Here is a 72089-nt window from a genome sequence, read left to right on the forward strand (position 1 = left end):
GGCAAAGCTGTGCCAGATTTCTTCAATAGGAATGGCTTCATCTGTGGTACAAGTGAGGCTTGCCAAACAGTGCATGTTAAATTAATATTGTGTCAAGAAATCTGACACCTTGCTCCGTTTCATCTTCTGATCAATCATACATCAGGTGGTCCAAAGTTCTTTCTGAGTTGTCAACTACAGAGAGTTTAAAGCAACGATTGGGGCAGTGTCTGGTCAGCTAACAAGGAATATCAGAAGAAGTGCATCAAAATCAACTAGATGGAGTGAAGTTGCAACTGTTCATAGAACCAGAGACTAAGCCTATGCTATCGGGTGCAACTACCAGGGATTAGTCGGATTTCGTGACGTGTAATGTCTCATTATAAGGAAATTTTAAGTGATAATCTGTACGTCCCTCATTGACAATAATTTTATATTTCTTGGATGTTGAAATCTTAAGTTGCCCGTAGACTGATTCAATTGTGGATCAGAAGATTGTAATATTTGAATTTTTCACGCGATGTTGTTTTCACCGAGGGAACTAGGAATTCCATGGCTGAGAATGTTTTTAGATTTTGTCACTTGAGGTATAAGTTATCAACATTAGGGTTTGCGAATGGGCAAGAACTCCTTCCATCAATCTGACATCTCGCTCCGGTTCATCCTGTGATCAATCGTACATCAGGTGGTCCAAAGTTCTTTCTGAGTTGTCAATTACAGAGAGTTTAAAGCAAAAATTGGGGCAGTGTCTGGTCAGTTAACAAGGGATATCAGAAGTGCAAAGCTTGCTTCTATGATTTAATATGCTGGTTTTCTCAACTAGATTGAGTGAAGTTGCAACTGTGTATCGAACCAGAGACTACGCTTTTGTATCAGGTACAACTATCGGTGAAAAAGTCCTTTTGCTTCAACTGATTAGCATTTGAGAAATAAATCAGATTTCGTGATATGCAATGTCTAATAATAAGGAAGTTTAAGTGATTATCTGTTTGTCCCTTGCTGACGGTAATTTGATATTTCTCGGATGTTGATGTTTTAAGTTGCCCGTAGACTGATTCAATCGAGGATCGAAAGACTGCGATCTTTATATTTTTCACGCAATGTCGTTTTCACCGAAGGAACTACAAAATCCACGACTCAGAATGTTTTTAGATTTCATGACTTGAGGTATAAGTTGTTGACATTAGGGTTTGCAAATGGGCAGGAAATCCTTCCATCAATTCAAAGCATTATGTAATGACCAGAATTATTTACACATATCTTTCCAACCATTTCATGATATCCGAGCATAAAATATAAGGGAGACAGAAGAACTTGGGGGGATAGAAAGCCAACATCAAACTTCTGATGATTTTTCCTAAACTTGAATGATCAAACATTATACCAAAATGGAAATTATTTAAAAAGGCACACTTTAACAAAGTATCGGTATAGGTACAAGAACATCTAGAGGAGACGCACGAATTACCTTTATGTAAATAACTGCTGAAACCCCTAAATTAAAGGCTATGTTATCCAATTGAAACTAAACTAAATCTATTATTAAGATTTAACAACCGAATCAAGGCTTTTATTTCTAACCATTTTCTGTTTTTTTTTCATAATTTTTAAATTCTTTATTATTTTAATTTAAATATGGGTCACGCTTACGCCTCATGGATCTGGGCCTAGGACACAATTGGGCTCTTATCTCAAATCTGTTCAAAACAAAATGAAGCACAATCTAATAAAATTGAATTAAGCCCAACCTCATCTAAATCAAAGCCAGCCTGGACTAACCATGACCATGCAAGTACAAATCCTCTAAAGGCAAAGAAAACCCAAATTCATCAAACCAAGTAAAAACCCAAACTCACTAAACCTGTACAAGCCCAAAGTTCTTTAAACCTAAACGAGCTCAATTTTGAAAGCAAATCAAACTGGTGAAAGTCCGGAAAATAGATTTTCGAAAAATACTTTCTCTCAAACAAACGCACCCTAATCACCAGGGGACCAAGATGAGAGAAAAAAGGTGAGGATCTTTGTGTGGTCACATCAAGTGACATGATCTTGAGGGGTGTGAGCTTAAGTAACTCAAATCTTACGGTGCTAAGTATCATGCTCTAAATGGTTAACCGGCTTCATAAGTTGAAATTTCTTTAATTTGATCTGAGGTCTCTAAATTCACTATCCCTAATTCAGATGTAGAAAAAATATTAGAAACTAATGAAATTATAATTTTTCGGTCAAAGGTCAAATTCTTCGGTTTGACCATAAAGTTAACCTTTGGCCATTTTTGCGAAAATTTGAAATTTAAAGGTCTAATTCTACATGCCTATGCTAAATTGACACTTATATGCAACTTTTACGATTTTGTAATTTTTTACCTAGAATTGACTCTTTTTTTTATGGTTTGACCAAAGAGTCACCCTAAAAAAAATGCCTAATTACTAACGGAATGCAGTGCTCTTAATTTCTATATGCAATCGAGATACTAGGGCACTTACCTAATTTATCAAGAAACAAGACGCGCCACGAAGGGGAATTTCGGATCTCGAATTTCCTAAGTTAGACCATCATGAAAATTTAGGTGAAAACAGTTGCCTTTTTTTTACGATGAAGCTCGAAGTCTGTGTAGATTTATGTCAAAGAACAAGTATTTTGCCAACAGACCCTCTTAGTATGTGTTCGTCGTCATTGTCCAGCAGTAGTGCATTAGCCCATGAGTATGCAGAAATGGGGCTTTAGAAGAAGGTGAAGACCTATCAGTGGTAACCTCCCCAGAGCTGAAAGTACGGAACTCTTAATTATTACGTCTTCTTTTTTTTCAGACTCTGAATTATTTAAACAACACCATCAGCACATTTTAGATTTGCAAAGTAGAAAGACTGGGGACTAGAAAATTTTTACCTAATGCACCAAATTATTGGATACTTCCCGCATCTGTTGGACTTGTTCTAAAAGCTACCGAACGTTCGACATTATTTCCTCCCTTTTTCTTTGAATTGATTTTCCTAAGGGTGGGGCTATTTTCACCCTATTTTAGATCCAATCACACGTCTTTATTTAAAGTGGAAAAAAAATCCTTATGCCATTAGTACTCAATCAAGTAAAAGATTTTAAGTAAATTGACGTTGGCGAGATGTAATATTTATATCAATCATAATTCTACAATATTTATTTGTTAAATGTACAACACCATTCAATCCCAAGTTATATAGTAACTTAAGCCCGTTTTCATAGATAAATATTTTCAATCGAGCTTGCATAGTTTTCACATGGACGGATTTCATTAATTTCTTGTTGTGATTGAGTGTGTATGTCAGAAACTTCTACATATAGAAGCTTATAAGAATGGCCGATGAATGAAATCAGACTGTTTGTTTTAAACAAAAAAATCAAGTTGTTTTATAGGATTGCACTTTTGTGTTCAGGATGTTCAATTGTTTTAAACAAAAAATTATTTTCCGGTAGCTTCCATCCCTACTTTGAAAGGAAAGTAAGTGAATTTGAGTAATGATATTTACTACTTGATTGAGCCTTAGTACCATAAGGGGGAAAATTACTAAAACAGTTCTAAATCTATTGTAATTGTGCCAATCCAGTCTTAAACCTTTTTTTTGTGCCAATTTAATTATAAACCTTTCGCATTTATGCCAATTCAGTTCATCCGGCCAATTTTGGCCGACCAACGCTGACGTGGACTCCGGCCAGACTGCCAATGTTGATGTGGCAATTTTTTAATATTTTTTTATTTTTTTCAAATGCTTTTATTAAAAAAAATTCTTGTCTTTCCTTTTTTTCTTTTCTTTTCTTTTTCCCTTTCTTTTTTTTCCTTTATCTTCAACCTCTGTCTAGTCGCTGGCCGGCAAGGGCGGCACCGTTGGCCGCTGTCAAGGGCAAGCCTCGCCCGCCCTGGACGAGGATCGCCCTCGCCATTTGACTCGCTAGATCTGGTGAGGCTCACTCCGCCCAACCACCAGTGAGGCCGACACCAGTGGCTTGGCGAGGGCGAGCCTCGCTAAACACCTCACCATATCTAGTGACTCGTCCTCACTGTCACTTGTGAGGTCGAGCCTCGCCAGAGTTGGTGGGGCCGACCTTGCCAATTAGAGATTGAAGATGAAGAGAATAAAAAAAAATAGAGGGAAAAAAAAGGAAAAAGGAAGGAAAATAAAAAATAAAAAAAGCGAAAAAAAATAATATTAATATTAAAAAATTTTCATGTCAGTGTCAGCCGGCCAACCAGCTTCCACATCAGCACCAGCTGGTTAAAATTGATCGGATGGACTGAATTAACACAAATGCAAAAGATTTAGGAGCTGGCACAATTACAATAGATTTAGGACTATTTTGGTAATTTTCCTATCATAAGGGTGTTTTTGTCGCTTTAAATAAAAAAAAATTTGTGGTTCCATCCAAAATTGGGTTGGAAATAGACCCACCCTTTCCTAGCGCATACACGTGAAGGTGAACATCTCTTCAATGTGACAGACTATGGACAGGCAATTTGCATGCGTGTGTAAGGATTATTCGATTCAAGTTTATGATACATATCAGTATATTGGTGAACATCTCTTCAATGTTTCTACATATATGTAATATATCAGTATCTTATGAGTGCATAATTGGTGTTTATTCATATCTAACACATTTTCCCATTTGAAGGCACAGCTGCGTTATGGGGGAGATCCCTAACCCTACCAGCTAGGTACAAAGTCTCCACATAATTCTTGTATTTTTTATTGTTTACACCAAAAGATAATTGAGTCATTGACATGAACAAGCACTCGCTTGACACGTGGATATGGACGATTGTATGAGAACACTACTGCACACGTGGCATTCTATCCACTTGATTACTCTGATTAGATTAGAGGATAAAGTTTCTACATATTGTAATTAATCCGCACTTATAGAATCCATATCAAATATTATACACCTTCCACTTTTACGACCTCCATTGAATGTAAGCCTTGCTTAGCGCGTAAAAAAATACCTTTCATAATTTTTTAGGAAATTCTTATCGACTAATGTTCCTTCTCTAGTTTCGCGTGTTCGGCTTGTATGGAAAAGATGATACTTTTTTGGAATTATACTAATGACAATCGTGGCGAAGAGATTTCTTTTTCTTTTTTTTCCCATGAACTTTTGTTTTATCTTAGGTAAAAGAAAAAGGACGATGAAGATCATGAGTCAGGTGATCTCTTTCTATAGACAAGCGACGCGAGGTTTGGCCTATACATACACGCTCCCCATTCGTGCACACCAGTTTCGTGCACCTTCTTCCCTTGCTCCTCCTCTCATTTCTTCTCCTCTCGTTTTCAATCCCTTCATATAATCACGCCCAAAAAGAGTTGGTCTCTCTCTCTCTCTCTCTCTCTCTCTCTCTCTCTCTCTCTCTCTCTCTCTCTCTCTCTCTCTCTCTCTCTCTCTCTCTCTCTCTCTCTCTCTCTCTCTCTCTCTCTCTCTGGGGAAGAAGATGGAGATGGCTGACCAGAACACCGTGGCTAAGGATGCCGTCTCCAACAATGGCGACCAGCGGAAGTTGATCAAGGACTTCGATCCTCCGGTGAAGCCGCGCCGGAACAAGTATGCCATCGCCTGCGCCATCTTGGCCTCCATGACCTCCATTTTGCTGGGATATGGTCAGACCTCTCTCTCTCTCTCTGTCAATGGAATCGATTTCTTGCAACTCAACTCTGCTTGTATGTTTAACCAAAAAATGAACTCTGATTCTACACAAAATCAGATTATATCTTAGTCATTGCAATTTATTTGTCTAGCTTTATTATCAATAAAAATAATATATCTATGGCCAAAGGTCATTTTTTTCCGATGGATAGGAAATGGAAAAAAGAAAAAACCCAAAAAAAAAAGAAAAGAAAGAGATAGAAATTTTCTCAGGAAAAGGAAGAAAATTGACCGACGACATTCTTTATTTTTTTTCATTTATGATTTTTTTTGGGTAAATATTTGGACTTTAATTGGTAAATACTCCACATAAATGGGAAGTTCGCATCTTTTGAAATAAATGGTTTTGGGATAATATCATCCACTTTTTTTCTGTTTGTTTGAACCAAGCAAGTTAATTTCAAATAAAGTCGATTGCAATTATGAGTTCTCATTATTCTCATCTTATAAATGATATATACAAGGAAAATCAATTTGAAGAAAAAGGGAGGTCTGACCAAAAAAAATGAAAAGAAAAAGGGAGGAAGAAAAGAGCACGAGAATTTTTTTTCAATTTCTTATAAATAATTTTTTAAAAAATTTGTAACAGACATAGGAGTGATGAGCGGGGCAATGATATACATAAAGGAGGACCTAAAGGTAAGCGATGTGCGCTTAGAGATCCTGACGGGGATCCTCAACGTCTACTCGCTCGTCGGGTCGGCATTGGCCGGATGGACCTCCGATTGGATCGGCCGCCGCTACACCATCGTGTTGGCGGGCGCCATCTTCTTCGCCGGAGCCCTCCTCATGGGCTTGGCCCCCAACTACCCCTTCCTCATGTTTGGCCGTTTTGTCGCCGGCATTGGTGTCGGCTATGCCCTCATGATCGCCCCAGTCTATACCGCCGAGGTCTCCCCTGCCTCCTCCCGCGGCTTCCTCACCTCCTTCCCTGAGGTACTCTCTCATTTTATTTGTTTTTTCTTTCCCTTGTTTTGTAGCATCTTTTTAATTTTTTAATTGTTTATCAAAATATGTCCTTTTCATGTTCAACGTGCACTCTTCTCGTTACTGGAAAAATTATAGTTTGAAAGGTGATTGTTATTCTATACCTCCTCATAGTAGACATAGAGGGCCTTATTTTTCTCATTTAGAAAATGTGTTGGGGTAAATAATTTTTTATTGTAACGCTGCCAACGTGTAGCCTATGGGTATGAATCAACGTCAATTTGGTGGTTCAGGTGTTCATCAACGGCGGCATCCTCCTCGGCTACATCTCCAATTATGCCTTCTCCAAGCTCCCCCTCCACCTCGGGTGGCGAGTCATGCTCGGTGTGGGAGCAATCCCCTCGGTCGTGCTCGCATTCGGGGTCCTTGCCATGCCGGAGTCCCCTCGGTGGCTCATTATGCAGGGTCGCCTGGGCGATGCAAAGCGCGTCCTTGACAAGACCTCCGACTCCAAGGACGAGGCCATGCTCCGGCTTGCTGACATCAAAGTGGCAGCTGGCATCCCTGAGGAATGCCATGACGATGTCATCAAAGTCACTGAGCAGAGCACTGGTAAGGGTGTGTGGCGCGATCTCCTTCTGCGCCCAACCCCGTCTGTTCGCCACATCTTCATCTGCGCCATAGGAATCCATTTCTTCCAACAAGCCTCTGGCATCGACGCCGTTGTCCTCTACAGCCCTCGCATCTTCAAGGAGGCCGGCATCACCTCCCACGACAAATTGCTCCTTGCGACCATCGCAGTCGGCTTCATAAAAACAACATTCATTCTCATCTCCACCTTCCTCCTCGATCGGGTTGGACGGCGGTCATTGCTGCTGACCAGCGTTGGTGGGATGATCTTCTCAGTCACCAGCCTTGCAATATGTCTCACCATCATCGATCACAGTCACAAGAATCTCACATGGGCGGTGGCCATGTGCATCGCGTCAGTGTTGTGCTACGTGGCTTTGTTCTCCATCGGTTTGGGGCCAATCACATGGGTGTATAGCTCGGAGATTTTCCCATTGAGGCTGCGTGCACAGGGGTGCGCGATCGGTGTCGGCTTGAACCGTGTGGTGAGTGGAGTGTTGTCGATGACTTTCTTATCGCTATACAAGGCAATCACCATTGGCGGGGCATTCTTCTTGTACGCGGCAATTGCGAGTGTCGCATGGGTGTTCTTCTACCTGCTGTTGCCAGAGACTCAAGGGCGGACACTGGAGGAGATGGAGCAGTTTTTCGGCAAATACACCAAATGGAGGTCCGCGGCAAAGAAGGTGGATCTTCAAAGGAACAAAGTGGTGATCAACAGCGGCGGAGGCAACAGGGAGGGGCAGTTAGAGAACTGATCACAAGACAGGGATATTTGGTAAATATGGATGCCTTTGTTAGGGTTTTTAGATTAATTATAGATAATAAGAACCGGGTGATGGTTGCTAACGTGGACAATGACGAAAAGGGTTGCTTCTTGTTTGACATTGAAAGCATAAGAAACATAAAAGAATTACTCTAATGAATTTTGAAAGAAGTAACCGAGAGAAATTCCTCAGAAAATTCAATCACCTTTGGAATGAGAAGTCTTCTCTTTTTTCCTTTGGATACCGTGGTTGCAACTTTTGATTTCACGTACAATTTTGATCTTTACTTCGAAAAATTACGAAGGCTATCGTCTGAACTTCTTCTGTCGAAATCGTATCAATCATGAATCGATGGATCCAATCCAATCGATCATGATCCAATGGAACAACATCAACTTCCGCTAATTTCATTTAATATTCATTACTAGCCTCGATATCTCATGTTTGGAACTTGGGTGGTTCTTATGTATGCAACTTGGTACCACTATCTTTCTCATTGAATTTATAAGCTATTGACTGTGTTGTGGCTTCCCTTCAATGGAAGCCTTCTTTTCTTTTTTCCATACTTAAGTGAATTCACTTATGCAATTTCAAATTTAATATTGAAACTAGGTTATTTTCAAAGGAAGGCTATGTCACACCGAACTTTAACTTCATATCCGTTCATAAACAAATGAAATTTAAAAAAATAAAGGATCAGTGAGAGATTGAGTTAGGGGGATAAGCAAACCTAGTTCTAAGAGTGCACTTGTTTTACGAAAAATTCAAGATTTAAAAAATATTTTATGAAAAATAATTTGTTATATCACTTGGAAAAATTAGAAACAAAAAATATTTTTAGCATCGATAATAATTTATGACTACCTATTTTCGTGGGTAATGAAATATTTTCATTAATTTATTTTTACAAGTGATACAAACGGTCATTTTTCGAAAATATTTTTAAATTTTTAATTTTTCGTAAAATAAACACGCTATAAATCTTAAATTTTATCAAATAGTACATCGTCATCTGAGTTGCTCCTCTGTCGTTGTTACACCCGTCAAGGAGCAGAGTACCGTCGAGGGGACACTCACGGATCGGACTGTCACTGGTCACAACTTTCAAGTGTCCGTACAAGAAAGCCTAAGTTTGACTTTAATTAGTGTAGCTGGGGGCAAAAACACACCATAAATTTGCTTATTTTTTCTTTGTTAAGTAAGAAGCCAAATTTATTTGGTTCAATTTTCTATCGTAAAATGGACAAAAGCTAAATTAGTAAGAGTTTACGGTTTTGCCCAATCTTATTAATTTTACGATTTCGAGTCACAATCTTTTCATGATTCAGATCTCGATCTTACTTAAAAGAGATTATTGATATACACATCCAGATAATAAAGGATCAACATCCTATTATCTGGGAAGTGTTGATGGCATGTTACAATATCTTAGATTTTATATTTCCACACCTTTCATGATCCAATTATTTGGGAAGTGTGGATGACATGTTACAGTATCTTAGATTTTGTATTTCCACACCTTTCAAGATCCTATTATTTGGAAAGTGTGGATGACATGTTACAATATCTTAGATTTTGTTTTTCCACACCTTTCACTAACACTTTAAAAAATTTGATTCGCAACGTGACATCTTATAATTTGCTTATGGATAACACAATGGTAATTGACTTGGTTAACGGGAACATGTAGGAATAGGCATGAAGATGTGTCGCTACATTCGATATGGCGACCCTCATTTCTTTCACTTTCTTCTCCTCATCGTCATTTTCTCTTCTTCTTTTTCTTCTCACCTGATAGGGGAAGACTATTTCGTAATGGTGTATGGTGCGATATTATACTGCAGAGCATCCCGCTTCATTGATAAGAGTTCATGTTGCTCCTTCCAAAAAATTAAAATTAAAAAAAAAATTCTTTCAGCAGCAGTATAGAAGATTATGTGGTATTTGTGCCTCGAAGTGAAGGGTCCATTGCTTAGTGATTGAAATGGGGGGAGGATTGCTTATGGAGAAGATTTAAAGAAAGCATGAACATTTCAATTGATGTACTTGTCCCCTAATCACTGATGTGGGGGACGGACTGAATTTCTTGCTCTAGTCACTGTGTGTGCCACTCAGTCATCAACCTATCCTTGTTTTTTGTCTTATGTCTTGATTTCCATTCTTTATAATTTGAGATTCCTAGTTCTCAAAATGGTAAGACCACCAAAATTTCCCACTGACAAGAATTTTATATTGCACAGATAAACAAGCAGGGCCAAAAAACGAAAAAGATTCAAGATGTGGCACAGAATTCTTAGGGCACATCAATGAGAGTGAACTATGTCAAACTAGTGCTGACAGCTTGAAGTGTACAGGGCAAAGCTGTACCAGATTTCTTCAATAGGAACGGCTTCATCTGTCATGCAAGTTCATGTTCTTATCAATCGTACATCAGGTGGTCCAAAGTTCCTTCTGAGTTGTCAACTACAGAGAGTTTTAAGACAACCAGCTAACAAGGAATTTCAGAAGAAGTGCATCAAAATCAACTTAGACGGAGTGGATTTGCAAATGTGTACAGAACCAGAGGCTAAGCTTAATATTATCGGGTGCAACTACCAGGGAAAAAGTCATTTTGATGACGCCGTCAACTGATTAGCTTCGAGGAATAAGTCGGATTTCGTGATGTGTAATGTCTCATTATCAGGAAATTTTAAGTGAAATATGTATGTCCCCACATTGACGATAATAATTTTATATTTCTTGGATGTCGATATTTTAAATTGCCCATAAACTGAATCAATTGAGGATCGGAAGATTGCAATCTTGGGATTTTTTACGCAATGTCATTTTCACCAAGGCACGACTGAGAATGTTTTTAGATTTCGTCACTTGAGGTTAAAGTTGTTGACATTAGGGTTTGCGAATGGGCAGGAATTCCTTCCATCAAATCAAAACATTAGGTATTGACAACAATTATTTATACGCATCCCTCCAACCATTTCATGATATCCGAGCATAAAATATAAGGAAAACAGAAGAACTTGGGGGATACAAAGCCAACATCAAACTTCCTTCATTTTTCGTAAACTTGAATGATCAAACATTATACCAAAATGGAAATTGATTAAAACGGCACCCTTTGACAAAGCAAGGCAAGCACATTCTCGAGGAATCACATTGAGCATTCAAGCCGGGAAATATGTCTCCTCTAAACATCTCCATATAGAGTACTAAGTTCCTCCGGCAATGTCCGAGACACAAATTACAAGATCCGCTTCCATTACACAATTAAAGCATCATAGCTAACACATATACCTACTGCGACTTTCGAAAAATTAACTAGTCCCTTAGAATCACCACACCGTCACATGGATCAGACCTGTCGCGTAAAATGTTACTAATGATAGAAATCTTGTCCTTAAAGGATACATTCACCGCATCACCATCGCATAAGCATCGAAAACTATGCTCGAAAAGCAGTATGTCTTTGTCCAGGAGTGAGGATCCAAGTGCCAATCAAACCAAAGATATAACTTATATAAGCTCAGCATCTTTACACAAATACAATGTGAAGACAGCCTGTTTGAAAAGCTCATCAGGAAAACCCCCCATGGTCGCCAATAACTCAATTGCACATGAGAGAGGTCACTCGGATTTTCCAGTTAATGTAAGCGGGGGGATTCCCTGTCACAATAGCGACTACAAAATGATACCTACAATAGAAACGTTAATTTACAATGGAAGACTTGAGCTTCGCTAAGAATCGAAGAGAGAAAGAGGAGAAGGGTTAATAACAAAATCATTTCTCTATGCCTTGCTGTAGATACTGTATTAGGTCATAACCAGCAGTAGTCCACTTGTTGTATGCGTCCGTGCAAGTGCGGATCATGAAATTAGCTGCCTCACGCTCGCTCATTTCAGGATGAAATCTCTTCCGCAGATTGCCAATGGGATCGCCCCGGCTAAAACAAGGCAATCCACTGTCCACCATTAATAACACCGTGTTGATGATACCATCCATGTGACGACGAGCAGCAAGATAGCCCTTCACACACAATCTAAAAAGAACAAGACAAATGTCAACTTTTGATATGATGACTGATTGGCAAACAAGGGAATTCATTAAGCTAATTATAAATATTGTAAGCAGGAGGCGCCCTTGTAACTTAACCAAAGTCAAAAGGTATTGGACAGTAAAAGCTCCAATAATGAAAGATAATGACTAGCAATTTGTGTTTTCTCGCATCAAATTTGAAGTATAACATAACATTAGTCGACCTGAAAATGGCAAGTTCATTGATCACAATGCATCTTTGCAACCTACATCATTCAAGAACGGCCACAACAACAATAAACTAAGCCTTATCCAATTATACGGGGCCCGTGAATAACATGTTTAACACATTTTAAAAAGGAATTTTCATATGTGAAAGTGTTAAAACATGTTTGAATATGTTTAAAAGCATATAAACAGATACAAATGTTTGAATATTTGGTAAACAAAATATATCATTAAGTATCAATAGATGTTAAGCTGCTTAGTCAAACATGCTTAAATGTATTTAAGTAGGTTATGCAGATCAACTCACACACCAGAAAAAGCTAATTCTTCGCCTTCGCCTTTTATTGATTAGTTTACCAAAATTACGAGACAAAAGGCATTAAATCCAACTAGAATACACTTGACTATGTGCCAGGTTCGTGTCATTTGAACAAGTCGAGTCCCTAATTGCCAGCCTATAAAAGATACCATGGTTGACTCTATTAAATCTAGGTTACCTCACGAAGCGATTCCAAGTCTCACTCTTCATGACTCCGGAAGGGTCAAGCAGTTGAGTCATTTCATGACTCAGCTTGAAGTGTGCACTTTCAAACCGCATATTTCCACCGGGTGACGTTTCTAGGATGAAACCAAAATCGATATGCACAAGCCGTCCCATGCTGCATTAATCATATTGTTAGGGCTCCTTGATTTTTCTACAGAACTTTTCAGCAATATAAAAGAAGTTTTACTTGAGTGAATAGTATCGCCAGTCAACAGAAAATGAAACCTCTCCCCATGAAAAACCAGATGCACTATTTTATCCTTAATACTATATGACCAAAGTGGTGCTCAAAAGGCATGTCCGACGATATTTTCCTATGTTTCTAAACAGAAGTAAGCCTGATGACATTGCTAACTAAGCACAAGTAAATGTATATACAGGAGAGCAAAAGAGGTGGGAGAGACAGAGATGTACTTGTCAAAAAGAAGATTGCCATTATGCCTATCTTTTGGTTGAAGCAGAAGACTAGCAACTGCATAACCAGCACTACTAATGATGAAATTTTCGCGTGCAGCTTCAAAACTGGGAGAACCAACAGGCCCATAGTCCTGTTGGAATATTTCATATAAACCCCCATCAGTCGTTTCACCCATTTGACTCCTGCTTCGAGTGTTAGGCACAACCTACAGGCAGAAGAAAACATTCTAATGAAGAGTAATGTAGCATGTAAATTTTAAGTGTTCTTGTAAATATCGAGACTCCACAGTACACATGCCGAATCTCGGAAGGCCATCTATGTTCAACATGGATAGTATTTCCTCTCCTCTGAAGGCTCTCGTTTTCTTTTTCTTGAGCTAACTATTCGAAATATAGTCACTTTAGTAAAAATGAATCTACATTTATCAAATTTTCCTTTCGCCCAACTATAGCTCTATTAGTAATATACGTGACAAAAGTAAAAGAATATAATGGGTTAGGATGGAAATATAGTCATTTTTCTAAAAAGTACGTCAAAAAAACATAATTATTGCAATAGGATCTAAATATAATGTTATCCCGAGTTTATCTCATCTATTCTATAATTGAGAAAAACAGGCATATTAAATTAGGACAATGTTTGACCAAAAAAACAATTAGGACAATGTAAATCTACCTGGCCCCCTCCTTTAATTGACAAGAAAAGAAGAAAAAGAAACGAAATATTAATTTCAAAGTCACAAAAGAGACCTCCCTAAATCTAAAAGAATGACCGCTAAAATGTATGAAACCAAAATTTATCCCAAAAAAAACAAAAAAGAATGACAAAATCAATCGTTCGACATCATCCCTGTAAAGAAATAAAACTGAACTTTCAATTTTTTCATACGTAACCTACTTATGATTAGATGCCTTCTGTGTCATGTTACACATTTTACCTTTCTTAAAACCAACTGAATTAAGCCATAGATGACCAAAGACTAAGCAACTAGATAGCTGACTTATTAAAGCGAATCTCATGCTTTCTAAAGCCATGTGTTTGGTGGTAAACAACAAAACCAATATCAAGAACCCAACATCAAAACAAAGTAAATATGTCAGGGAAAAAACTGTTAATAACTAGTTGTTTTACGTATCATAAGCAGCCAAAATAAGATAGCAAGGACTCTCACTCTCTCTTAATCTATGAACGCACTAAAATATTACACTCTGAGAGGGGAACAAAGAGGGTCATAAGGACACATTGGAAGCTCAAATGATGAGATTGCTGGGACCAGATAACAAAAGATTGACAAGACTTTATAAAAATATACCCAAAAGGGAAAGGATTTTAGACAAATGATTACAAAGGAATTAACTAAAAACCAACAGTTCTACCCATACTATATCAAGGCATGGAAACATAATCACCTCAATGATTCCTCTTTCCGGGCCTGTCGGGAGAACACCATAAGGGAAGAGATATAAGTTAAGCCCAACTGCTTCAAATATGTCTCGAAGAAGTGATATCACTTGAAGAGCAAGGACATCTTGCCGGCAATCATCTCCAACCTGGCAAAAATTGATGACATAGTTAGATTAATGACAGGAGTGGATTTTGCTGTCAAATTGACCAGAACAACAATAAAATCCAAAAAAAAACATTTAAGGAATGGAACAACCTAACAGAACTGAATGCCATTCTCATGATATCTGCTTTGCACAGGAGAAGAAACATTACTCAGACCTTGAATTTGGCCTCATTAAATTCAAGTTATTCATCCCAGAAGCAACAGTTTAGTGATTCTAGATCCTATTTTCAGATAGAGAACAAAATTAGCCTTAACAAGCTTTAAACATTTTCTACACTATTTTCCTTTTGCTATGTTTGGGAGCATAAGAGTAACAGAATTTGAAGAGAAAATGCCACAAGTTCAAAATTTGCACTCCATTTCCCTCTCACAAAAATTTAAAAATCTCACTCATTTTCCACACTCATTTTCATTCCCCTCTTTTTTCTCCTTTTTCCAAACAGAGGATGTTCACTTGATCAGAACTAATAAATTAATAATTTCATTGATGCACAGAATACTTTAACTGTCCAATTGACCAGTTTCACGAAAAAAAGGGCACACTAAGTTTAACTGCAATTACTTACATGTCAACTTTGGTGTCCAACTACTTTATTAGTCATTAAAATCTTGATTCATCTAATTACAAAAACCTATGTGATTACCGGAGATGGTGTAAAGCCTGTCATACTTGATATTCCAAAACCTACCCCAATCAAGTCAAACGTTGCTTAGCCACACAAAAATGTTGATATTGAATTAACTGCTGCCATATTAAGATGTCCCACCAAGATATTTGATGATCAGAGTGATCAGCTAATTCCCCAAATTCAATATCAGACAAGTAACCAGAAAAGCAAGCATTTAGCATTTCACCGAGTCTGACCAGCTAACAGTTTTTAGAGCTAGTGAGACAGAAACAGCCTGGGTACCTCTGCCATCCTCACCATAATGCAAAAACTAGGATGCCGATGAAGCGGTTTCATACTTAGCAAGATGTTAACATGTCAGTTAGGAGTTTGATCTAGCTATCTAGTCGAATAGTTTCTGTCCACCAAATTCAGTAGCTCTTTCCTTTTGACCATTTGTAGATATTTAAACCAATCAAGATCAACCTAATTCTCACTCTTAACATGACATACATCAATTTTCAGACATTCACTACAAAATCAGTTGCTTTTTAGTACATTTAAGAAAATGAAAAAAAGAGCTGAAATCACTTTTGGCACAGGGACTCAAGTAAGCTTCTTGAGTGCTGTGCTCATGTGAAAACATAGAAACAACATTTTGCATGTGGAAGAATCCCCTGCAATCCATTGTAAATTACAAAACTATTTTCTAACCCGGCCATAAGAGGACAAACTGAAAATCCAGAAACCCCACAGAAAATAGTTCAGCACAATTTGTCCTGGGGGTTGGGTTTTTTATGGTAGAGCAATAAACCATACAATGAGTTCACGGATACAAATATATTCAGCTAGGCAATTTGAAAAGTCTAATGGAATCAAAAGCCAAGAAATACAGGGTCTAAAAGCACATGATATGTGGCACACTCACCTTAAATATACAAGCTTGAGGCTTTATATCATTCGGGTCACCCTCACGATCAACCACATTAAAAGTGATCATGATAGGAACTTTTGCAGCCGATTGTAGAGGTATTCCACTGTCCACCTGAATACCTCTGACAAGTTTATTAGGAGCAGTTGGTAAATAGAGGTCATATCCCTCCATTCCAATTTTCTCCAACTCCCTGCCATGAACATCCATGAGCATCAACTTTCAACCAATACATGCTAAATAACTACCATAGGACAGGATTTTATCACTGAAAGGGAAGAATACCTCCGGATGCCGGCTCTACGCTCTTCCTTGGGTAGTGGATAGAGTACACCAGAGATAGATGTAACTTTGTCGAAGAAATCGAACTCTCTTTTAAATAAATCAAGGGCCTTAGGAGTGAAACCATCAATTATATGCTCCTTCACAACCGGCAACATTGCTTGAAAATTATTATTCTGAAACAACCAAATGAGTTATTTCGTATACAACGTTAGGATTATGAAATTATGATCACAGAAAAAGCAGTGGTCCTTGTACATGCGATGGACGAGTTTACTTCATACTTGTTATGAATGAGCTTTTCATTATTCATTTAATTGTGTCGAGTTATGAGAGAGCTCAGCTAGCTGAAATTTGGTTGCTTTTACATTTTCCTGCTTGAATCATAATGACATGAGACTTGAAAAGAAGGCAAAAGAATAATGAGATCATTCAAGTGGGAGGCTGCTCACCTACTTTTGTGGAAAAAAGAATGCATTGGTACCTAATGTAACTTTGATGTTTGCATGGAATGGAAAACTGCTTAAGACAAATCAAACGAATTGCCAATATCCCATATGATTTCATGCTTGAAATAATTAGATGCAAGTTATCAGTAGAAACCCAATCACTTAAACCGAAGTAATTAGATCTGATATTAGGACATCCTCAGAGAAAAACTAATCATCTGAATCAATCGTCATACAGAAGATTATTCCAACGTAATATTAGTAAGGAAGAAATGATAAATACTCTAAAACGTGCACTTAAATTTGAAATCTCACCAATCCTTCTTAAACACCTAAAAGCCTGTACTATTTTCGTCAATCATGTACCAGGACAGCATAAAAATTTTAATTTTGTCTTCTTGATTGTTAGGATGTACAAATATAAATGTCAGCAGTGTGATAAGATGCTACAAACTAAACAATATCATACAGAGTTTTTGCAACCGCAAATGATTAAAATGCCAAATACAAGATCATCATGCCTCACTTGGAAAACAAAGAAAAGCATTACAGTCTGAAAGTCAGTCATGCACTCAATTCTAGTGAATCTAATTCTTTAGAAATACCGAAAAATTCCTCATTTTCCAGAAATAAAAGGAATAGAGTATTTCTTATGATATCTTCATCATGCTTCTCATCAATTCTCATAATTTTAACTTACTTTAGAATGTTTGAAATAAATAATGGACCGTCCAATGCTTAAATAAGTTATTAACAGCCAAACCTCTTTTTCCAGAGATTCTTCAATAAAAGCTGTGGGAGCAAAGACATAAGAGAATCCTAATCGACAATTTCATAACTCAGAGTTTCATGGTAAACATATATAAAAGGAAGGAGGCTTGGCTTCACCTTCACAGAAACAACAGTTTCTTTCCCTGGTTCTGATGCAAAAGTCTCGCCCTGCCAGTAGGACGATCACAGCTTATAAAAAATATTAAGCACGACAATAAAATATTTCATTGATTCCATTAGACGATTTCGGAAAAGAAAACATTAATATTTGCAAACCTGCAGATGCCATATTAATATATGGGCAAATATATCGCTTCTCTGAGCAGCTCTTAGTAGATATCCCTCCACTAATCTCTGCAGAATAGCAGTTAATCACACATAAAATAGTTAGTATGAAGTTCACCAAACCAAATGCAAATCCCTTGTGATGGGTGTGGTTCGAGTTATAGTCTGCACTTCAGCCAGCTTAGACAAAAATTAAAAAAACAACAAAAAAAAACTGCAGGTTTTAATATTCACACCAAGATAAATCTGCCCATTTTAAGAGAGAATAGAGACCTCAGCAGTTGCTTGGAGATATTCTCATTAGCTTGCTCTCAATACTTCCAGCTAATGTCAATTGCTTTTAAGTTAAGAAATACAAGCCACGGATTGTGATTTGAAAATTGTTTTTCTATTCCAAAGAAATATGGTTTCCATTCTGCTGCTTTCCAGCTCCAACCTTTAGCACTTGTCTTTACAAAGGTTTTCTCACAGTTTTCAGCGCAAATAACTTTAGACATCAGTAGCTCAAAAGCAGGCCAGCCTCAGCAAACAGTTTAAGTGACAATCTACACAAATGGGGTTCACCAGTTTCCAATTGAGTCCTACAGTTTTACATCATGCCATTGAGTCCCGGAACTAGTCAAAGAGTGCAATCAAGTATCTTTGGTAAGTCCATTGGTTTTAGGCAATGAAATATCTGGTGTGACCATGTCTATTATTTCAACTTTTTTATTGAACAATTTAAGGACATTTAGCACCGATGTGGGGCTAAAAAGGAGTTAAATCAGCCTACAGAAAACTTTAAAGAAGAAAAAAAACGGAGTGATTTGCACGATTTCCCATTTTATTCTTTTCCGTTCTCTTATGATCAACTTGAATAAAGCAGCCACGGCCACCCGTTGTCACTGCCACAACCTATCATTAACATGCCACCATCCACTATCACTACCATAACCACCAAAGCTACTCCTCTAGCCGAGACTCCACCACTCGCTGTCACCGACTCACCATGGACAGCGGTTGCAAATCTGTGTAGTGCAACTCAAAATTGACACCACCATCGTCCATGGTAGTGGTAGATGCGTTGCAAAGAAAAGCCAAAGGGAAAAGACTGGACTTTCTATTCTGTTCTCTGATTCCCTCTCCCTTCTGCTTTTATTTGCCAAAAGGAACTCTTGGCTTTTCTTCTTGTATAATTTATTAAACATTTTATGTTAATTCTGAATCATTTCGTCCCACCTTATATTTGCTTACAGGTTTATTCCAATTCTTGAAGCCTTTACCTGTTCTATACATTGGCACCTACCTGGCGCCACAGCAGAGTCAAGTTTCCTCAAAAGGATACAGTAGGAGAGAATAAATAGTCCATAGACCACATTCGTAAATTAACGGATTTAATGGAGATACTTAATTGCACAACTTTTACGAAATTTAGGACTCAATTGCATGATCTAAAAGTTTTAAGGTTCAATTGCACTTCGGATACAAACTTTGGGACTTCTGGTGCATTCATTCAAAACAATATTTTTAATAACATTTCTAGACGAGCCCTCAGCTTCCACTATCTAGGGCACATAAAGATAAATTTACTTAATTTCCAATTGCAAAATTCAGAGCTAAGTAATGAGCATATAAAGTAAAACACTATAAAAGTATAGCTCAACTCGAAATAGTCAACAATATGGTCCCTTCCCCCTGTTGCAGTTATTATGTGAAACAGGATAGTCTATGTGGCAGGGAATCTGAAAACTTCTTATCCTACCCAATATACTAAGTCAGGTCTAAAACAACACTTTAATTCAATTAGATCACCTACTGTGATGTTCGGGCTGATCTGCCAAATCCAACCCAATGTGAGGACCAACAAAGTGATATGCTATTTTCCGCTTACCCCTTCATCGTATCGCAGTGCTTGGACCAGCTGCGGCATGAAGAACGTCACTCTCTCAGGGGGGTAGGACTCTAGAACTCTGAGTACATAGGCCATGACACGTGGATGACCCTTATATGCAGGAGTAAGAAACTCAAGAGCTTGTGTAATTGAACAAGCAGCCCAATGGGGTAATTGTTGCAAAAGCACTGAATTTTCATCAACTGCCTTTGGAGTGACAAAATATGGCAACGCTTCAGGTACGGTCCGCACATCCAATATATGTGACTGCAAGGTAACCATTGCGGTATGCAAGGCAGCAAATCAAGAGAAAAACCATTAGATATATAAACATAGAAATACGGGCCAGTAATAAATTGAGTTAATCATCATTTTAAGAGGTAAAGATTATTTTGACTGTGAAGCCAACAATCCTAGCACCTATCAACTTACTCAATAGACATGATCAAATACATGACTTTAATGGGAAACTACAAAGCATAAACGTAATCTCCGGCAATGCAAAGGCCATCTATAAAGGAAAGAAAATGTGGAGAAATTCTGCCCAACTACGCTTGTTCCTCCTAGTTCTCCACAATGCTTGAAACGACAACCAACCAGAGTAAAAATTGCCACAAAATTGGTGACTAGACTGGCATTATGTATAATATATTAGTAAAATAAGTGAAGTTTCCGCAAAGATACTTAAGTGCCTGAAAATGTCCAGCTCCGGCACCATATTAAAGGACAGCCAACTAAGTTGCATTTGAGATTTATCAGATGGACATAATTCATTTCACTAATAGTGCGGCTATTGGCTAACATAATTGGCTTACTTTTTCATAATGAGATTGTAAGACTAATTAATTAAGATTAACTAATTTTTATTTGAAAAAAAAATCAAGTAACATGCGTGTGACACATGAGTCAAACATCTTTCAATTTATTAATGAATATCTTGCTTTAGTCATATGCTGGGAAAAACAGCTACTTTATGCATGCATGTCATTGTATCAAATGCAATTATCAATTCTATCAAATGTAATTATCTATTAAAATGCTCACTAAAAGCATCTATATTTTTATTGAAGGATGTGCGGAGGGTGTTTGTATCTCCAATCATTTTACTCATGAGGCTCCACTAATTGGAGGCAACACTTTCACATAAACTAATGTGACAAGAAAATGACTTATTCGTACGTCTCTTTAATTTGGTAGAACATACTTTGTGCTAAAGGAATAAACAAGATTAATTATGACTATCTCAAAATACATGTGCTCCGAAATTTTCTAGTACCTGGTTGGCATACGTATTGAAATACTTGATGCATGTTATAAGTGCATGCATATTGGCTGATGCACTAAGAGCCACATGTAAATGCACTTTGATATGCGACAATAGGAGTATCTAGAAACTTGCTAAATCTGTGAAACATGCCAAAATAAAAATTTGGTCTGAACATGCCAAATTGACGTGGCTATATAGGTCAGAGAGATATTAACTAACACGGTGCAAGTTTCGATCTATGATTTCTAAACAAAATATTACAAGATAGACTCCTCGTGAAGGTTAGACTCCTAGTGTACGTCATAACATACATTTGCTATTGAATGTATCAAATGTCGGTTCAAGATCAGCTAGGGTACTAATACAGCATGGACTGAAATTATTCAAGGCTGCAGGGATGACAAAATGAGGGCACTTCCCTGTGTTGAAATTAAAAGATAAAGGACCTAAGAAAAAACAAGACACACTTCTCTTATGTTTCTTCCTTTTGCACCTGCCACCTCCGGCCTATCTTTGACGGGAAGATTAGCAAAGTCCGGAGAGATAGAGGGAGTGGAAGCAGCATCTTATTCTCTCAGATCCCTACAATTAGAATATCCATGGAAACCTACAGACGGCTAGAAAAAGAGTAATTATGGCCAATCCACCAAAATTGGAAAAGGCCAACTGAAGATATATTTCACAAATTTGACATCAGAGAACAACATCCACAATAGATGGACATTCTCCATAGATTCTACAGATTAGGATTTGGATGAGCTCCTAAAGTTGGAAGTTCACCATCCTCCCTTCCATACAATAGAATCTCACTTGGCCTTCCTAAGCAGACAAATGCCTCCTTTCTCTTCTTTAAAGTCCAGAGCAAACAAGTGGTAGAAGCAAAAATATAGAATCCCACTTTGCTTACTACCTAGGGCTAGAAATTAGGTGGAAGAATGAACCTTTGAGTCCTAGGATTTCACACTTTTAAAGGTCCCTTTCAATAGTAGAGACTTTGATGTACGTATTAGCAGTCACGTTGTCATAACAGACTTAAGCTAAAGATCTAAAATCCATCCATGTCTAAGTATTAAGTCTCCTACCCAATCCCGAAAACCAAAAGAGACTGTTTATATGCTTCAGTATGGTATCAAATGACTTCACCACTCCCTCACTTTTAATAATTCGTTGTATTCTCTGTCATCAAGTCTCTCTTTTACACAAAGCTTGCCCGCCTCAAGCTTGGGATGTGCGAGTCTGAGCGTGTGTGTGTCATATAGAGAGAGAGAGAGGGAGGGAGAAGAGAAGCCCATCATGTCATAGTGGACTTTTTGCCAACTTAAGTTATCCGTGGCATGCAGTTCTCCCAAGAGTTGCTTTACACTTTCGTTTAGAAACTAGACAACACTAATATGTGTGATTCATACGTATTTCAAAATCTGTTTTGGTTGGTAAAGATTAAGAGGGAAAAGTACAGGGATTCATAAGTTTCTAGAGGTTATAGAAGGCCGTAACAAGGTTAATGCATCAACCGCAACGAATTCATGTCCACAGTTGGGCTTCTGAAATAGAGTTAGGAATGGCAATTCCTAGATAGATTCAATAAAACAATACAAATTAGCATGTTGAGTTCATGTTAATCGTGTTCAAGTCAAACTCATGTCCAACCCGCCTAACACAATCAACAAACAAGTCATGATCTAACTGGACTCGAGTAATAAAAAATGGACCCATATAGCCAGCCCAAATAAGTCATGTCCACTATAAATGAGCCAAAAAACTTGAGGCAGCAAGGTGATGACTCATCATATATTAGCCAAGGTTGAGCTTGCTGATACATGACTTGTGTAGGTTGCGACCTAATCAAATACTCCAGTACTCATTTTTTTTCCTGTGAGAAAATTAAGATACTCGGGATAACATAATGAGATCATTATCTCATGACTCCTGCAAGTTAGTAGTCATATATCACCTCTATTTTTCATTACTTTTCCTCATTCAGCAGCACATTCTCAAAGGAGAATCTGTTTATTGAGGTCGAGCTCCTTCTGAATTTTCAGTCCCAAAGGGATTTAATGCTTAAGTGTGGTTCAGTTGCAGTTGTCTACAATATGGTTGCAGTCAGGCTTTCCTATATCATCAAATTCTATGAATAGTTTATGTGCACTAAAATAGTAGCATAATAAGAGATCCCTTCACGATGCTGTTTCAGTTTACTTAGACTTTGTAATTTCAATTTCAAATTAAATTAATGAAAGATAGTGATTGAAATAGTGATATTACCTTCTCATCTATCTTCAAATTGTAGAAAAAAATATCTGTAGTTTTGACTTTTCCTTTAAGTTGATAATTATTGTATTAATAGGCAAGTTAAAGCTCGAGCTTGGGCTCAATATTGACAGAAAACCCGAAAATAGTGGGATCAATCTCAAGCATGTCGAAAATCATTTGAAGTTGAGTTCAAGCAATAATACTGATACTAGGTCAAGCTGGAGTCGCCTTCTAAATAGAGATTATCATGGTCCACTTACACCCCCAAGTGCAATATCCCATAATGTTCCACGCTGACTAACAGATGTAAGCACCCACACAAGATGGCTCCCTCGCTCTGAGAAAACTTACTATTTAAGTCATCTCATGCTTAGGATTCAAGAAAGATAAGTCCAATGTAGCCAATGTCTAACATTTTTTGCAACTTATATAAGGTCTGACTATAGCCTATTTACAGTAAGATAAACTTCACAAACCTGAATCAGCTGAGTTACTTCTGCCCTTAAATGAGGGTTTGTCCTGAATCTTGAGACTAAGGACAAAGCAATACGAGGATCCACAGAAAAGGCAGTTCTTGCATATTCAATACATCTATCAGAGCTTATCTTGAGCCGAAAACCACCTTCCCTGAAATTGAGCGCAAACATGATTGTGAGAACAAGATCAACTTCAAGCAATTTGACCTATAAACATATACAAAATACAGAGGAATACTTTGAGTTGGTGGGCTGCGCCCAAACTTCAAGCCTGTCAGTCTCATGCTGACATAACATCAGAAGGAGCTGCTTCCTCTTCTCTCTTCCAACAGCATAATTCTCCATGGCACCCCAGACAGGATGGTATTTGTCATTCTGCACACTCTATACTTATGAGATCAGCCCCCAACTCCATCGATGGGAAATAGGGAAGAGTATAAAAATGGCATTGGACCAATTATTAAGATTCTCCACACAGTTAAGTAGAGTAACCTACCCCATTGAATAAAGAGCTCCCATTTTCACGTCCTGATCCCTTTAAGTCAGATTGAGGAGAATCTACTCGCTCATTTTGTAAGTAGTGAACAAATATGGATACAGATTGAGCCTCACTCTGGGAAAAATTCATATCCTTCATTTCATACCATTCAGGCTCATAAGCAAACCATCCCAAAGAAGCTCTGGAAGAAATAACAAGGTCCATTTCAATTCCAACTTGAGACGAGGTACTTAAAGGAGAAAACCAACCCAAATAGGCACGCCATGCACAATAGTTCATATAGTTTTCGCTTGTATGTATGTATATACACAGATAGACCCACATACATACACTTTTGTGTGAAACCATAGAAAATCTCAGGTCATTTTACCACGATGCTCAAGCAAAAGAGGTGGATAAAAATCTCTACTAGACATAACACTAACTGTTCTAGAAAACTTACATACTAAAAATAGAACATCAGAAAATTATGTGTATCAGCCACTTGTATTTGATCTTCAGATTCCTATTCACAATAAATCGCAATTGATAGTCGTGACAAATTATTACGTCTAATCTAATTGAGTCTAGGACCACCACCAGACTCTGTCCTATGTTTCAAAAGTAGACATTCAAGTAGAAGTACAGATGCATTAAGCATGCACATCGGCGTATGGTATATTAGGGTGTCTCTCTCTCAGCCATACAACCGTGCATAAAGAGAGGCATGGAAGGCACTCCTTCAGAGAGTAAATTCAGGTAGAGACTAGAATGTCCTACTTTATACAGCACAGTTTGAAAATCCTGTCTCGGTTAAATAAAGAGATATCACAGTAGAGGAAAATTTGTTCACCTGAAAATCCGGTCTTCTAGTAACTGAAGTCCTGCTCTAAACTTGAATAGATTACCCTGAGACTGGCACGAGCAGAACTTGAGCCCAAGAAGCATGACAGTGAAGAAAGTACCAGTGGCTGCAGGATGTCGTGAAAAGTTCCACGGAAGTTTTGTAGTTCCTTGCAACATCCGACCCAGGAGCAAGAGCTGTTCCAAATTGCTGTGGCGAATAACCTATAAAACAAACAACAATGAATGAGAAGGAAATAAATGCTCTATTCTCGAAGAATAAGTTACAGATGTCCATTCTTTTTGTAGATAAGTAAAGCGAACTTCACTATGAGGCACCAAGCAGGTGGTAACCCTTTCAGAAGAAGAGCCACAAGCTAAAAAAGAGCTCAAGCCCAAAAAAGTGCTCATACGAATGACTATATACTTATACCCAAAGTGACTAGCATACTAAGAGCTTCCAAGTACCTGGAGACCACTTTTTTACATGTCAAAATAATACTCAGACAGAATTGTAACAACTAGAAAGAAGACAAAACATCAAACAACAAAATCAAAATTGCATCAGCAAAGTACTATGATAAATAACCGTTATCAGAATTTCCAACCCTAAAAGCTTACAATTATTATCCTTACCAAAAAAAAAAGCTTACAATTATTAAGTGGGGAGAGAATATGTGTATGTTTAGGCCAATATATACAACGAACAAGATAGATAGATAGATAGATAGATAGATAGATAGATAGATATATATATATATATTCCATATGCAAGCGACGTGAAATTGACAGATAGGGAACAAGATAGATAAGAACTCCACACAAGACGAAGTATTAAATCGAGCGTGAAGAATTTAGACTCTATTTTGATACCATGATAGCATTTCCAATGCAAAAGATTAAGTTGTTAAGTAGAGCGTGACTACAAGTATATGCTGCACAAGCAAACCCAGTAAATAGGTGATGTGGGAAATTTTAACAATTGCAATGCAGGCCTAACAATTGGTTAATTTGCAAAAGTAATGTTCTCTCTAGCTTTGATATGGAAACGCAATATGTGTGCATTCTCCATAGAATGGCTATACGATTATTGAATTGTTAATCAGCCCACATGAATTAGCGTTTGTCCATGTAGACCTGCTACATGTCCTTGACCTACCACGATGCTACCATCTTACTATGGTGAAATAAAAGCCTTTATGTGTAATCAAATTATAGCGTTTCCCTGCCGGAACCCGAAGTAGAGAATATCACAAATAAGCATTACCAGCAAAAAGGATGCTATTGTGTATTCAGAGATTGCATGCCACCATCCAACACTTTCTACAGGACAGGCCATCCGCTAGGAAGGCACAGCCATGACAGAGCACTGGACTATGGCCAAATTAGTAGTGAGAAACTACCTGAATCATTTTTCTAGTAATTTGAGTAAGCTAGCATAGAAGTAGAAGAACTAACAACTTTAATAACTTTGTTCCTTGATTTATTTTTGCACTTTACTGTTGGTTCTTGGTGGAAGGAATACAAAAACATCCCACCTTACTAAACAGCAGACTGTCACGAGTTCACAGTAGAATGGAAACCCAGTTACCACAACAAAATCATTGTCACAATTATTGATAGTACAAAAAACGGTAGTTAGAATTTTTCTGTGGTAGGTGGGGCCTTGGTGCTGTTCTTTTGACTGACTATTGAGTCATTAATTTATTTTTTCCTCATTTAGTCATTAATTGACAAGGAAAAAAAGACAATCCTCGTTGAACTTGCAAAAATAATAATTGTATATGCAATGTGTGGCTCCACAATTAAGAAATAAGTCTTTAAATTATAATGCAAAACTACAATTTTCAGTGCTGTAAACTTCACAAGAAACAGTGACCAAAAAAGACATTAACTTTGACTTTCGGAAACAAGAATCTTGTGAATATCAATTTCTTCTGAAAGTAAGTGTACAAGGGGTCGTGCTTTATTGGAAGTAATCACTGCAGTAACAGATACAAAAGGCAAAGATGAATTGATTCAAGATCCTGTCTATTATCTCCTTCATAATGAAGACGTATCAGTGGATCAACAGAAGTATCGAGTCCAGGAAACTAAAACTTTTCTTTTGAATGATATACATCACCTAAGCATTTGTCACTAAATGTTATAGAAGTCAACAGCTGCTCAACCCAAAGCAAATCGTTGACAAGCTTGGAAGTTTTCGCCAATGTCAAAAGTTGGATTCACAATTAGCAAACCAGCATACCCTAAGAGTTTTCAATTGTAGATAATTTAGAGATTTGGTAGTGCAATATCCCCTGCCCTTTTACGATAATTACATTTTCTTTTCTCTTCTTGTTTTTGGATAAGTAAAAAGAATATTTGAAGTATACAGTAGAATAGGTAAGGCTGAAAAATATAATACTATAAAAACTGACAAAGGGGGAGCCTCACGCAAACTAAACCTAGGGCAAAACCTGGCTCTAACGCCATGTTAGAATAACTAACACAAAAACTCAAGCTATATAGGGACACTACATGAATATGAGGCTCATTAAAACCTCATAGATAAGCAATGGATGTGGGATATTGTAACAAGATCCATAGATTCATATAGGTAAACTTTCTGACACCCTTAGATACTTTTGAAACCACTACAATAGAGTGCTATAAAATTAAAAAATCAACTCTATTAAAGCAACAAAAGTTAATTCATCCTATCATATTTGTGCATTTATGACTGTTATGAATACCATCAGCTATTGGAAAGCCACTATGCCCGTATCCGCCACTGCTGCAGCACAACCACTTCTACGACCATGACTGCAATTTAAAACCTTGATAACAGGCAACTGGGGGGAATGGGACACAAAGAGCATCTAAGCAACAGATTAAATCATCCTACCTCAAAGCGGTCAAGAAAAAATCCGAGCCACAGTCTATGAGCAACAATCTGTTCAACAGGATCACTTTCAGGTTGTGCTTCCGGTTCCCCCGGTGCAAGTTGAGGCCTAAGTCTGGCAGCAGGTCCACTGTACCTCTCTTCAGATGCAAAAAGGCCACGTTTCGTATCGATTGTCCACAACCATGCATCAACAAGCTCAGCCAAAACAAGAGATCCCAATTTAGGTGCAGCAGAGACCAACCAAGTCCAAATGAAAACACCAGTCTCCATGGCATCAGCAGTTGAGATATAGGCAGGACACCAGCAGAGAAGGCGCAAAAGTTGAGAGAAACCATCTATGTTTGATTTTGAGTCAAGATCCTGCAGACAAATATGAAGCAATCAAAAGCTATCTCGTTACTTCTCCTCGTTTCTGAAATCACTGATTCTCTATTCTTAATTTTAAGGTTATCTTGCACAAGGAGGAATTCAGGTTATGCAAAATCCCAGAGAAAAATGAGGAGTATATCTGTACCATATTTGACAATAGGAAGGCTGTTGCCTGTGAACAAGTTTGGCGAAACGAGGTCTTGTCCACTTGCCCACCTTTCTCAGCAACATTCACAAATTGCTGCAGTTGCTGAATGAATTTTGTAAGTACTACCTTGTCAAACGAATCATTCTCAACCGGCATCTGCTGAGTAAACACTCCTGACTTCAACCTCTGCATCCCAATGCCCAATCCAAATCCTTGAGATGCATTGCCAGTTTGAAATCCACCGATGCTGTTAAAGAAATTTCTCATGCCAGTGATTTCCCCTGCATGATTGCACTTCGCTGTTGCACTGACTATGCCAGTACTGAGCACTTCGAAATTGAAGGGTTCGGTCAACTTCAAGTTTGCTCCAGATGCTGCTGCAGCAGCTGCCATGACTGAAGGGATGTTTGCAGTTCGTATGCCAGTCCAACAGTCATTCTTACCCGTTCCAATCCTTATCTCAGATAAAAGAGATATAACATCAGTTGCAGGCCTTGATCTCTGCCATGTGTTTGCTTTACAAAGCCTCTCCTAAAGTGGACGTGAAAACAAAGGGAAAAGTTTAATAAAGACCAGACAGAAGATATCAAGATATGCAACTACATAGCCTAATAAAGTGCCCAGGATAACGTAAGGAAAGAAAACTCAAAACAGGGGAAACAAGTCTTCGAGATCAAAAAGGGACAACCATTACTGGCTCAATAGGTATGCTCATTCTCTTTAAGTATTCACTCTAGGCAAATGCTATTCCTATTCAGATGGTTTTGTATGGATTGTGAAAAACCATACGTGTTCCCACATTTGACAGAATTAGACTTCCAAGTGCACTAAAATGCTTTTTCCTAATCGAGTATACCATTAATTTTCATTTGAATACTCTTGAAAGCTTTTATTCTTTTGAATGATTTCAATATTGTTAACCTGTACATATCATGATAATGGTTAGTTACAGTAAGAATTTGCATCCTTTAACTTTTCTATTCAATACACATCATCATTAATGAAATTATGAGGATAACCATTCTTCAACTTCTCTAGACCCAGACAGGGATAATTGGTATGAGGAGCAGCAAAAGGTGCGAGGCATGAGACCAGTAAATAAAATTTGGACCAGTAAATTTTGTCTTTTGAGAGCAAAATCTGGCCAATTGATTTTGCTATGTTTGGTTTATTATCATTTAAACTCTCACTTTCTTCCCTGAATAATTTATTTTGAATGCCAGACATATCTAATATTTTATATTTTTATATATATCACCCTATGATTTTAGTGGGTCCACATAAGTTTTTCTCACTAAGCCAAATTGAAACTCCATTAGCAATAGATCCAAAGACTTCAGTTTGACCTTGCCATCAGACATACACAAGGAGAGTATCTCGTGTGCGAAGATATTTACTTACTCAAAGAACTATATTTCCAAACATGCCAAGCTAGAGCCCTTTATTTTCATATTTGACAGTTTTTTATAGTGATCATGAGACTTTGGAGCCTGTGATAATCTAATGGCCAGGTAACTTCGTAATCTCAATGCTAGTGTCCATGCTCTATATGTCATCCATATTACAGCAACAAGATTAAACTGCCAGGTAGCTTTCGTAATCTCAATTTTAATGTCCATGCCTTGTATCTTCATCCATATTACAGCAGCAAGATTTAACTTTTACGATTTATCTCTGAAACAGAACAATGGGCATAGAGGTGCCTTAGTAAAACCAAAAAGAATCTTTTAACGTTCCAAGATAATAATAAGAAGTACCCTCTAATTTCTAAGTAAAATAGGAGATTTTACTATTTAACTAGTCAGACATACTCAGGCTTTGTATCAATACAGTGAAACTTATTCAAGGGGTGAAGAAATTGGGACTACAGTAGATTAGATATAGATACAGTCGAAATGTGGAGCCACCTCATTCACACAACTGCTAACTAAATAAGGACAACTTCCTACTGCAAACAAAGATCGTCTTCAAAGGAAGTCCACTAGAGCACTTTTTTTTTGGGATCAAACAGAAACAAGAGCTGGGCACTTTCTTTATGCAATGCGATTAAGTTTCACAGCTTAAGCCCAACACACAAAAAACTTCATACGTGGGGGCAGGCTTAATGGAGATTCAAAATTTTCTGCATAAAATTTAATGCCTTAATACTGTCTGCTCCAGTCAGAACAAACTACAACCTTCGGCATGGTCAGACAACTCCACCCACTAAAAGAGCATTGTTAAGCAGGTACTTCACATGATTTAGAAATAACCGTTTTGCACAGAAAATCCACCCACTCCCCACCCTACCACCAATAAAAACAATAAAGATTCTTTATGCCAGATTAGCTCATTAAGCACCAGCAGACCTAAATTTCGAACCATTTTATTTAATAATTACGATAAATACCACCAAAAAAATGAAAGTGAGTAGCTCTTGTAATGAGAAGATCAACCTGAAGAAGGCCCTGGGTAGTACATGGAGCATACGAAAGAGATTTAATTATCCACTCCCGAACAACTCGTTGGTACAATGACCGAACTGCTGCTATCCACGCAGGATCATTCACAAGAGCAGAGGATGAGCCATCATCAACTGAAAATAACAGGGAATCTAGACAAGACGAATTCCAGAGAACCTACAAGTGTGTAATTCTGTTTGTTAAACTATACAAGCAAACAAAGAGAGAATCAAACATAATAGAACTTAAAGATTAAAGAAAGTTCCATGGCACCAACCTACCTGTGGAAACTTGTCTCTAAGCTGAATTAACAAGTTAACAGCTATCTCCCGAATGCACTCGTCCCTATCGGACATACTTTTTATGAGAAACGAGGCATGCACACAAAGAGTCAAATCTCGTGTCACTGCCCCAAGGCCTGTGTCAGATATCCGATCTTCCTGAACCCAAAGTAAAGGATCAGTAATTTTCACCTACAGATCGACAAATAAACAGGCAGACATACATAGATAGGAAACAAACAGACGGATGGATAGACAAAGTGCATTTACATCTGCATAAACCTGCATGTGTGTATACATGTTTAGAGAGAGGGGCAGCACTACTTTGACTAATGTGGAAGAATTTCATCACACTAAATAATTACAGAATTGCAAACAGATCACCCAGCCTTTTGCCAAGATATCCCAAAATCATACTGAATATTGATCCTCGATTTATTAGCTCAAGAAGGCAAAAGCATCATTCAGAGTAATAAGCTAGCCTATTAAGCCTTTCTAATTAGATTAGGCTTCATGAGAATCTTCCTCTGGAATGTGAGACCTGAAGATGTGAGAAAGCACTTCACTTAGAAGGCAGTCCATGGCTACACAGCCCCATCAAACATGGCATCCCCTCTGATCCTAAGATACCTAATACCATGGTGCTCTCTACTTCACCTTTGTCACGCTAATTCCTCAGCATAACCAACCTGCTTTTTCCAAAGTAATTCTAAGACCTCACCCAGGTAGCAGTGCAAGTAATTTTTTGTAGCTAACAATCTTGCAGAAAATTACAAGTCTAGAACCTACAAGCAAGTTGCAACTACAAAATAAATGAATCTATCGGAACTACCAACAAATTTATTAGGTACTTCTAATTCCACAAGAAGAAAGCAAAAACATAATGGAACAATCTATTGAAAAGCAGCAACAAGATCTCCTCACACAATTAAATTGCATAGGTAAATAATTTTGAAGGGAGTCTCATTTCCAGAAAAAGTAAGTATACCAGCCATGACACTGCTGTTTCAAATGCCCGATGGACAATTGCTGTCAGACACTGGGAGACTGCAGGCATAAGATTTGGTGTTTTCAAGTATTCAAAGACACAACGGAATGCACTTCTAGAATAGGTCAAGGCTTCGCTTCCATTGAGAATGCCACCATTGCTACTAAAACGTATGATTTCTAAAAATGCCACAGCAAGAAGATATGTGGCTTTTACACCTGCAAAATAAGTAAGAAAAAAGTTTCAGATTGAGAAAATTTTACAAGGTACCAACCAAAATGTTGAAGCTGAGGAACAAAAATCACACGTTCCTAAATTACAGACACAAAGTTATCTGCGAAATGTAACAGGCAGACTATCCTAACCTGAAATTGTGCTCATTCCTCCAACATCTACTCGCCCTCCCAAAGCAGCAGAAAGAGCAGCCCTGTGGGTTACAGCAGCTTTCTCATTGCCACTCCCTCTACGACTACCAGGGTTGTGGAGAGCATTAAGTTCCAACTCATCTTCAAGCCATTTCACAGAACTAACAACCTGGAGAGCAAAGCAAGTGGAGTCAAAATTTTAAATTTTGTTGAATTGCCAAAATTACTTGAACGAAAATAATTTCAATCAGATCAAGCAGTTGATCTTAGTAAGAAAAGACCAGAAAATGCATTTATCCAAGGAAACCAGAAACACTAAACTTTACACTTCTGAAAAGCTTAGCCTATAGATTTGATAAAGGTCCTACAAGTCTACAATTAATCACCTCACATCATAATATTCTTGCAGATGGCATTACTCATAAAACTTTGCATTCAAGCAAATACTCCGTGGTCCTAAAAACATGAGAAAATAGTGACCTGCCATATTCAATATCATAGGATCGCAGTTAAATATTCAACATCGGGCCAGCCACCAGGCCAGCGCCTCCACTGAAAGGCCCATACCTGAGAGTTCAGGCTGGGCCACAATTTTGGCAAAAGCCCGCCTGGCCCAGCCCATGCTCATCCCAATCTCCAGCATTATATCCCTTTCTGGTAACAACAATTTTACATCAAAGAAATTAGACTCTAGACTCTCAAAAGTCCTTAAGTTTCTTATAGCCAAAAATTTGATAGAGGGGTGGCAGCAAGTATCAGCCTTTTCCCTTAGTCAATTACAAAATAAATTCCTCTCATAACCAGGAGTTCAAGAAGTGTAAACCCAATAAATGCTTACAAGTCCCAATGCAGATTCACCAGTTGTCTCACTCCTCTACAGTGTTCCAACTCAGATGTGTTTTTACACATAAAGCACCTATTTATGAGCTGAAACCTCTCTTTTGAAAGTTGTCAGTTCTAAGTACTTTTTTTTTTTTTTTTGGTTAAAAAAAAAAAATGGAAGTTGTTAAGTTCTCTAAAGCAAATTACATATAAAAATGAAGAAAAAACTTCATGACCAAATTGCAAGCTTCAAAACTCTCCTTATACTCCTCTCTCTCGTTCACCAAAATATCTAAAGCAAAAGTAGAGGTCTCAATGAAGAAAAGGCTAACAAAAGTAGTGAGCTTGATGGTTGTTCCATGGAGATGATTAATTATCTTCGAAAAGCACACATTGCAAAATTTGTGTGATTAAAAGGTTCAAACCATCATTTGATTTTGAAACTCTCATAGTGCTCTAACCTTTTCACCTGAGTCCTCTGCAAGATATTGTTGGCTCTAAACCATTTCATCATTGTAAATAAAAGAATGACTAAAGAAAAATGAATATCCCACGTTCTAGTCCCTTTATCAAAGTTACAACTTCAAAGTTTCCACAAGAAAGATGGAAACGCTACCACATCAAGGCTGCAACATGTGTGCATCAAAGAAGATGGACATTACAAAAAACCAAGAACCAGCATCCATCTGCAACCTAATTGCAGCATTATCATGCAGGTTCCTTCATTAAATAGCTCCTAATTTCAATCAACGACATAATAGGATCTATTTTTGGGTATCTGTAAGCATGATTATTTCTTGTGATGATAAAAGAAAAATCCGGAAATGTTTTTGGTAATGCCCAAATTTATCAAGAAAAACTGTGGATCATAAGAAAGGTTGTGCAGGTGAGGTAACAAATTTTGTAAGATTAACTTACAAGGGGAGGAGTCCCTCGAGCAATTTTCTGAACGGCAGCAGACCATTGTGCGTTCCACATGTACGGTCCACCCACAGCCTGTAGAGGAATTGAACTTATGCTTCCCATACTATTCAATGTACTAGACACTGATTTGTAGGGCACTTGAGTATTTTGCAGGGGAGGTGCTAGACCAAAAAGAGCTATATAGAACCATAAGTTCCGAAATAACTTCAAAAGAGATGGCTCCACGTCTATCGATGGATTGAAGTCAGAACATATCTCAGAAACAGCAGGAAGTAGAGGACCCAAAAAATCTGCTCCGCTCCTGCAATATTGCAATTAGCATCAACAACTCCTCTACATTTTAAACACATAAGAACAAGTGTCTAATTCTATCAGCCATACTGTTGCTTTAAGGATAAAAAGAGAAAGCCTTTTTCAGGAGCACCATAACGATGGTTTCACCTAGTTTCACCATTTTAGCCACCAGGAAAAGATTGAACTTAAAATACAAAGAGAGACTCAATTCTGACAATGGCTTCTTTCTTTTATCACAATGCTGTGAAGTTAATCACAGTGGTGTCTAGCAATTTAACCCTTAAGAGTTGCAGTAATAACTAATTCTGATCATATATACAAATGAGGAAAAGCAAGAAAACAAGCATATCTTACAGCATGTTAGATAAATAGTAGAAGCTATTCTATTCTCCATCCATTCCTGATGGAATAGTTTATCCAAAAACTCATTGAAAAGCTCACCGAGAACAACTAAACAGAATAGCTATGCCTACCCTTGGTCCCATGGGCACAGCTTTCATTCCAGGGCCAACCAGGAATGACTTGAATTTTCTTACTCCACAAACGAACTTACAATTCTCATGCCGCCACCACCACTCTTACTGCCTCAACCCCCAGCCACTTACCATCATCATCACCACCTCCCCCTCTTCCTCCTGAGGCCCTCACCACTCCATCACTAGTGACTCAATCAAACCCTACTTATTTCGCCAATTTCAACAACAACCAATACTTTTAAAACTGTACCAGTGAGAAAACTGGTCAAGTGATCAGTATGTGGTTCAACCAGTTCGACCACCTGAACACGAGTTGATGCACTTCTACTTAAGTATTAAATAGTTTATCTTCAATTTGAAACACATGGGAGCAGATGGTTGAGTGGTGGGCGTATAATTCAGACAAGCACAGGATTGCATCCAGGTCCAAGTCTTTGACAGAATAAGTTTGCTTCATCGGTTTAGTTGCTTCTCTCAAAATACAATCATTGGTAAGCACCGACCAGAGAACATTGTATGGACTAGTGGTGGGTCCATAGTGACTCCACAAGCAGGACCCCAGCTAAAATAGTTGCAAGTGCAGCTTTGCGCCTTTATTAATGTCCGACAGGTTCTAGAACCGGTTGACCCACCAATATTTCTTTATTTTGGATAGATAATAAAGGATATTGTTAAACTATAAATTCGAGTACACGAAAGAAAGAAAAGCAAAAGACAAAGGAAAACATCACAAGACTAAGGTGAAGTCAGAACTAGACGTCCGAATCCACATAATCGAGCACAATACATAAGCAACCCAAGATTTTAAACCCCCAAAGACTCTTTTGTTGTCTTCCTTCCCTATGCACCACATGACACAAACTGGTGCAGCAACCCAAGACTTGTTAGAATTGAGCCTCCTCCATAAGCATTCCAGAAACGGAAAAGCAGAATGACATGACTTGGCATAACTCGTGCCACCTTAGACAAGCTAAGGATATGATTCAAAGGTCAAGAGCAAAGTCAACGTAGGAAGAGAGTAATAAAAAGATTACCCAGAATGCGTATACACCGATCATGAGAATGAAATTCCCTTTCCTGGGATCCTCAATAGTGAAAAAATATTTTTCAAAGCTACCATAAACAAGAGAAAGAGATGTCATAAGGTATATGGGGCTGCCAGATTGCTTTAGAGGAGGATGAACAAGGGGAGAAATTCCCCAAGTCTTTTACCCAATTGAACCACCGGGTTTGGTCAGCTCAACAGGGTTGACACCAGTGTGATCCCAATTTTGACCACAGATGCTTTCACAGTCATAATCAGACTGGACCTATGTTATCCAGTCCAACTAATGGAATCGCCAATCTCTTCCAGTTTTGGAAACATTACCACCAACGTCCGCTGCCTCCACCCCCCCTCCCCCCCCCTCTTCCTTTGTAAAATTATGCAAATGTATATTGTGGCTACTATAAACAAGTACCTCTAAGTTCATAACTTCTAAAGTAAAAGTTTTTAAAATTATGGCTAGAATAGATGGAACTGAGCTTTTAAATTATCATATTGATGAAAAATAGTTGGATTATTCCTTTTCAAAATCTTGCAAGCCAAACATGGTCCTGAAATAGTCATTTAATTATACAAACAAAACTGTTGTATAGCTATTCTAGTGCTATTTAATCTGTATTCTAATTTTGAGGAATAGCTACTCTGCCTAATTTTATTATTAACCAGATGTACTCTTAGCTTTCATCTTTCTATAGAGATATCTGACATTTCTACCTGTAATCATGCTAGAATCGCCATCCTGATATTCTGTTTCAGCCACCCAATATAGGGAAAAAAGTCCCAAAGCAGTGAGCACATATTCGATTGAGAATTCAAGGAGAGCTCGTGACAAATGATAAATCAAAAAGAGTAAGCTCATTTAGACATCACCTTGAAGCTTTCTAGGAATCACATTTAGGGTTTTCTAAGCATCACACCTAAGAAGTCTGCATCACACAATCAAAAGCAAAGACTTGCTAAAATTCAAGAATCGGTTTAAACAAGAATAAAGTGATAAAAAAAGGCACAGACTTAAAAGATGATCTCCAAAATAAAAGATTCACAAATGACCAGAGACAAGTCAAGGTTTCAAAAAGGCCAAAACATTTCTTGCCCAGAAGCAAGCAAACTTGATGGAATGGAGTTCCATCAAGCCAAGGAGAAATGATACAAAATGCTTAATACATGGTTCGAAGATCTACAGAACGATTAAGTTGGGAATAGAATCTTAGCTGATAATTAAAGTTCTTTTCTTTGACAAAAGGAGTACAAGTTAGGATAGAAATTTCCCATATATTTATGTTTCTCATTTTCCAATACAACCATCTTTCTTGTTTAAGAGTTCTTAGTTCAACCAAGCTTAGGATTTTCTTCATAGTCTATATATATGATTGTGACTCTTTCAATTTAATAGACTTCACGAATATTACGGAAATTCAGCAATTTTTTTCTTTGAATTCTCTTATGCAATTCTCTTCTTAAGTCGGATCCTTAAGGAACCCTAAGTATGATGCTTAGGAAGCTTTGTTTGTGTCGCCTAAAAGCATTCACTCGTTTGAGGTATCGTTGATTTCTCTCCAATTTCTCCATCAAATCATGCTCACTACTTTGGCTACATTAGTTCATTAGGGACTCCACGAGTCTAGCACCAATGCACTAAATCTCATTAGAGCTATCAAGCTAAGCTTAAGCCTACTTCTACCAAGCTAGTAGAATGAGTGATCTCCTGGGAAATCCTCTGCTGCACCCTCTTCTATATTTTACGGAAAAAAAAAATGAAGTAACTGATGGACATCTGTGCATAGAGTACAAACAGGATGGTTGAAGTGGAGAAGTGAGTAAAATATTTTGTGCGCTAAATGCTAGTTAAGCTTACAGAAATATCCTATAGACAACAATTATTCATTATGGGACGAAGCCATAAGCACTGACATGTGTACACGATAACCGTAGTGAAGAAAAGAACACTCCGATGGATGTGCCTGTACACCAGGAAAGACAAAACTAGAAATGAAGACCTGGCTCCGATCAAGGATAAGTCGAGAGAAGGTTGTTTAACCTGGTTTGGTCACATTAAATGAATACCTCAGAGGCTCCATTGAGAAGGTGATTTTAGGAGATAAGAGACCCAATTAAGGAGTAGAGAAAGGCCTAAAAAGTCATGGGAGGAGACAAAGGAATGATATAAAGCTTCCATAACTTATAAAAGATAAAATTCAAAATCAAGCACAATGGGACAAATGGATTGATATAGCTGATCTCAGTTTGTTGTTGTTAATGTTGGTTTTTTCACTTTTGGGTGGTCCATAGACCCAAAAAATTATGTGAAAGGTTCATCAGAAAAACCTATCCCCTCCGCAAAAAAAATAAAAGCAAAATAAAGCAAAGACGAATGTCTAAATATATCATTTGTAACAAAAACTTATACTTCCTTAACATGCAATTGAGAACTATTTCTCTCCATAATTCTAAGGTGAAGCACATCGGTACATTTTTTACAGAACAATATTATACAACAAGGATCAAAAGTATAGCATTGCCTCAACTATTTGTGCTACAAAGCCTAAACTATTTGTGGTATGCTACCGGCATATATATTTTGAAGAAAATGATACCTTCCACTTTTGCTCTCTGCCGCCAAGCCTACATCTGAGCACAAAGATAGCAGACGGTGACGGTAATCTGAACGCAATTTACTACTTGTAAGACGGCTAGCAATCAGAAGAAACCCAGCAGGAAGAGTCTACAACACCATGGAATAAGTCAAAATCCATGTAGTAAATCACATCCTAACGTCACAAACTCGACAGATTATCCTAGCACAACTTGCAAAGAAGACTAAGGGAAACAGTGCACCTCAACACGTTCTGTTGTGGCTTCTGGGGCCAATGTTTTGCTTTCAGCAGACCCCAAACTCGAAAGCTTGTTCAAGTAGCTTCTTGTCATCAAAACCACGGTCTCGCGAAATGACTTCTCAAAGCCTAAACTTGCTATATGAGACACAGCATCAAGTAGCTGCAGCAAAAGGCGAAAGAAATATTTGAGAAACTAAACTACTGAGGGATCCTTGCAGTTTTAAAAATAGCAAATAAGCACTCTAAAGGAGAGGTCCATACACGAATCCGCAATAAGCCAGGAGTTGAAGCATCGCCCTCTTCTAAACTTTCAATAAAAAGTGGCAGTATCATATCCACAACTTCCGACTTCCTAATAGCAACACTCAAATCTGCTAGTAAGCGTATCAGGTTAAGTTGCACAACAGGAACTGCCTGCTTCTCCTTTCCATCCTGACATTAGTAAATATTGCATACGCATGTAAACAGATATAGTTAAAGTTGAAAAAAGAAAATTTAAAAATACCAAAACAGATTAAAACTTAGGCACATCTTAGATCATCATCGAATGATGCAGTCACAAAACAGATGAACAGATCACAATAAAACTCAAGTGGACTCCAAAATATGAAATCCAAATATTTCAAGGAGAACATGGTCATATCTTACATTCAAGTATTATCCGGCAATTATTGACTAACTATTTACAAGAAGCATGTACAGCAGCCACAGCCATCATTTATGAGTTTCTCATCAATGACTCACTGATATTCATCCAACCTGTTCATTGTAGTCATTCCTTTCCCGGACACTTGCCACTAATCCCATGACAAAAGTGTCTATAGGAGCCCGGTCCTTGCTCCAGCCAAATTCAATCACTTCACAGCTTGCCTTCATGACACTCTCAACCATGGCTCCATGGCTACTAGCCCATGCATCAGCCTGCTGCAAATCGTAGTCCCAGAAAAAGAATTTTAGGGATGAACACATCAACTGGAGTAACATTGTGAATGGATGATGCTAACAGGGATAATTCCTTTCTTCAACGCACCTGAGCACATGCAGTCAGCACAAGGAGCTTGAGGCGAATGAGCAAAACTCGTAGCTGCTGTCCACCCTTAGTGACAGCAATTTGAGTCATCCCCGTAAGCAAAGCACTAAATAGATCCTCGCACATCCTCAATTTTCTCCAGACAGATAGTAAACATGCCTCAGCTGCGTCAGTGAATAATACAAGAGTCTCAAGCCAAAACTTCTTCACAGCTTTACCATCCAAATCAAGAGATGATAAGCTCTTCATCTTCAATCTTGTGATGGCTTGATAAACTGATAGTTTTGCATTTATTCTGGCTTTCAAAGTTGCACCCTGTTCATTCCAGTCCCGCTTTCTTATCTGCGTACAGAACCAACAATTCAGCAATTGACTGCCTCTACTCTCAAAATATATAAAAACAAAATTTAAGCTAGAGCAAGAACTCAACCCTGAAAGGCCGCCAACTACTTCTGCTACAGAACCATCAAATAATCTATCTTTCAATCCACTCTATTGTTCTCACAGAGAAGTTAAATTTTATATGGGATTATAGTAAGGACCAAGGGGAATGCCATTTACCAGAAGAAGAGAAAAGTCTAGAAAGAAAGGGCGCCGCGTCACCAAAACTTACCTTCAAAAATGCAGGCATAGATTGGACTTGCTTCCTTGCCAGTAATCTCACCTGCTCCAATAACTTTGAATCATCAATTTGGACTCTGTCTAGAATGTGGGTAATCAACCTATATGCAATCTCTTGCTTCTCCAGGTTCTCGACAGACTCTTCCTCGAATGAAGCAACTTGCTGCCTGGACATAGCCGCAACTCCGCCCCCATTACTGTAACCTCCCACGATGCTCCCTCCGTTCATTGCTGCAGACGCCCTAGACGATGCACTTGCCGCATCATCTACAAGCCTCGAAGCCACGCCACTCGATGAACCACTGACTTCATTCGGACTCGATATCTCGCCAACATGATAATGGTTCGCATTGACACTCAACGGCGAACTCTGCGACGACGACGTTTCCGAATTCACCTGCGTTGGCTCCCGCGGCGAAGGAGGCAGCAGAACTGGCAAGGCCAGCTGGTCGAGCAGGTATCTCACCAACGTATCGCCATCCGACCGCAGGACGGGCGGGAAATTCTGCGAGATCGCCGCCAGAAAAGCTCTGGAGATGGCGGTACCGTCTCCACCGCGGCCGACAGCCGCGACCACATTGTCCCTGGTGAAGGCGGCGACCTCGGCGGCAAAATCCGGCGACAATTCCGTAGCTTTCGCGACGTAATCGAAGAAATCGGTGAAGAACGAAGCAATGGCGTCGCTGCCGAAGGACTGCGGCCAGAACGGAACGTCGAAGGAGGCGGGAATCAAGCGCAGGAACTCGATCACGACCGAGTACGGCCGGTTATCGGGCACGAACACGGACTTGGAGAGGAAGCGGGCGACAGCGAGGGCCGCATTGAGGTGCGAACGCGAAACCCTACGAGATCCGGCGAGCACGGACTCGGATTGCGGGCATCTGCCGCAAATCCACGCCAGTTTGTCGGCGAACTGAGCGGGATTCTGCGCGACGAGGTCGCAGAGCTCGATCAGCGCCTCCATTTCGCCCCCACCCCAAACAACGCCCCCGCCCCCGCGCGGCGGCGGCGGCGGCGGCTCCGGCTCGGGAAAGGGAAGCGTCTACGGCGAGAAGCGGCGGCGGCGGCGCAAGCGAGGGAGGGTGCAGAGCCCCGATCAGGTCATCGGAGAGGAGAGGCCGGATGCGCAATGCGATCGCACGGCACGGCACGGCACGGCGAGCACGTCGGCGGACGGCGGACGGCGGAGATGGAGGACGAAGGTCGGCGTTAATGGCGATCGGGGGCGAGAAATTCGATGGTTTCCATCCGCTATCGGATATAACAGCCTCCGCGACGTCGCTGTCTTCGGTCTCCTGTGCGTCCGGAAATATTTATGACATTTTCGTTCTGCTTTGTGCGCGTCTCTCTCCTCCTCCCTTTTTTTTTTTTTTTTTTCGGGGTGATAGGTTTCCGGATGGGTATGGCCCCCGCCCGCCCCGGTAGATTCGATTCCCGATGTTTGCAAACTGGGACCGATCCCGTTTGCCCCGAAACCCACCCTATTCTTTTGGTCCGGTTATACAATGTATCCGAGGACTTGTTTTTCTTTTGTGTCCTTTTATTTTTGTTTTATTTTGTTACAGCAAAATGATATGAGCAATAAAATGATTCAAAGTAAAAGATGAACGAGGGCGAGCGAACAAAGGCGAGTAACGAACGAGCGAGGATTGTGAGGCTCGAACGAGCGAGGGCGAGCCACGAGTGAGTAAACGAGGAGGAGGGTGAGTCGCGAGCGAGAGAGAGAGAGTCCCGAAGCGTGAGAGAGAGAGAGAGAGGTTTGAGAGAAGAGACAAAAAAGAAAGATCGAAAAAAAAAAAGATGCCAATAAAAAAAATTAAGGTTTTTAGGCTTTATGAAACCGTTTCAAATTTGGTCCTTCCATCGGTTCTAAAAATTTGGAACTGAAAACCAAACTGCTTCCGATGGAAACTTAGAACCCGACCGATTTTTAGGGCTGTTTGGTCCGGTTCTCGAATAGAATCATTCCGGTTACACAATCCTAGTATTTCCGATTTCCAGACCTTCCTCCTCTCTTTTTTTTTTGGAGATAAATGACACAAATGATTCATGAACTTTGATCCAATTTGCACTATTGTCTCAAGATTTCAAATCGGTTCAATGTAGTCTCTAAATTATAAGAAAATGTTCAATTTAATCCCTAAATTATATGAAAATGTCCAATATGGTCATTTCATTAATTTAAGTGAACGGAATCTCTTATGTGCTTTCAATCCATTAAGTGTGGCTTCCAATCTATTAGCACGATTGACAACAAAAAAATGTTATGCTTGAATTATCCAAGTAAGATGAAAAATATAATAATTCATGTCATCAAATAACAATGGACGTGTTAACTTCTATTATTTTTTGTCTTTTCAGCATTATTTATAGTTCAATTCAATATATTGTCATTTGAGCAAATGGAATAACTACATTGAATATTTGGCAATAATTTAAAGATCATTTTAAACAAATTATAAGTTCAAGAACGATATTACATATTGAACTAACGTTTAAGAATTATTTGTGTCATTTTTTTATTTCGAAACAGGTCCTTTAACACGTGGCTCATAATCTTGTTCTGATAATTCATCTTTTTATGTGAAACTTGTTTTGTTGTCTTGATTTGCAGTTGGACTGCATATCTCTATTGTATATCCGTTGAATGAATAAAATGTTTCTTTTAAACATAGTAATTAAGCATCACAGCAATAAATAATTTATACTTGTCTTCACTATTATATAACACAAATATGGAGTCTCTTACCTTGAAAAGATCACAGTCACTACTTTTTCTAGGCCTAATTCCCAAAAAAAACCCAAACTTTACACTTTGTCCTAATTATATCCTGAACTTTTTTTTTTGTCTCAAGAAAAACCTCAAACTTTTATCCGAGTCCCAAAGCCCCCGCCCTCGGCCTCGTCGGGCGCGAAGGGCCGGCCGACGCGCGTAGTGCGACGCCGGGCGCGCTCCTTCTCAGCGTGTTTTTTTTTTTTTTTTTCGAAGTTAATTGGACGGATTTATAACGGTAGGGCAGATTTGGGACTCGGATAAAAGTTTGAGGTTTTTCTTGAGACAAAAAAAAGTTCAGGATATAATTGGGACAAAGTGTAAAGTTTGGGATTTTTTTGGGAATTAGGCCCTTTTTCTAGAATGAACTCCGCTGGTTACTTTTGCGAATGTGATATCAAGGACGAACGTGTGAATTAACAATTTTATCTTTCTCTCTCTCTCTCTCTCACTTATTTGAGTGGGGCATGGAGAGGGCAAGGTACAAATCTTCCTAATTCCTATGCCAACGGATTGGGTACTCTTCCCTTCTTTGAGATGCTTTTATGCTTTAACTCAGGAATGCTTTGTGACGAGAGCTTTTCCAACGAGCCCGGTATTGATAGGGCAAAACGAAAGATCGCGGATTCGAGTTTTCGAACCCCAATCGTGGTTACGGGCTCCGGTGAATGGATCGGCATGGACTAGGTGTTTGAAGACAAATAAAAACTAGAGGTTTGAAAAGTAATGTTCAATTCTAAAGAAGAGGTTAATACAGGACTTAAACGCGAGAAAATCCTAAATTAGCATACAGACTATTTATGAGTTCAATTTAAGTTAATATTAAAAATCCCAATTGATACTTATGACAAATTTAACCTAAACTAATTTTTTGACATACAAAAACCTCAAACTGGTATACATGTGACAAATTTACTCTCCGTTAGTTTTCGTTAAATTTTACTGTCAAATTGTTGAGTTAGATGATTCGTGACAGTTGACGGGTGTACCGATTTGGGGTTTTATCCTTTGTTTATCATGGTATATCAATTTGTGATTTTTCATAGTATTAATATAATTTAAGCGAAACTAACTGATGGGTGAATTTATTACTAATGTACAAGTTTGAGATTTTTTATGGTCAAAAAATTAATTTATGGTATATTTATCGCATGTATATCAGTTTGGGGTTTTTTGCGATAAAAAAATTAGTTTAGAGTAAATTTATCATAGAAGTATCAATTTGGGGTTTTTTGTTGTATTATCAACCATCAATTCTAAGACCTCTAAGTATGGTTATGAGCAACGGAACCTAATTCAAGTATTGGGAAAGTTTGGCTAAAGCTTAATCAGGATGTCTTCCTCACTTATTTTCGTTGCATCAGAACTTTTGCAACTTCTAGTTTCGTTGTCATTCAAAATTGAGAGATTGCAAACATCTCGACACAACGGAAAACGGGTGACCGGTTGGAAGGGTCGTAAAGTGGGCATTGAATATGAGTGATAATACGAGTATTAAAAGGCCATTTCTCTGTTACATAAATCAATTTCGCCCTTCATTTTAGTGAGACTCTCATTTCTCAAATTAGAAGAGTGTTCAAGTATTTTCAACAGGTCAAGATTCTTTATAATTTTAGGGAGGGAAATGGATGTGCAGATTGACTAGCAAATTGGGCTATTCAACCCAACAATGCGGGCGATAATTATGCATTAGATAGGCCACCGATAAGTTCCTTTGTTGTTAGAGATCAAATCGGATCATGTTTTGTTAAAAGAGTAGCGCTATAATTTTCGGACTCTACCCCCTTATTTATTAAAAAAAAAAGACTCGTTTCGATGAATATAACCCATTTTGAGTATTGAAAATTTTATACCTTATTACTTGTCTGTCAACTTTTAGTTAAACTTTTGGTCAATCCTAGGTCAACTAAAGAATCTATCGAAAACTGGGCCAAAAATTTGAGGTGTAAACAATTTTCACGGCCGAATTTCTTCCACCCTCTCTCGTCCTTTTTCTAATCCTTAATTTCCTCTAGATGAGCTTAGCGAACTTCCCTTTAAGAGATGAATAGACTCTTTCTCGAATTGTTTGATAAACAATTAATTTCCTTTAGAAAATTAGTTCATTTCTATTTTTTTGTCGAAAATAATTTTAATGTGAATATATATTATTTAATTTAATTTAGTTACAATATTCATCTTCCATTCTAATTAATCAATGTATGCGTAATCAATATACTTTGTTATCACCTAATAAGATATAAAATTGAGGATAACTGCACAGAAAGTCTTAAAACTTATTATGAAAGTGTAATTAAATTCTCAAACTTTCAAAAAGTGCAATAAAGTCCTAAAAGTTGTCAAATTAGTTCAATTAAGTCTTTTCGTTAACTCCGTCCAACTAGACTAATAAAAAATACTGACATGTCTTATTTTATTACTTTCATAAGACACGTGGTGACAATGTGGCGGCCACCAAGCGTCTCATTAGAAAATTATTCAAAAATTAAAAAGAAATACAAGCTAAATTAAATTGAAAAGATAAAAAAGCTAAAATTTAAAAAAAAAACACAAACTACAAAAAAAAAAAACTAACTTAATAAGAGGACCTTGCGATTGGCCACCGCCCCGCCCATTGCCAGAAAGGGCTGATGGAGGTCACCTAGGCCTCGCCGATGGTCAGCGGCCCTCGCGTTGACAATTTTCGCCGACCCCAGTAAGGGCCTACTAGCCTAGATCTAGGGGAGGGCGCGACCCTTACCCCGTATTTGAGCAAGGGCTCGTGAGACCTCGCTTCGGGTGGGTGACGCTTAGTAACCAAGTGCTTGTTCATCCTCCTTTTTTTTTTTCTGTACTTGGTTATCCTTGTTTTTTTATTTAATCTAATTTAAGTAAAATTTGAAAATAAAAATAAAAACTGTCACGTAGGAGAGAAAATCGGCATTTTTCATTTGTCAAGGTGGATGGAGTTAATAAAAATACTTGATTGCACCAATTTAATAAGTTGTAAGACTTGATTGTACTTTTTAAAAGTTTTAGAACTAAATTACTCTTCATTATAAGTTTAAGGAGTTCCATTATCCCATAAAATTATAAATGTAAATACTTCGATGCTATTATCAAATATCTTTGAATAATTAAATTTTCTCTTTTGCAATAAACAAAGTTATAATATCAACAAAATATTGTTTATTGTCACAGGCACGCGTTTGAGATGATATGTATTACTGTCGTAACTTTGATGATACATAATTAAAATTCAACAAAATATTGTTTCTTAAAAGAAAGATAATGATGTAGGAGTAGGACTAATCTATTAACTGAAAGTGTGTCACCTAGAAGATTTAGTTTTCTTCGCATGGTAGGCCAAAATAGAATGGAATCAAGAATGAAATGAAAAAGAATTGGAGCGACCATTCCAATCATGGAATCAGATTGGAATCGTCGTGCTTGGGATAGAAATTCTTGTGTTTGGTTGTAGAGCTGTTGATTTCTGACGTGAAATTAAAATAAATGAGATTCATAGTGTATAGTGAACACTCGACAAAATTATAAAATTCAATTATGACATGTGAATACGAATTGCCGGCCCTATTTGGTTGCACTCAACTATAATTCCTAAATATAATACTCGAATCATTAATTTTTTAGTATCGACCATATTGTTCATTAGTTTGAATCTATTAACTCTATTATAATATTATAAATTATCTTCAATGTTAAATTGTGTAGAACAATATTTTTATTTTTATTGAAATAATGAATTATTTAATACTAATGATATTCTTTTGTTATTTATAATCTATTCACCATAATTTAAACTTATCAGTTATTCACTAATGAGGGGAATAATATTGTTAAGGGTTAATACCACGAAAAACCTTAAACTGGTACATATGTGACAAGTTTACCCCACACTAGTTTTTTGACCATAAAAAATCCCAAACCGGTACTCTTGTGACAAATTTATCCTCCGTTAAATTGGATTAATACCACGAAAAATCACAAAATAGTAAATCTGTGACAAACAAAAGTATGAAACCCTAAACTGATACTTCCGTTAACCGCCACGTATCATCCAACTTATTAATTTAGCGGTAAAACTGAACGAAAATCGACAGAGGGTAAATTTGTCATATATATACCAATTTAAGATTTTTGGTAGTCAAAATATTAGTTTGAGGTAAATCAATTTGGGGGTTTTTTGTGGTATTAATCCTATTGTTAATGTGTGCATCACATAAATATTTAATTTCCATAATTCCTTTTTTTTTCTGATACGAGGAATGGAATCATGGTAAAGTAGAGGAAACATAAGGGAATCGAAGACATGTTAGCCCAACAACCTTAAGCCATGAAGCCCGCACAACAACCTTCTTCTTCTTCTCCAACCCAAGCCCTGTGCCTCGAGAATCCAGTGACAAGATCGAAGACCCACGTCGGGAAAGAGGGGAGTGAGCGACCGGGCGGACCTGCATCCCCGTTCTGGAGCGCTGACCGCCGTGCCCACCACTCGCCGCCGCCTCCAGCAGCATCAGGGTTTACAGAGATAGGGGCGAAGTCTTGGGCTCTTTGCGAAGGTGGGTCTTGATTTGTTTTTCGATTGGAGTCTTGCAGTGCTGACAAGTAGTTGACTTGGGTGATTCTTTGAATCTTTTTCCATTGTTCCTGCAATTGAATGCATTTCTTGGTTGATTACATACGTCTTTCAGTTGAATGCATTTGTTTCATTCGCTGTGAAATTGCATGCTGCTTGAACTTTTGCCCAACACTGCAATTCACGGGGGAATTGTAATTGGGGAGCAGGGTAGGGAATTAGGCGTTCTATCACGATGGACAACATTGTGGATTCCTTGAGCAGTGCGTACCAGGAGTTCCTTGCGGCCGCGGCGAGTGTTCTCGAGGCCAGGGAAGCGTCCGGGGCCCAAAAAATAGCTGCCACCGACGCTGCCCTGGAGAATTTCAAGCAGCACTGGGAATTGTTCCGGGTGGCGTGCGATCAGGCGGAGGAGTTTGTGGAGTCGGTTAAGCAGAGGATCGGATCGGAGTGCCTGGTGGACGAGGCCACTGGCTCCGCAGTGGGGAAGCCCGGGCAGGCTGCCGCACCTGGCCTGCCCCCCATAAGTGCAGTTCGGTTGGAGCAGATGAGTAAAGCGGTCAGGTGTCTCGTCATCGAGCTCCAAAGCGGTACTGGCACTGCTGGCGGAGCAGCACATGCGCATTCCACGGCGCCTTTTGATGCTCGATTCTCCGAAGATGCAGCTCAGTAGGTAACTCCTTGTTTGATACATTTCCTGATAGAGTTGAGCAGGTTGGTTCGTTTCTTATTGGGATTTTGTTTGACAACCGATTGTAATCTGTTGTCATAGTTTGAGGTCGAAGGCCTGTTGGATGCCATGTCTGTATATTTTCGCTGGTCTTCTTCAACAAAGACGCATCTATGTTCTTCATACTTTTGTGCTACCTGGAGCTTTTCATATTTCGTTTCCTTGTAAGTTCGCAGTACACTTAGCTTCTCCATCTCAAGATAGTTCTCTCGTTCAGCACCTTGATGCCTTTGAAATGGATGTATGTTATTCCTCACTTTTCTTATTGTACGAAGCGCATTCGTATACTATCTGGCTCAAAAAATTCTTTTTTTCAGATGCAACCGAGTTTTCAATTGCCTTTTCTTTGTAATTGAAGTATTGTGTTGGTGGTTAGTGCTGCCAATACTCAACTAGTTGTTGGACTTCCTGCAAAAAGACTATGATAAGTTCTTAACCTGCTTCGGCTGTCAATATTATACTGATCCGGCAACTTAATGCAGTGGCACCAAGCTTATGAGATCATAGTTATTGCCTGGATGTGATACCTGGGAAGCATAACCAATGGTGGTTTTTTTTTTTTCTTTTTGGGGGGCGGGGGGTGAGACCCGACATGGGTGTGGTATTTGCAAAGAAGAATGAAAAAAATTCATCATGCTATTACTCGCAGTTGTTCATTTCCTGGCATTGGTTATAGGGTTGTCTCATGATCTCATCTTGTGCATCATCAAATTTACACGATATGCAATTGGCGAGGAACATTATCTCACAAATAAGACTTGGTGGCCAATGGCCATTAATGTCGGTTGCAGTTCATGTACTGGCAGTGTCTTGTGCTATTCAAAGCAGTGAGAAGGAAGTAAAAAAAAATTTGGGGGAAGTTTATAAAAGGTTTTTATTTTTTTTTTTTTTTTTTTTTTTTTTTTTAAAAAATTTTTTTTTTTTTTTTTTTTTAAAAAATATTTTTTTTGATGTATTTTTTTTAAAAATGTCGTTCACTGTTCTTGGTACTTGGAAAACTGGGTTTTCCTCAACTTGGCTGTCTGCTTTGCTACATTTTGTTCTTTTTTGCTTCCAGATGTGCTTTGAATCTTTGGTACTTATGTGCTTTTTTCTAGCAAAGGGTCCATTCGTTCAAGTTTAGGGACCTCTTATACATGCTGTGCACTGCACAAGCCATTGAGCATATTTGGACATCACCAATTTGCTTATCAAGTACTGTCCTTATAATCTACCATGTCTTAATGCCTAGATGTTCCCACGAAATCCAAAAATCATATCTGCTACATTCAAAAAAACTTCTAGGGTGTTTCTTTATCTTCTTTTGGTATTTGGTTTGGAGTGCTACAGAGTGCAACTAAGATGAATTTAGTCATATGGCTAATTTTAAGTTCTAAGAGCACTTGTTACGATGAGAAAAGAGGGGACTATTACTCTCTGTAGCAAATGATCTTCATCATAGATTTGGCAACATTTCTCCAGAAGATGTTATAATTAGCCACTAGAATATTCTTCAATTGGATTAGCCAAATGAATTGTGGTATTTTGGGGTTATCTGACTCCTTTCAAGTTTGGAAAAATATTCTAGGTAGCAGGAGGCTTCTATAATTCCCTGAGGAGGATCGGTTGGGTCCTCCAGGAGATCATAGTAACCCCCCCAATGCGACATTAGTAAGGGATTGGTGGTGGTTCTGTAAATTGCTTTCAATGCAGCTATGTACTACACTTGGAGGTTAGGACTGATAACTCATACAGGAAATCAATTACACATTCTATTTTGGCATCTGTAAAATTTGTAGCTTAGACTACAAGGATCTGTTAAAATTAGAGACAAAGTTGCATTACAGATCTTTGTGCAATGTTTGAAAAGATTGTCTGATTGTATTGGTATGGGCTTGTAGCCACGGAGCAGTCTTTCTGCCAGGTTGTGAAGTTTACAAGTTAGCATCACCCGAGTTGCTTCACTTTGCGGCTTTCAAACTCGCGAAATGGCGCATTTGATTGCAATAAGTAACAACCATTGTGGCTGTGATAGATCTACAGGGGGATGATATCTATTATATTGTTTGTCTTAGTAAGCTATTATTTTGTATGTTTGGCATTGTCTATTATATTTATTGCACAGTTATAGTGCAATGGAAGTTCTAGTTTTCTAATATTGGATTATAAATTATATTCATTTTACAAGTTTACTGAATATGTAATGTGGATAATTCTACTATTTTTTATGTGCAGAAGTTAAGTATATCCTTATAATTCCCTAATTATGATTTTAATATATATGAGGCTTATTTTATAGCTTTTTCAGTTTTGGTTATAATGGAGATCATAAGCGCAACGATCATCATTGCAAACAAGCAATGTAATGCACAGTTAAATGTGTAATAGGTCTATAATGTGAAAGGTATTACCACAGCTATACTTGTTTGGGCCTCTTTGAGCACCCGACGGATCCCAAATTGTGCGTGGCAATCATACCAATCCAACACACGTCAGGTATGTGTGGGAGGCACGCATGTTTGTGCTCTTTGGGGAAAATGGGTCCGACCGGTCCTCATCGAGTGTTGCAGCCTTCCTTCCCGTACGCGACGGATAATAACTATTCACATTTCTATGCTTTTTGGAGTCGCGCCGGAGAAAAATGGCCATGCATCTGTAAATCATCAAAGCCTCCTATGCCTGATTTAAGAAACTTTGTAGGCATTGGATGATAGAATGGATGTGATAGAGATGAGAATGGCACCAGATCTATGGTCACGCCGAAAAGACATCTAATGAATCTATTTAGATGAACAAAATGTTAGTCAATGCAAAATAAAATGAAGAAAAAATCATTCGAGGTGCCCTCTTATATATTTGCGATTGCTAGCTATTTTAAAAGTTCTGCGAACCTTGTGTCCAAAGGAATTGCGGATAGGTCAAGTATATTATAAGCCTTTTTTCTTTTTTTTTTAAGTTTCTTTCAAAGAAAAATTCTGTGAGATGTTAAACTCTTAGAATTGATTTGGACGTCCTAAATACTTCTCCTAAATCAAAGCAATCACAACCCCCGAACTGTCAAAAGATTTAGTAATCATTGCGATGTGGTTTGCCTTCGAGACTTCCATAAAGACATGTCTTTGGCACTCTTGATGTTTGGTGAATGTTTAGAACACCAGTGGGAAAAGCAAACATCATTGGGTCTCTCGAGTTCAATCCAAGACTTTACTCCTATCTCGTAATCATTTTGTCTTTTTTCCTCTTGGGCTTCTTGTATCATTCTCGATTTTATCAATCGTGATCTCATCTGATACAACGTGAAATTTGTATTTGAACTCTTCCCATTTCCCTTCTCTTTTTGCACAAAGAGTCCTTTAAACCCACGAAATTGTCGCATCGCTGCTAATTAGGGCGTAAGGGAGTTTCCAGCTCGAGAACTGAAGTTTTTTTTTTTGGTAAGGTAAGATGTATATTGACTTTTCAATGCGTAACATACAAAGGTTGTAGTCGAAACACAAAAACCTCGTACATGAAATGACGCACAAAGTATCCCAACAGGTGCAAAGGTGTAACGGCTAGAGAGGGCTCGAAAGCATCAAACGCACAATAGAGCAGGGCCAAAGACCAACCAACAAACTACAAAAGAAAAGATACAACAACCCAAAGGGATTATCAAAGATGGTAGGCGAGATGTCCCAATTAACTTGGATCCTCTTTTGCGAGGGTTATCTTCAACAGGTTTGAAGGACAAACCTCTATCCCTAATGAGCTTAGAAAGATGTTGCCGTAAGGCCGGCACAAAGAGGGTGTTGACCAAATCGACAGGATCCTCCTATTTTGGTAGGAGAAAATTATAGGATATTCTCCGATTTGGTGTTCTTTCCTTGTTCAATTGTTACTCTGTACATTCCCTGTAATTCGGAAACAATTATGTACCTCTATCAATAAAAAGGCAGCCCTCTCTCAAAGAATTTATAACAAAAGAAACTTTGAGAGAGGATTCCCGAGGACGTAGGCTTACTTAGCCGAACCTCGTTAAATTGTGTTTGCGTTCTTTGTCTCTAAATTTATCATGGTATCGGAAGCGGGTTCAAGCCTAACTGTTATTGTTTGTTTCGACGATTTTTTCTAGTTACCTTGTTCTTTGTGTTGTCACCATGGGAGAACAGGATGCCGAAGAAATTGCCGGATCGCAACTCCTTCTACCAAAGGTCTTCGCAAGAATCTCACAACCAACGTCTCACGAACATGCTTACGAACGAAAGGAATTTTCTTCCTTGGTCACGAGCATGTAACCGTAGCTCTTGGAGGCCGTTCGAAACTCGGCCACATCAATGGTAAAATCAAAGCTCCTCCAGAGAAGATGATCCGGATACGAAGAGTGGGCGGCCGGTGACAACTCTGTCATGTCCTGGATCTTCAACTCCATGGAGCCCCAAATCTACGAGATTTTTGCATACTCCAATTCAGCTCAAGCACATGGGATGCGTTGGTTGGAATGTATGGTCAACTCGAAATGCCTCTCGGATTTTTGAAATCCATCAAGAATTGGCAAGTTCAAGGCAAGAAGAGAATCAATCATTTACCTTACACCTCGGAAATTTCAAGAGGAGGTGGGACGAGCTCGAAACGATGCGCCCCGCCACTCAATCCGGCTGCGATTATGTTCGCAGAGAGGAGGAAGATCGGATCTTTCAACTCCGGCTAGCCTTCGGAATACGATAATCTTAGACGACATATCCTCATGAGCCCAATCTTGCCGTCCCTCACCGAAGTCGTGCCACGATCCAGGGAGAGGAAACAAGGCGTCGAGTCATGAATCCGGCAGACCGGCGAACATAAAAGCAAGCTGCCGAGATTTCGGCCCACAATGTCGTAACCAACAAATCGGCGGAGGCGTCACTAGATTTGCCAAGGGAAAGACGAAGAAAACCGGTCGTTTCCACTTGTGAACTTGTGATCGTGATGGTCACACCAAGGACCGTCTTGGGTTCTTCATCCTCACTTGCGGGTTGGTAGAGAGAAGGGCCGGAAGCAAAATTGGTGCCCAAAATGATCCAATTAACCCGATGAATTCAAGGCCAAACTTGAAAGTCTTGCGAATCAATTTCAACAACTTTTGCGGGCCAAGGGTCCAACATTAAGGCAATTGGATCAAGCGGCTCATCTTGAATCAAGCCACATGGTTCAAACTTACGGTAAGGTGTTCTTGACTCGGTTCAAAAATCGGTTTGTTATAGACTCGGGTGCCACCGACCATATGTGTAATTCGGATCAAATAATGGTTAAAGTTGTCTCCAATGATTATCCTCCTATTACGTTGCTAATGGAGCACAGTCCCGACACAAGGAGCAGGAAAATTTAAGATGTTGTCTAAGAGTTCTATCGCTTTGATCGTACCGATTTATCTTCAAATTTATTATACGTTAGTAAGTGTACGAAAGAATGGCGCAATGTCATTTTTTCTCGCTTCTAAGGTGTTACTTCGGGATTGCATCACCAAGAGGACGATTGGTGAAGGGAGGTTGCAGAATGGACTCTATGTCATAGATCAATACCCCAAGGCATTGAGTGCAATCCGGAATGCTAAGAAGATGTCGAACTATGGCATAGACGCATGGGTCATCCGTCGATCGGATTTTACACACTCTTGATAGATCTTTATCTCATGATTCTAGTTCATGTGATTGTTGTCATTTCGCCAAACAACATAGACTTCTTTTTCCTAAGAGTACACATTTCTCTTGAATTATTTGATTTAATTCATTCGATGTGTGGAGTGCTCCCATTGAGTCTCGGGATGGCTATAGATATTTCATCTCTTTTATTGATGATAAGTCTCGCGCTACATGTGTATTCGCTCAAAACCAAAAGTGAGGTTCTTATTGTTTTTCGGGAATTTTGTGCTATGATACACAATCAATTTAAGACAAACATGAAAGTGTTGCGCACGGATAATGGGACGGAATACACCAATCAAGCATTTCAAGCTTATTTGCGCAACTTGGGTATTATTCATCAAACTTCTGTGTTGGGACGCCCCAACAGAATGGCATAGCGAAAGGAAAAATCGTCATCTTCTAGAAGTTACTCGGGCCTTACTTTTTTCGGGAATATGCCCAAAACATATTGGAGCGAGCTATTTGTTCTCACCGGTTGCTATATTATTAATCGGCTCCTAGCCGAGTGCTTGAATATAAGATTCCGGTAGAAATTTTATATGGGAAGAAGTTCAATGTCTCACATTTGAGGATTTTTGGCGGTACATGCTATGTTCACTCGAACGATGGTAAACTCGATCCACGTGCTCGGAAGTGCGTGTTCGTTGGTTATTCTTTAGCTAAAAGGGATACAAGTGTTACGAGCCCACCACAAAGCGCCTCTATATATCCCGTGATGTTCACTTTGATGAGACTAATATGTATTATTCGACGGGAGCCAACTTCGGGGGAGTACACCAAACTCTCAACAGATTATGGAGAAGTTGCCCCTGTCCCTATTGTGCTTCACTTTGTCCCTATTCTTTGCTTCACTGTGGTACCCACGAATGTACCCACTTTAGAAACAAGGGATGGAGGACGATTAGAACATGACACCGAGCTACAGCAAAATCTAGAGCCGATGGTGAAACTCACTGGGAAGAAATCATGACGGAAGAATTTTGGAGCATCTTCACCACCGTTCGCCCGATCTATGAGGATTTCTAGGCCCTCTGCTAGACTTCGAGATTTTACCACATATCACACGATACAGTATCCCATCCAAGACTATGTCAATTATGACAAAATTTCGCATCAATTTTGGTGTTTCTTATCTACTCTTGAAAGTTCAAAAGAACCCAACGAGTTATGAAGAAGCCAAACATCAATCGGTGTGGATTACGGCTATGAACGAGGAACTCCGGCGCTTGATAAAAATCACACTTGGGATGTGGTGCGATTACACGATGGAAAGCGCTCTGTTGGTTGTCGTTGGATTTACAAGATTAAATACAATAGTGATGGCTCGGTCGAAAGGTATAAAGCTCGCCTTGTAGCTAAAGGCTACACCCGGACCTACGGCATTGACTACAAGGAGACATTTGCTCCAGGTTGTGAAGATGAATACGGTTCGTGTTCTTATGTCGGTGATCAATTGTGGGTGGTCGCTTTGTCAAATGGACGTGAAAACGCATTTCTTCATGGAGACCTTGAAGAAGAAGTGTATATGGATCTTCCCGGGTCATGCCTTGCAAAATGAAGAAAGGATGGTTTGCAAATTAAGGAAGTCCATCTACGGACTTAAACAGTCTCCTCGAGCATGGTACGGCAAGCTCGGTGGTGCACTTACAAAGTTTGGGTTTGTACGAAGTATGGCCGACTCATCAATGTTTACCAAATCGATGAGGGTGGTATTGTAATTTTACTCGTCTACGTTGATGATATTGTTATCACGGAAGCAATAAAACTGGAATTGAGGCTCTCAAACAATATCTTCGTCGAGAATTTGATATCAAAGATCTTGGAAAACTAAGGTATTTCTTAGGAATTGAAGTGGCCAGCTCTCACAAGGGTTTGTTTTCACACAGAAAGTACATTCGAACTTGTTAAAAGAAACGGGAAAATGGGGGCCAAACCGGCAAATGTTCCTATGGATTACAATAGTAAGTTTGCCGCGATAATACTCCCATGCAAGACATTGGAGCATTTCAACGTCTCATAGGCAAGTTGATTTACTTGACTATTACTCGACCGGATATTACTTACGTAGTTAGCTATGTAAGTCAATTCATGCAAAATCCGACTCAAGGGCACATGGATTTGGTTGATCGATTCTTGAGGTACTTGAAAACTACACCGGGAAGGGTATTTTAATGAAGAACAATGGGCATACGAGATATTGTCGGGTATGCAGATCTTGATTAGGCGGGAAGCCCCAATGACAGGAAGTCTACTACGGGCTTTTGCACCTTCGTAGGAGGTAATATTGTTACTTGGAAAAGTAAGAAGCAAAATGTCGTTGCTCGTTCAAGTCTTGAGAGAATATCGAGCAATGGCTACTACTACTAGTGAGATAGTTTGGCGCACCTTCTCCTCCGGGAATTAGGGTGCAAACCAAGAACGTCACCTACGAAGGCTGTTTTGTGATAATCAAGGCTGCTGCTCATATCGCCTCAAATCCCGTGTTCCATGAAAGAACAAAACACATTGAGGTAGTTGCCATTTTGTACGGGAAAAGGTTCGGGATAACACCATTGAAACTCCTATGTTCGAAGTGAAGATCGGTTGGCCGATATTTTCACCAAAGCCCTTGCTAAAGGACCATTTCGGGACATGGTGAACAAGTTGACCTCGATGATATCTTCGGTCCAACTTGAGGGGAGTGTTGACCAAATCGACAGGATCCTCCTATTTTGGTAGGAGAAAATTATAGGATATTCTCGATTTGGTGTTCTTTCCTTGTTCAATTGTTACTCGTACATTCCCGTAATTCGGAAACAATTATGTACCTCTATCAATAAAAAGCGGTCCCTCTCTCAAAGAATTTATAACAAAAGAAACTTTGAGAGAGGATTCCCGAGGACGTAGGCTTACTTAGCCGAACCTCGTTAAATTGTGCTTGCGTTCTTTGTCTCTAAATTTATCAGTTGATTCCTGAAAGGATATTGTTCCGTTCCGTCCAGATAATATGGCATAATGCTCCAAGTGAAAAGCGAGCAATTCGCTGGTGAAAGCTATGGCCTCCTATGTAACGGATGGCCCATTGAAGATTTTCTTGTCAAGACTGATTTCTCCAGGATAGATTGCATTTATCCGCCCATAATAGTGCAAGGGTACCCGTGATAGCACACCCAAAGAACAAATGATCAACATAATCGGGTCTACATTTACAAAAGGCACAAACACCTTCCGATATTCTGTGATAGCTTAGCAAAACGACCTATGTTGGGAGTCTATTCAGTGAGATAAGCCACAACAAGAAGCCATACCTTAAAGCAATGCTTTGATCCCAAATGAAGGAGCTCCATGGGACAATAGGTCTGCTGATTCTGATCAGCTCCCATGCCGAGGCCACATAGAAAATACCCGACGAGTGGCCCTTCCTAACTAATCGATCAGGTCTATGCACATCCAGATCAAGTATAGCATCCGTCCAGGAGTTAAAGGTTTGAAGCATATTCGAGCTATGCCAGACATTAGTAAAGAAATCCTGAGCAAAGGCCTCTCTCGGGATACCAGAGTAATAAATGTCCCTATTGGAGAAGAACTTCGAAAGAGGACCTTTGGGGTGCCAAAAATATGAGAACTTAAGTTCGTCTGTGTAAATTCCGTTAACTGCGTGTAAACTGCTTTGAATCAAAGCTATATGCACAAACGAAAAGGCCTAATATTATCCTGTTTATGAAAGCTTGCGGGGTCTTTCGTCCATTAATTTCAAGATAATCAGGTCTCAACGTACTGGGGTATAGAAAAAAGTTTCATTTACCTTCACTATACAAAAAACAGGTCGATCTTCAAGGCTTGGGTATTTGGCTAATTCACAATCATTAGGTAAGAAGTAACATTTTAGTCACTTAGGTTCAGTAGGATTGAGACAAATGACCAGTGGGAGTTGTAAAAAAAATAGAATGAAATGGTTGGTCTGATGTCTAAATTGTGCTAGAAGCATGAACCCATTGACCATGACTATTAAATTTTTTTAAAAAATGAGTTTTAAACTTGCGAAACCCATTTTAAAATGTTGTCTATCAATTGATTAATTGAAAAATACTAGAGAAATCTTTGTCATTAATCAAGGAATCTATGATAGAGATGGTGGGCTTTGACTCCTTTTGTGCTCTTTTCTTTTCTTTAATAAGAGCAATTTTCTCAAAATCAAATACATGATCAAGTGGGTTTATGTCACCATCTTCACCTCCTTTATTGAGGCGGGGAATCCTTTTGCCTTATTTGCTTAATTAACAGGGTTAATACCATGAAAAATTTCAAATTAGTATATTTATAATAAATTTGCCCCAAACTAATTTTTTTCTCGCAAAAAACTTCCAAATTGTACATTTGTGACAAATTTACCCAAAACTAATTTTTTTATCACTAAAAATCCTAAACTGATACACTTGTGATAAATTTACACTCTGTTAAATTGGATTATACCATGAAAAACCGCAAACGTAGGGCTAAAACCCTAAACTGGCACACCCGTTAACTGCCACGTGCCATCCAACTTAGTAATTTTAACGGAAACTAATGGAGGGTAAATTTATCACAGATATACTAGTTTAGGGTTTTTTGTGATAAAAAAAATTAGTTTTAGGTAAATTTATCACAGATGTACTAATATGAGATTTTTTGTGGTATCAACCCTAATTTAAAAGAGATTTAGGAAATGATGTTAAAGGGTAAAACTCTGAAGTTTATTAAGGTTTTACTTTATACAAGCCATGGAGCCACCTAAAAGAGGAGAAAAATGAGAGAGTAAGCCAAACTATAACCTCATTTACTTTAAAAATATAAAGTAAAATGCAAGTAAGCATATTTTTTTCCTAAATTGCTTAAGGTGGTGTTTGGTATGATTTAAATGAACAGTTTTCTCGGTTTTAAAATTTGAAAAATAAATTCCACAGTAAAAATGAAATCATTGTTTGTGTAGCACTTGTAGCAGACGGTGATCTTGGAAACAAAAGCTGCAAAGATCGATTGTTCTGAAAATTTATTTTCTCACTGAAAAAACAAAAATCAATTGCAATTTTCGAAATTTTTTTTTTTGGTCGAATCAATTTTCAAATTTAAAAAACACTGACAAAAGAGAAACTTTCCAGTAAGTCTTTACTCTCGTTTATTATAAGTAGATTATACTTACTTAAGATAAATTTTTTTTTTTTTTTTTTTTTTTAAAAAATTTTTTTTTAAAAATTAATTTTTTTTAAAATAAAAAAAAAAAAAAAAAAAAAAAATTTTAAAAAAAATTTTTTTTAGGGGAGGAAGTTTTTTAAAATAATTTTTTTTTTTTTTTTTTTTAAAAAAAAAAAAAAAAAAAAAAAAAAAAATTTTTTTTTTTTAAAGGTAAAACACTGACCATGAATAACCTAGTCCGGTTCCATGTTCGTAGGGAGGAATCCGACCTGACCAGACTGAACTAGCTTAATATATATATTTCCAATCAAGACAAAAAATACAAATTATCTGTGGGAGTTATAGTTTCTTTTACTAATGACTTCTTGTGATCAGTAATTTTATCTACACTATATATTTAGAAACCTTTGAGAAAAAGATTAAATTATTTTTAAAAAAATAACATTGCCAGTTCCCGGGTTGCTGGGAATCGGACGGTACTAGTCAGTTCTATTCGGTCTGGTTCTAAGGTGGGCAGGGTTGGTTCTTGGTTCCACAGACTGGGAACCGACTCTGACTAGTCAGTTCTATAGTTTCGCGGAAAATAAATAATTTTGAAAATATTTTTCTAAAAATGACCTCTTGTACGATTACAAAAATGAATGAACGAAAAATATTTTTACCCTCTACGAAAATATTTAGACATAAATTATTGTCGCTAACGAAACATTTTTCACCGGCTAATTATTTCAAGCCACACAATCGATCAATTTTTTGGACAATATCTCTAAAACATTTATTTTTCGTGAAACAAATAAAACCTAACATGTGTGCTTTTTCATTAGGGTGGTAATTCTCTAGAAGACGACTCGTTTGCACGATACGTTACAGACATGTAGTAAAGAAGGTTTGGATTTGGCATATATGGATGTAGATTGACTCATTTAATCCGTTTAGATATGAATTGATGTATTTAAGTTAACACGTCATCTTTTTAACTCGACACAATTAGATACGTTAAACATGATAAATATTCATTTATATATAAAGATTTCACAAAAATAACACACCTGTTAAAAAGAACAACAGGCAAAACAAATATTAAGGGTCATAGAAAACCCTCGTACAATAAAATAATTTAGATTACTCGTTGCCTAGAAACGTGTTGAAACGTGTCAAACATGTTAACACGGGTTATTTTGTATAAATGTATTTTACATGTTCATCATAGTGTGATGTGATAGCACAAGACGCGATGACACATTTAATAATTGGGTTAACTAAACTGTGCCGTGTGACTCGTTTTATTAGACATTTCGTTTTTGTATCGAGGCAGTTTGACACATTTATTTAATATTTCTTGTTCAGATTAGCCACACACATGTCATACCGCTAATTGGACATGACACGACACGAATCGCTAGCCCTTATTTTCAATTCGATAATCCAAACTTTGATTTTAATCATCTAATGCGTCGAGTTTTCACTATTTAAACAGTTCATGACCATTGGTTAAATTCATCTATTAAACAGTTCATGACCATAGGTTAAATTCATCTGAGTAATTAATGTATGGTTTTTCATAATGAATAATCAATTTTATATAATTGGCAATTCAAAACAAAAATGGAAAGTCCACCGTCACTCCACATAGCTGTAAGCTCCTTTGCTTCTCTCCGCCGCTGCTATATTACATCACCGTCAACTCCACCAAGAGTTTCTCCGTCAAGCTCCCGAGAAGATCCACCTCGCCGGTAACAATGGCGGTCTCCGGCGATTCTCTCCCGCACATGCTCACCACGAAGACGCATTTCTTCGGCCTGAAGCTCTACGTCCTCGTCGGCATGGCGGTCATCATCGCCGTCTGCGTGGTCGCCGTCTTCCTCGCTTTCCTCTGCATCTGCTCGAAGGGTCGGGAAGTCGGAGCGAGGCGGGAGCGCGGGCCCGGTGGCTCCGTTCCGGCGGTGACCAAGACGATGGTGGAGTTCAAAGCACGCGGGGACGGCGTCGACCGTGGCTCTGAAGAGGAGGGAAGTATCGGCAATGCGGAAGCGGATCCGACGAAGTTGCGGGAGGTCGGGATCGGCGGGGATGGGGCCGGATGCGGAGGAGGAGAGAAGACGAGGAGAGCGAGCGATGCGGACGCGCCCGTCCGCCGGAGGGGGAGGAGCTCGGCGGCGGCGGCGGCGGGGGAGGCGCGGAGGAACGTGGGGTGGGGGCGGTGGTACGGGTTGAGGGAGCTCGAGATCGCGACGCGGGGGTTCGCGGAGGAGAACGTGGTCGGAGAAGGAGGCTACGGCGTCGTGTACGGCGGCGTCTTGACCGACGGCTCCGCGGTGGCCGTGAAGAACCTGCTCAACAAGAAGTACGAATCCATACCCATCAACGCCGCGGTTTCCGTTTCTCGCTTTCCGTGTCTTTTCCGGGAAACGAAGAGTTCCCGAGAAAGTTTCTGCACACAAACTTTCCTGTCCTAATTCTCTTAAAAAATCTCCGGCTTAGGATTTTCGATTCCGTCTCGAACTTTTTTTTTTGTCTAAAAAATTTGAGGTGTAGTCCTAAATCTACCCCAAACATTTTTTTTATCGAGAAAAATTATCGATTTTTATTATAGTCCCAAATCTACTCACATTAGCCATTTGTCCAAAAATCGTCGTTAGTCGTTCCTCGGTTTCATTTTGAAGATAATTTTTTGTGTCACTTTGCCGATGTGGTTTTGTTATTGATAAGTAATCATGAGGGTAAATTTGAGAATAGATTAAAAGTTTGTGATTTTTTTAATACAAAACAAAAATTCTAGATAGATTTGAGATTAGATCTAAAATTTGAGATTTTTTCTTAGATAAAAAAAAGTTCATGGCAAATTTGGGATTGAACCTAAAGTTTGGGATTTTTTCTGAAACGAAAAATAAATTCAGAGCAAATTTGAAATTAGATCTAAAGTTGGTGTTTTTTTAAGCCCGGAAACTTCTTCTGCACGTAAGAAGAAGAAGATAGTGGCAGAACCATGTGCATCTTCTGTACCTATACGCGTGCGCTTTTGCATTTGCCCTGTTCTTAGTCAAAAGATCCTGGTAATTCGCAAAATCGAAATGATAAAGTTGTCTTAATTTTAAAATGGGTGGTACTAACGAATGCTTAGAATGCTCATCCTATATAATTAATTCGACATAATTCATTTGTTAAGCGGGTGATTAGGTAAGGCACTAACGCGACAGCTTAACAAGTTAACCAGTACTGTTGAGCACGCGTTCAGACACTTTTCTAATAGTTTCTCTCTGTCTTGTTGTAGTAGTGACATTAAAGAGGCCAAGTAGATTGAATGCTGAGTAATTTATTGCAAGTCTTCTTAGTCCTTGGATCCTGTGCAAATGTAGTTATTCTTCTGTGTCATCACTTGGATCTTTGAGTCCTGGAGATGTTGACTGACCACCCCATGTATCATGGATCTTGCATCCGTTTCTTGGCAAGTCATGCTGCATTTGACCCATGAAGCCAAGGACCATAGTTTCTGAAGCTCATCAACATACGGCTTTTACAACATTTTGGTTTTGTGATAGTGCGATAGAACAGCAATTTAATGAATGAGAGCCAAACCTAGTTACTTGTTTTCAGGGGTCAGGCGGAGAAGGAGTTCAAGGTGGAAGTTGAAGCCATAGGTAAAGTAAGACATAAGAATTTGGTTGGGCTGGTTGGTTACTGTGCTGAGGGTTCTAAAAGGTAATGCCGATCTGCGTTGCAGAAACTTTTTCCATGAGGCAGAGTTCTATATCGAGGCCCCTATTGAAACTAGTATTCATGACCTCAGGATGCTCGTATATGAATACATTGATAATGGGAATTTGGAGCAATGGTTGCATGGTGATGTTGGACCTGTTAGCCTTTTGACATGGGACATTCGGATGAAAATTGCAGTTGGAACAGCTAAAGGGTGTGTGCTACTGTTACCTCCGAATCTTTCTGTTATACTGATTTTATGAAAGTCTGCCTTCACTTTGATGTGTTTTAAATCGCTAGCAGCCATGGTGTTTGTATCAAATGCATCATGTATTTTTCACTTCATTGGTTTTACTCCCTCGGTATTAGGCCATGACAGTTATCAGGAGTGTCAATTGAAAAGCACAAAGACACAAAGTCTTCTGGACGGACATATAATTTGCAACAGCAAATGAAATTTAAACCCAATGGGTATAGAACTCGAGGCATTTTTATTTGAAAGAGCGTTTTGCCGCTTCAACTTTGGTTTCTGACTTTCTTGTTTTACTTCAGTGATCTGATTTTCTTCTCAGGCTAGCCTATTTGCATGAAGGTTTAGAACCGAAAGTAGTGCACCGGGATATAAAATCTAGCAACATTCTTCTGGACAAAGGATGGAATCCCAAGATATCAGATTTTGGCCTCGCGAAACTTTTGGGGTCTGAGGCTAGCCACGTGACTACGCGTGTAATGGGCACTTTTGGGTTTGTTCTTCTCTAAACACTTCTTCATCAAGTTTAAAGAATTATACATTCCAGTCTACCCTTGCAGCTCATAATGTTAAGAAGTTGAGTGATTTCTCATTATCTTTGCAGTTACGTTTCTCCTGAATACGCAAGCACGGGCATGCTTAATGAATGGAGTGATGTCTACAGTTTTGGGGTTTTACTGATGGAGATAGTAACGGGAAGAACTCCAATTGACTATTCCAGACCAGCAGCAGAGGTGAATATATATTGCTCACTAGGATAACTTTCCGTAATGACCTATAAACCTTACTTGACTTCGGGAGGTCTCTGTTGTGTGTTCGACAGATGAGCTTGGTTGACTGGGTTAAGGGAATGGTAGCGAGTCATCGTGGGGAAGATCTTGTTGATCCCTTGATCGCAGTTCAGCCCCCTCCTAGAGCTCTGAAGAGGGTTTTGTTGGTCTGTCTGCGGTGTATAGACTTAGACGCCACCAAACGACCGAAGATGGGACAAATTGTTCACATGCTCGAGACGGATGATTTCCCTTTCCGTGCTGTAAGTTCTAGTCTTCACTAAAAGTTCGTGCCATCACCAATTTCCTACTATGAATAATGCACATGTTCCTCAGGTTCAGTATTGGCTCGTGAAGCCTCGAATCTTGCATTTTGTTTCCTCATGTATGCTTTGTTGGGATTTGAACTTTCTGCAGCATCTTAGCCACTAACGACTCAAAGAGAAACACTTTATAGGAGAATAGTATGAGGAAGTTGATGGTGAATCTGATACTGTTGGGTAAAATGTGCCTTTGCTAACAAAGGTGACACATCATGACTGTACTGTTTTAAGTATTCACTTTACTCGGTTGCTTGAGAGTTCACTGCACTGCCACAGGAGAGGCAACTCAAGTACATTATAGCCGCATCGATTTCCTCTAGCAAAACTTTGGTGTCTGATAAGCTCTTACACTGGATAATCTTCATTCAATTGTAAAATCTCGGTCAGTGAATTATCTCCACATGATTGCAGGAACACCGGCCATCGCAAGAGAGAGATCCACTTCCATCGAGGGGGGTCGCGTCACATGACATTAATCTTAATAGATCGAGGCAGAGATGATGCATATTGCTGGACTTGCGGTTTCACCGTCTTGGAGCGCAAGCCAATTCATACAAGAAACAGATTCTGTGGATAAATTCAACGTGTATATAACACCAATCTTGTATCTCTTGTCTTGATTCTAATGTATTTCACATGTGAATGCTGGAAAATTCTCCCTTTTTCGTTCGACAAAACCCCTGTGAACTTTGTCGGCTCGGAAGAGACTGGGAATTTCCTGCTGTGCATCCAAATTGAATGAAATGTATGGCAAAGACAACATACGGGGAAGATCCTTCTTGGTTTTCTGTTCAATCAACTTCCATTTCCACACTGAAGGAACACAACTTGACCCTTGCCTTTTGGGCCAAGTTTTGTTGAAGTAAAGGACTGGGCCCATGCGAGATATGCTGCCCCTCAAAATGGACAAGGCCCGATACGGTGAGCGGAGTAAGGGGCGGGCCCTCATCTCGAGCGAGTACACCTATGTTGTGTTCGCTACGATGGAATGGAATGGAATGAAACGAGAATCCCAATATCTTTGTTTGCCGAATAACGGGAATGGAATGCAATATGATCCTTGAAGTTTGGGGTAAGAAAATAATGCAACGGGCTAATTATAACGGCATATTCAATACGAAATTTAGTATATATCAATGATGGTTAGATAAATAATTGCAAGAGTCATAGATAGAAAATGATAAGCTTTTGGTCATGATTAATTTAATCTAGTGTGCTGTTATAACTTTTGTCAACTGAAAGGTTAATGCAATTTGCAATTCATGATAACTAATACATAGGTTGTCCAAATACATGTATTATAATTACTAATATTATATCAGTTATCCTTATTTTATTTTTATTTATTAGCTTTTTATGAGGAAGAAAGGAAAGGAATCCCCCCCCCCCCCCCCCACTTTGCTTCTCAAAATAACAACAATTTACCAATTTAGTCATAAATTTTTTTGTATGGATGCCAATCGATCCTAAATCTTTCAATTTTGTCAATGTGGTCCTAAGCTTCTACGCGAAATTCCTATGTAGCCCTTCCAGCTAATCACCGCTGAAAAATCTCTAACGCGGCGATCCACAGGTTGTCCACATTAGTGTGCCGTGTAGGACGGCCGGTGATGACTGGATGCCATGTGAGCGATTTCGGTTGCTATTAACCGGAAGGCCTATGTAGGAATTTCGCGCAAATATTTCAAATCATATTGGCAAAATTTAAAAAATTAAATTTGAATTGATATCATTTTAATAGGTTTAGAATATTCAAAAAACTACGCATCCAAGAACTCCAACGCTGTTATTTGAGTGGTGATAAAGTGCACTCTTCATATGACGACACTCAAAGACTAGAATTCAAATCACATCAATCATGTCATGCGTCCGAAACGATGGGATAATAGAGATAGAGACAGATTTGCCAGCCGTGCGATAATGCTATTTGCATAGGAAAATAAGGAAAGCGACGGGCAACGGCATGTTTAATACGAAAATTCATTATACATCGATGATAGTTGGATAGATAACTGCAAGAGTAATAGATAGAAAATGATCAGCTTTTTTGGTCATGACTAATTTAATCTAGTGTGTTGTTATAACTTTTCTTAACTTGAACGTTAATGCAATTTGCAATTCATGATAACTAATACATGGGTTGTCCAAATTCAGATATTATAATTACTAATGTTATGCCAATTTCGAATTTATCACTTATGTGATTTTTATTTGTTAGTTTTTGTGAGGAAGAAAGGAAAGGGATCAGCCCCCTAGTTTGCTTCTCATAATATGGAAAATTATCAATTCAGTCATAAATCTATTGTACGATGTCAATTCACTTATAAACTTTCCAACTTTGCCAATATGATCCTCAAACTTTGCGCTAAATTTTTGTATAACCCTTCCAACTAATTGTTCCTAGAAATCGCTCCCTTGTCCACACTAGTGGATTACCACGTAAGATGACTGGCAATGTTTGAATATCACGTATAAAGGGTTATATAAGAATTTCTCGCAAAGGCTTCGGACCGCATTACCAATTTAATCATAAATCTATTGTACGGATATCAATTAAGCCTTAAATTTCAATTTTATCAATATGGTCCTAAACTTTTGAGCGAAATTTCTATGCAGCCCTTTCGGTCAATTGCCGTCGGAAAAATCGTTTGATCCACAAGTTGTCCATGGTCGGGCGACGACTGGACGCCATATCAGCAATTTTCGACTACAACCGGTCAGATTGGCCACATAAGAATTTCGCGCAAAAATTTAGGGCCACACCGATAAAATTAAAAATTTTCAAAACTGAATTGACAATCGCATAATAGATTCGGTACTTGCTCGATAATTATCCGTTGGACGAAGCACCCGACAAGTCCAACACGTTCTTTCATGTGACAACACAATGACCCAGGATTCAAATCACTCCAATTATGTCATGTGTGTGAAACGATGGGACATAGAAAGAGAAAGGGAGAGATGGGGTGGCCATGTGATGATGCTTTTTTTTGCATAGGAAGGTGACCGTGTGGGAAGAAGTTCTTTGTTTTGTTTTGTTTCTTTATGGGGACACGATGCATCCATCATCGCCGGCGGGCCATGTACTCGCGCCGGCCAACTTGACCTTTCTTACTTTTCTCTTTTTCTTCTTAGCCTTCTTCACTATTTTTGTTTTTGTTCATTTCATTTTAATTTATTCGCTGGCTCCGACCGCCTTTCTAATCGATCGGCCGTGAACGGCGATCGCCGCGCAGACGCCGGACGAAACGGATATCGGCACGGTTCATGTACGCGGGGTGCGACCCATCAATCGGAAGAGTGGTCGGAAGAAGTTCCCCCGCGATCCCGATCGGAGGGAAAACCGCGGCCTATCCGATGCCTCTGCAACCGACGCGATATTTCGGGTTTTTGTTTGAGATCTTCTCGTGATATAAAAGGAGGAGCACTATTGATTTACCTAATCTCAATAAAAATTTATGATTGATCGGGAAAAACATCCCGAGATTCGGGGCAATTGTAGATGATGTAATCAGTAAATATGTTTTTCATCGTCGCGACATATTCAACAACGAGGAATTACGCTAACTCATTTTCCAGTACAAGTAGTTACGGGATTTGCTACGACTTTCACGAAAAGAAAAAAAGCCGATTTTACGGCCCGCTTCTCTTCTTTCTTTTCTTTATTTTTTTTCTCGAACTATTGTTCTAAATAAAAAAATAAAAAATCGCATTAGTAGTTACGGGATTTGCTATGACTTTTAATCTTTCCAAAAGTTCAACCCTCCAAATTTTGACCCACACTAGTCGAAAAGGCGAAAAGGGTATCGCAGAGAAAGGCAAATTTTCACAAATTCATGTTCTAATTTTACTATTACGGAGATAAAAATAAAAATCCGCTCGCTCGGTTTTATAAAAGAAAAAAAAGAGTAATTTCGAGTGTAGCGTCTCGAATTTTACAAAATCCGACGTCAGTTTATAACACCTCAAGTTCCCGAAATTTTCATAATATCTCGTTATGTCGTTAATTTGCAAATATCAGATGATTTCCTAAATTAAAAAAGGCACACTTTCCCAATTTTAAATGCTAGCATGACTATTGGGCTAAACTCTCTATCGAGTCAGCACCATCCTCCGCGGAATGGCACGACCTATCGCGGTCCTTCATTATGCCCCGATAACTCAAGACTCACTAATTTCATGATACAAGCGGGTATAATTACGGTGTGTGAGCGGTACAATTAGCACACGAGCCATCTAAACAAACAAACCATCCCGTGTTTATAGGCTCCGTTTGTTTCACGAAAAATGAATAACATGAGCATTCTTTTTCCTAACAACGATCGCTTGAAATAATCGGTCAATGAAAAAGTGATTTTTTTTTAATTATTGCGAACGATGAAAATATTTTTCGTCTGTTCATTTCTATAATCGATAAAAGCGATCACATTTTGGATAAATATTTTTCAAATCATCGATTTTAATTTTACCAGAATTCTATATCATACCGTGTAATTCAACATATTAACATATTTATATAATTTTTTTTGGGGTGTACAATGTATATTTCATACTTTAATGTAAACCTACCAAAAGAAGTTGTCGGTCCAAAAAGTTTGTCTCCATGCAAAAGCTCGGGCTGTTTAAGGAAGTCCTTCAAAAGGCCAACGGCGTGTGCAAGAAGAAAAAAGAAAAACGGGTCGGCCTTTTTCCACCGTCCAACTTTCGGGCCAATGGGACGGCGCCACGTCAGCGAATTTAGTGCACGGACCTGCTCGATTCTAGGAAAAAGCCAAGAGATTTGCCTCCAATCATACACTTTAGATTAGGTGGATTTACCATTCAATTAGTCAGCATCGTGTAGGTGGACACATCAAATCTTGATCTTGATTATGGTATATTAGGTGGGGTTTCTGGAAAGAAAGGAAATTTAGAGATGGTGTCGTCGACCTTGACATGGCAAGGCGAGATCGAGAGTCGGATCTCGAGCTTTAAGGCATTACTGGCGATTACCGCCTCGCTGGCGGATTGATCGTACGCGCGTCACGATTCAAATCGAGAGGGAAATGGGTAAGCTTCTCGAGCTGCGCAGTCACCCGAGAGAGGGAAAAGGGTCGAGGACGAAACTCGAGTTTGATAGGGTTTCTAGCTCGGGCGAATGTGAGAGTTTGTCGTTCTCCGCTTTGTAAAAAGTAACGGAGGCATCGACGGGCAACGAAGGAAGAAGACGAACAAACGTAGAAAAATTCATGGCCGACGACAGTTCATTTACTTTGCAAAGCTCCTCCTCCTTCTTTTTTTGGGCTCGGCTCGGTGAGCAAGCGGGTCATATTCAATAAACAAACGTAGAAAAACCACCTGCATACGAATCCGTTTCAATTGAATGTCCATAGAAGAACTTTAGATGAAAATGCTCAGTATCAGTAATAATCTGATGATATATATCCATGCGGAACTTCCGACCCTCGGACGGACCGCCATTCGCCCTTCTAGACATACGCAATCCCACCCGATCCATGCAGAACATCGTGTTGCACTCGAGCAAAACACACTGAAAAACCATGAGAAAGATGGTCCCTAGACAAAGAGCCACACACGCGTACCACACCAACTTCATTCAATGAGAAGCTTGAATTCCCCAGTTTCCTCGATCCGTCCTTGGTTGGGAAACCTCTCAAAGGAGGGTTGACCAAAGGAATTGAACACTTTGCTTTTGGGAGGTTTAGAGGAGAACCGGATTTAACTTGGGCACCACTCCAACCACTATTGGTAGTGAAAAAGGCCTGCAAGAAGTCTGTGTTCCCATTAGAATCTTGTTCAGTCCCGCACACAAGAAAAAATGTTTTGGAAACAGAAGAACGTGGACTCAATTTGATTTGTAGATTCAAATTCGAAAAAAGGGCCCTTTTTCTTCTTAATAAAGATAAAATGTTAATACCATGAAAATCCCAAAACTGATATATTTATGATCAATTTACCAAAAATTAATTTTTTGACCACCAAAAACCCTAAACTGGTACACCCGTGACAAGTTTACTCCCAAAACTAATTTTTTTTATCACCAAAAAAACCCTAAATCGGTATACTTGCGACAAATTTACTCTCCGTTAAGTTGGATTAATACTACGAAAAATCACAAACGGGTAAATCTATGACAAACAGAGGGGTAAAACCCTGAATCGGTATACCCGTCAATTGTCACGTGTCATTCAACTTGGCAATTTGACTGTAAAATTTAACGAAAAATTAATCGAGGGTAAATTTGTCACAGGTGTACCGGTTTGGGGTTTTTGGTGGTCAAAAAATTAGTTTGAGATAAATTTATTACATGTGTACCGATTTGAGGTTTTTGATGGTATTAACCCTAAAGAAAAGGCACTTTCAATTCTTGGTGTTTCGCAAAAGCCGGGTTCAAGGAGCGCGTGCGGCGTGGAACGTCCGAATCGGCATATGAATATCCTAGCAATTCGCCCGAGGTTCCGTTGTGGATTGACGAGCCATACAAGCCGCCTAGGTCGAACGGTGTTTTCAGCATATAACTTAGAGTGATATGCAGGAAATTCGTCGGCGATTTCGACCGGAACACCGATGATAACATCAAATCATACACTTTAGAGTAGGTAGATTTAAGATTCAATTAGTCAGCCATCGTGTAGGGTGGACACATCAAATCTTGATTATCAAATTAAGTAGGTTTTGGGATGAAGAAAGAAAGAAAGAAAGTTTAGAGGTGGTATCGTTCTTCTTGACCTGGCAAAGTGAGATCGAGAGTCAAATCTCCGGCTTTAAGGTCTTATTAGGCTGCGTTTGGTCGTCCGGATTTCTAAACAGGATAGGACTGGATAGGATAGGATAAGAAATCCTGGGATTTCTTCATATCCTGTCCACTGTTTTGGTGGACTATGGATTTAAAGTCGGATAGGATATATATATATATATATATATTTTTTTTTTTGCTATTCACGGGTCCGGAGGAGTCAGTGAAGGAAAAAAAGCTAAGAAATTTTTTTGGTGAAAGCGCACAAGGTGTGGGGATGAAGATGACGGCGAGTGGAGTGTAGGGTTTCTGGAAAAATAGGCAATAGAAATCCTATCCGGGTCTATCCCACCCCCCCTCGGATTTTTTTATCCGGTCTATAACTGACCTTATCCTATCCTAGACCACCACCAAACACAGAATAGAATAAAACATATCCTATCCTGACTTTTATCCGGTCGACCAAACGCAGCCTTAGCGATTGCTACCTCATTCATGGATTGATCATGCACGCGTTTCAATTCAAAAGGGCCAATTTGATTTTGTACATTCAAATTCCCCAAAAAAAAAGGGCCCCTTTTCTTCGTAATAAAGAAAAGGGCACTTTCGATTCTCGGGATTCACGGTGTTTCGGGAAAAGC

At 38.8% G+C, this 72089-nt stretch overlaps 4 protein-coding genes across 10 annotated transcripts; 3 read left to right on the forward strand and 1 right to left on the reverse strand.

Annotated features, from left to right (window-relative positions):
• The first annotated feature begins 5415 nt into the window (after nt 1–5415).
• Nucleotides 5416–8189, forward strand: LOC115689909 (polyol transporter 5-like). The gene is made up of 3 exons (XM_030616100.2): nt 5416–5606; nt 6242–6588; nt 6873–8189. The coding sequence occupies exons 1-3, from the start codon at nt 5441–5443 to the stop codon at nt 7965–7967; spliced, it is 1608 nt and encodes a 535-aa protein (XP_030471960.1). The 5' UTR covers nt 5416–5440; the 3' UTR covers nt 7968–8189.
• Nucleotides 8190–11465: 3276 nt separating this feature from the next.
• Nucleotides 11466–41855, reverse strand: LOC115688587 (phosphatidylinositol 4-kinase alpha 1). 4 transcript variants are annotated; one of them, XM_030614475.2, is made up of 26 exons: nt 40797–41855; nt 40184–40525; nt 39913–40074; nt 39415–39585; nt 39155–39313; nt 38914–39041; nt 34499–34805; nt 32759–32927; nt 32394–32611; nt 31406–31564; nt 31119–31301; nt 28681–29214; nt 28167–28526; nt 25290–25504; nt 24455–24638; nt 24197–24333; nt 23959–24109; nt 19966–20232; nt 18087–18164; nt 17928–17978; nt 16594–16766; nt 16306–16501; nt 14609–14749; nt 13196–13404; nt 12735–12896; nt 11466–12013 (listed from the first exon to the last, which is right to left on the reverse strand). In XM_030614475.2, the coding sequence occupies exons 1-26, from the start codon at nt 41766–41768 to the stop codon at nt 11755–11757; spliced, it is 6087 nt and encodes a 2028-aa protein (XP_030470335.1). In that variant the 5' UTR covers nt 41769–41855; the 3' UTR covers nt 11466–11754. The 4 variants fall into 4 exon arrangements, with proteins under 4 accessions (XP_030470335.1, XP_030470326.1, XP_030470317.1 ...); XM_030614466.2 differs by having other exon boundaries at nt 39913–40077; nt 40797–41854; XM_030614457.2 differs by having other exon boundaries at nt 24197–24342; nt 40797–41853.
• A 6055-nt stretch (nt 41856–47910) lies between these two features.
• On the forward strand, nt 47911–51107 carry LOC115690240 (mediator of RNA polymerase II transcription subunit 32). Of its 4 annotated transcripts, none has more exons than XM_056308988.1 (3): nt 47911–48136; nt 48363–48826; nt 50451–51107. In XM_056308988.1, exon 2 carries the CDS (start codon nt 48389–48391, stop codon nt 48824–48826), a length of 438 nt encoding a protein of 145 aa, XP_056164963.1. In that variant the 5' UTR covers nt 47911–48136; nt 48363–48388; the 3' UTR covers nt 50451–51107. The 4 variants fall into 4 exon arrangements, with proteins under 4 accessions (XP_056164963.1, XP_056164964.1, XP_056164962.1 ...); XM_056308989.1 differs by lacking the exon at nt 50451–51107 and adding an exon at nt 49560–49577; XM_056308987.1 differs by lacking the exon at nt 50451–51107 and adding an exon at nt 49533–49549.
• A 10453-nt stretch (nt 51108–61560) lies between these two features.
• LOC115688464 (probable receptor-like serine/threonine-protein kinase At4g34500) lies at nt 61561–65472 on the forward strand. Its single transcript, XM_030614291.2, has 7 exons — nt 61561–62017; nt 63268–63372; nt 63461–63583; nt 63942–64112; nt 64224–64353; nt 64443–64652; nt 65124–65472. Exons 1-7 carry the CDS (start codon nt 61629–61631, stop codon nt 65211–65213), a joined length of 1218 nt encoding a protein of 405 aa, XP_030470151.2. The 5' UTR covers nt 61561–61628; the 3' UTR covers nt 65214–65472.
• The last annotated feature ends 6617 nt before the right edge of the window (nt 65473–72089 follow it).

The sequence above is a fragment of the Syzygium oleosum genome, unplaced genomic scaffold (genome assembly GCF_021117445.2).
Source record: "Syzygium oleosum isolate NSW1041296 unplaced genomic scaffold, Sole_v2.1 Sole_v2.02, whole genome shotgun sequence".
Taxonomy (NCBI): Eukaryota; Viridiplantae; Streptophyta; class Magnoliopsida; order Myrtales; family Myrtaceae; genus Syzygium; species Syzygium oleosum.

Excerpts from the sequence above, each read along its gene's own strand:
- LOC115689909 (XM_030616100.2), top strand. The coding sequence starts at position 5,441 with ATGGAGATGGCTGACCAGAACACCGTGGCTAAGGATGCCGTCTCCAAC. Across the intron at positions 5,607-6,241 it reads CTCCATTTTGCTGGGATATG|ACATAGGAGTGATGAGCGGG; the intron begins GTCAGACCTCTC and ends AATTTGTAACAG. Across the intron at positions 6,589-6,872 it reads TCCTCACCTCCTTCCCTGAG|GTGTTCATCAACGGCGGCAT; the intron begins GTACTCTCTCAT and ends TTGGTGGTTCAG.
- LOC115688587 (XM_030614450.2), bottom strand. The coding sequence starts at position 41,768 with ATGGAGGCGCTGATCGAGCTCTGCGACCTCGTCGCGCAGAATCCCGCT. Across the intron at positions 34,806-38,913 it reads GCAGAGAGCAAAAGTGGAAG|GAGCGGAGCAGATTTTTTGG; the intron begins GTATCATTTTCT and ends GCAATATTGCAG. Across the intron at positions 14,750-16,305 it reads CTCAAGCTTGTATATTTAAG|GTTGGAGATGATTGCCGGCA; the intron begins GTGAGTGTGCCA and ends AATTTTTGCCAG.
- LOC115690240 (XM_056308988.1), top strand. The coding sequence starts at position 48,389 with ATGGACAACATTGTGGATTCCTTGAGCAGTGCGTACCAGGAGTTCCTT.
- LOC115688464 (XM_030614291.2), top strand. The coding sequence starts at position 61,629 with ATGGTGGAGTTCAAAGCACGCGGGGACGGCGTCGACCGTGGCTCTGAA. Across the intron at positions 63,373-63,460 it reads TGTGCTGAGGGTTCTAAAAG|GATGCTCGTATATGAATACA; the intron begins GTAATGCCGATC and ends TCATGACCTCAG. Across the intron at positions 64,113-64,223 it reads CGTGTAATGGGCACTTTTGG|TTACGTTTCTCCTGAATACG; the intron begins GTTTGTTCTTCT and ends TTATCTTTGCAG.